Source organism: Gallinula chloropus (genome assembly GCF_964237585.1).
Source record: "Gallinula chloropus genome assembly, chromosome: 13".
NCBI classification, from domain to species: Eukaryota; Metazoa; Chordata; class Aves; order Gruiformes; family Rallidae; genus Gallinula; species Gallinula chloropus.
This window is the reverse complement of record NC_140098.1, coordinates 11,601,405-11,673,493: the sequence shown is the minus strand read 5'-3', so window position 1 is coordinate 11,673,493 and position 72,089 is coordinate 11,601,405. Positions and strand designations below refer to the sequence as shown.

General features: G+C 41.1%; 1 protein-coding gene across 1 annotated transcript; it reads right to left on the bottom strand.

Annotated features, from left to right (window-relative positions):
* Positions 1 to 15,943: 15,943 nt before the first annotated feature.
* Positions 15,944 to 50,527, bottom strand: MMP2 (matrix metallopeptidase 2). The gene is made up of 13 exons (XM_084269928.1): positions 50,293 to 50,527; positions 45,845 to 46,071; positions 44,008 to 44,156; positions 41,802 to 41,930; positions 40,027 to 40,200; positions 33,918 to 34,091; positions 31,777 to 31,950; positions 30,496 to 30,651; positions 28,593 to 28,746; positions 23,231 to 23,367; positions 21,414 to 21,573; positions 18,081 to 18,190; positions 15,944 to 16,993 (listed from the first exon to the last, which is right to left on the bottom strand). Exons 1-13 carry the CDS (start codon positions 50,434 to 50,436, stop codon positions 16,890 to 16,892), a joined length of 1,992 nt encoding a protein of 663 aa, XP_084126054.1. The 5' UTR covers positions 50,437 to 50,527; the 3' UTR covers positions 15,944 to 16,889.
* Between the last annotated feature and the right edge of the window lie 21,562 nt (positions 50,528 to 72,089).

Genomic DNA, 72,089 nt, shown 5'->3' with positions numbered 1-72,089 from the left:
TCGTGCCTCACCAATCTTGGTGACTTTCTATGACAGAGTGACAGCATCGGTAGATAAAGGGAAGGCGACCGATGTCATCTACCTGGACTTGTGCAAGGCCTTGGACACAGTCCCCCATCACATACTTATCTCTAAATTGGAGAGATGTGGTTTTGGTGGGTGGACCATCCAGTGGATAAGAAACTGGTTAACAGACTGTAGCCAAAGGGTGGTGGTCAATGGGTCTATGTCCAGGTGGAGGCCGGTGACAAGCGGTGTCCCCCAGGGGTCTGTCTTGGGACCAGTTCTCTTTAACATCTTTATCAAGGGCATGGATGATGGAATTGAGTGCCCCCTCAGCAGGTTTGCGGATGACACCAAGCTGAGTGGTGTGGTCAACACCCTAGAAGGAAAGGAAGCCATCCAGAGGGATCTTGACAGGCTGGAAAGATTGGCCCAGGTGAACCTAATGAGCTTCAACACTGCCAAGTGTAAGGTGTTGCACTTGGGCCACAAGAATCCTGGACATAGATACAGACTGGGAGAAGAGCTTCTTGAGAGTAGCCCTGCTGAGAAGGACTTGGGGATTCTGGTGGATGAGAAACTTAACATGAGCCAGCAGTGGCTCTCCCAGCTCGCAAGGCCAATGGGATCCTGGGCTCCATTAGAAGAGGAGTGGCCAGCAGGTACAGGGAGGTGATTGTCCCTCTCTACTCTGCCCTCGTAAGGCCCCTTGTATTGTGAGCTGGGGCCCACAATACAAGAAAGATGTGGAACTGTTGGAGGTTGTTCAGAGGACGCCATGAAGATGATCAGAGGGCTGGAGCACCTGCCCTATGAAGAGAGGCTGAGGGAACTGGGATTGTTCAGCCTGGAGAAGAGAAGGCTGTGGGGGGACCTCATTGCAGCCTTCCAGTACCTGAAGGGAGCTTATAAGCAGTAGGAGATTCAACTTTTTAAAAGGATAGACAATGGCAGGACAAGGGGGAATGGACTAAAGCTAAAGGAGGGAAGGTTTAGATTAGATATTAGGGGGAACTTTTTTACAGAAAGAGTGGTGAGGTGCTGGAACAGGCTGCCCAGAGAAGTAGTGAATGCCCCGTCCCTGGAAGTTTTCAAGGCCAGGTTGGATGAGGCCCTGGGCAACCTTGTGTAGCTCCAGGCCTGAGGTTGGTAGCCCTGCCTGTGGCAGGGGGGTTGGAGCTCTGTGATCCTTGGGGTCCCTTCCAACCCAGACCATTGTATGATTGTATGATTCTATGAATATGCTTGGATAGCTTAAAATGAAGAGCCTATGTCAGTGTGGTTGAGCCCAAGTTTGTGCCTGAGTTTAAATGCTTCTGAGGGGATAATAAACATGTTCAAGGAACTTCAAGATAAAGGGCAGGGATTTTAGCATGCACAGTTGTGCAACAGTGTTCCGGCTTGCTGTGCTTCATTAAAGAAAAAAAGCAATGTGAAGAATGACCAATGTCCTGTGACACGGTGGCTTAATCAAATGCTACTGAGGAGATCCTTGGTACTTTATGGGTTGAAGTCTTACTGAAATGAAGAAAAGGCTAATTGCTGGTTTAGGCTGCACTGTTGCTGCTGGGTTGATTGTCTTCTCCATTTGGGAACCTCTTACAAAATAAGCTAGAACGTACTGCCATAGGGGCAGAAGTTCCTATCATGTTTTCTGGGAAGACATCCAATAAATAATTTTATAGCTTCTGTCAGTGACTCTGAATGCTGTGTACTCCAACCCTACAAAAGGGAGACTATTCTGTTGTCCCTCTGCACTCTGCAAAGGCAGTATTGCGACACCAGCCAGATTCTCTAGTGCTGCTGGATTGGAAAGCTGTTGTGCTCTAAAACTAGTTGTGCTACTGCTAGCTGCCCAAAACTGCATCAACAATTAAGAAGCTCCATAATTATGAGGAGTACAGTGATACTTTCTTCTACCCTACCCTGCTTGTTGCTTTCCATCCAAGTCTTCAAGGGAGATGAATCAGCAGATGCCTGTGGTTGCTTTGTGGTTCTTCGGAGAAGGTGGCAGTCTGGATCTGGTGCCTCTGCCTGTGGCAGCTCACATTCCCCAGCAAAATCCCCAGTCCCCAGAAGCGGCCCAAGGATTAATTCATGTTTATAGTGTCCCTTGATGTAGGAAATGGTGTTACTATCTGAAGCACTTGAACTACTCCTTGGTATAGAGATTCAAGACTAAGAGGTTTTGATTGAGAAAAAAAAGAAAAAAGTATGCTGGGAAACAATCCCAGTGTCTGACTGTCAGTGGTTTTATCTTCATGGTTTTCTGTTGGAATCCAATTGACTTTTAAGAACATGTGATTTTCAAATTTTTAAATTTATATTCTTTAGAATGGATGTTCCCTGGTGTTAAAATATTTAGATTTATGCTGATTTTATTTTTAATTGCATACAGAGATGCTTGGACTGAAAATACTTAGACTGATGAAACAGATGCCAGTAGAGTCTATTTGTATTTATGCTCAGCTCTTCAGGAAATTGCTTGTCTGTGTCTGTTGCGTGGCTGTAACATACTTAATGAAAACAGCTTTTTGTTGTTGTTTTTTAGAGTAAATCTGGTGTAGAGAGTTTGGAAAGAAAATGCTACTGACTTCCGAAATAATTATGAGAAGAAAACAAAGGAAGTGTAAATCAATTTGTATGTAAGCTGTATTATTTCCCATTCATTGCACTGCTTTGCGTCAGAAGCCTCGGAAAGGTTAGAAGGAGGTTTTGCTGCAGGCAAATGATGTAACTGATAAAATGAACAGGGATTAGTAGGGAGTAATTGACAGTCTGTCTGTTTTAAAGTTATTTATTCCACTGCCTGTTGAACTCATGCAGTACTGCAAGCTGATGGAAGCAAGAGCTTCTTTTTACTTCTTCCTCTGATGAGGAATTGTTATCTTGACTCTGAGCCTCGCTGGAGGTTGACAAGTCCTGTCTTTGCCTGAAAAGAGTGACACAGTAATATGGTAGAAACACTTTCTTTTTAAAAATTATTGAATATTAATGGTTGCATTATTTAATTTATTCTAATTTAGCTTGTGAAAATATGAAGCTAATCTTGTTGAATGCTTTGGTTCTAGGGAGACCAAGTAGTTGTAGCTTCTGGTTAAGGTGCCAGGGTTGGCCTGAGTTACTGAATATTATAATAAAGTTGCCGTCAGCGAATTAACCTGAAGCACACGTTCAGAAACACATCTGCAGTCAATGATCTTGAAGACTAAAGAGCATTATGGATGAATTTGTTGAAAGCATATCCTACATCGGATATGAAATTCTTGTTCATATGTATAAACAGCATCATAACTCTTGGCTTCTGAAGGTCTGATACAGGGCTTTGGATAGACACTCAGCTACCAGGGCTTGTATGTTTGCACATAGTTCGTAAACAGCATGATTTGGAACCCAGTCATGTCCTGTGGTTTCCTCACATCCTTCATGGTGGATAAAAAATAAGCCATCTTTCATGGCATTATGGAAACAGAACTACTTAAAAAGACAGTCATTGCATGTGGTAAATTTTCTGTTGTTTATAGCCTTTAAATCAAGGGTTGTTGCCTATCTAAAAGTGTCTGTGATAGATGTGGTAATCAGTGGCTGAAATTTGACAGGACATTTAAGGAGATCAGGCTAAATTATCACAGTGTTCCTTCAAGAGTAAACGCTACAAAAGCAATACTGAGCATAGGCACAACCTGAATTTTATGGACTGCATTTATGTTGAAATGTGTATCTACTGTTCTGAAGCACTTGGGGGGGGGGGGGGGGGAAGGAAGCCTTCACTTTAACCCTCTTGTCCCCAAAGTTATCGTGTAGAATGAATTATTTTAAAGGGCCATGCAAAAAGGAAGAAAAGAACATTCCTCCTTTATCCATAGTGCAGTGCTGTTGTCTTTTTTTTGAGGTCAATGTATTTTTCCTCTAGTAAACAAGAGAATCTTGCCTTTTGATGAACTGAAAGTGTGTTTGTGAATAGCCACCAGTAGCTGGGCATGTTAATAGTATGTACCCATCCCATCAGGGAAATGGAGAGGTATAGATTAGATCATGATGGATATTAGACAGTAAGGCAGAATAGATTAATCTATATAAATGTGAAGTATTTAGTGGTATTCTTCAGCTCCAGATAATCAAATGCCATCGAGGCACAGTTAAATTTCTGTTTATTGACAAACATCTGCTGCAGTAAAGGGCCTGCCAGGAGTATAGTCTATGTTTTGAATTGATTTTATATCCTGATAACTCTCCATAGTTTTGTGAAACATGCCCAAGTGCTGGAATGGAATTCAGTAGTTCTGACTATAGTAATAATTTACCTTATCTATGATTATTCCTCTTCTGGTGATTTCCCCCTCCATCCTGCAAATAAAAGCAGAAGGAAGACTTCTGCTTTGCCACTCAAATGACAAGGTTATTCATCTCAGAGTTTTGAGCTGCTTGAGTATTTATTTTATATTCTCAATACTTTGTTAATATTTCAGCGATGCTTGAAGCTGCCTAAGTGCGGTAGCAACTGTGAACGCTGCTCAGTCAACAACAATAAATTTTGGATTTGAAGTGTAGCTTTATGTTGCTGCCCCGTGGGATCTGACAGTGTGTGCTGAGACATGGGGCAGCTCAGACCAGTGCTGGCTTCCTAAAGCTGAAACAGAGCCATAATCTCCATAGAGATGAACAACTGATACCCTTTTTTTCTTCTATACTGTTTCCTGTGCTCTTTTTCCATAGTTATCTTCGCTTATGGCATCTGTATGTTTGGTTGATCCTGTGCAGTTATTGCCTGGTAGCTCTGTAGTTTCCTTGTTAATCTGAGACTGGATTGCACTGCTGTTCTTCTGCCATTAACCAAAGCTTTTTGTTACAAGTGAGTGTGCAGCAATTATCCCTCCTAATTAGCAGGATTTTTCACAGTATCTACTCTATTCTCAAGCACACAAAGATATTTCAGGCTATATTTTCACTGTGATGCTGTAGTTGTGCCATATCTTTTATTTGTAGAGGCAAGGCCTGCCTAATTTCCTGTTCTCCAAGCTGAGAAGTTGACATACTAGTCACATGCCAAAATATCTTTTTTTTTTTAAAAAAAAAGACTTTGCAAAGGGAATTCCAGAGTTAAATAAACAATTTCATGCATTGACTTGTGCTAGAGAATTGCAAGGTGACCAGTTAAAATTGCATTCAGGTGGTTTCAGTTTAAAGAACAAAGAATTTAACAATGTGTACGTCTGGAAAAAAATACAGATGATAGGTTGGAATATAACTAGCACATGGCTGAGGTACTGCTGAGATGTGGGCCCGAGTAGAGGTTTACTGGCAGCACACTGTGCTGCTGTAAAGACAGTCTTTGCTCTTCAGACTGGCAGGAAGTGCTGTAGGACCTACCTCCTACAATGAGGAAATGCCTTGAACCCCTCTCAGTCACTCCCCAGCCTTGCCTGGCTGAAGGCTCTGCGGCTTTGGATGACTTTCCTCCTTTGGCTTGAAGGGATGGTCACTGAAATGCAAAGCCTCAGGGACTTGGAGGAGAGAGGCACAGGCAAACTCAAGGCAAGAACCCTAAGTACGTACAAAGTGTGTGTGCAGTGGAGTATCGATAGCGGAGCATATGTGAGAGTTGTGGAAGATAGTACAACAGTTCTCTTTAAAGAAATGCCTTTCTTAATGCATTTTCACACTTATTCCAAACAAAATATGATTTCCTTTTGATGTTTAAATACCCTTTAATCTTTCTGAATGGCTTGGTATTACCCCAAAATAACTGACACAAAGAGAACAAAATCCTGCAAGCCTCCTGCTTGGCAGTCACTTGCTCGGCATTGTGGATTGAGGGATCCAGCTATTTTTCTTTGGTGCACAGGTTTATTCTGGGGCCGTGATTTTGCTGTGGGAGATGAGTGGGCTTGGACTTGAAGGCGTTTTTCATTAGTTCTTCCTGAACGAACTCCATTGCGTGGCTGGTGCAGTGATTCATTTCGGCCTGCAAGTGGCATTGTTTGTCCGGTTACTGGAGTCAGCAGTCTCTGAAAACCTAAAGAGTAGAATTTCAGAATCGTTCTTTCTTTTCAGATGTTTGTGTATGACAGCCTGTTTCCTGACTCTGGAAATAAAATCAAACTAGAAGCAATGCTGTGTCAACTGCAAAAACTCTCCCTTGGTTAGCTCTAAACCCATCAATTATTATAAAACCATCCTTGTCGCTGCAGAGGCTTTTCTCTTCTTGAACTTCAGGAGTGTTTTCACTCACATTTCATAAATGCCTTTCTAAATAAGCTGCCTACCTTGGAGTTGTACATAGAGGTCTAGTGAGGACACAGCCTATTTCCCAATTTAGGAGTAAGTCACGATGTGGAAGTCACATGAACTTCAGTTATTTCCACCTTAATTTCTGCAGAGGCTCCTTTGGCATTTTCACAGCGTGCCATGTGGTGTCTATAACAGCTTAGCTCATGCCACAGTTATTCAGGACATACTCCATTATTTAAATATGATTCTCAAGAACTTTAGCTTTGGTAAGCAAGGGAACCACATCTTCTATGAAGATACAGGTATTAAAACAGCAGCTTTGTTTCTAGGTGCTATGGATTTACCTACTGCAGTGAATTTTACCCATGTATCTCCTCAACCAGAAAATGGAAGAGAAACTCTGAACGGTTTGCTAATCGCAGTGTTCCAGATATACCTGCATGTGCAGTGCATTTCCCATTGGCCTGTTCTGGCTCATTTTTCACTTATGAAAAACTTGAATGTATTCCCACAATGAGTGTGAATTCTGGGGAGACGCCTCTCTTCTCATAACATTTTGATTAGGAAATGTGGGAAGGTGGTTCTCCTGGGGGATGTACTGTGCTGAGGAAGGGATATGGAGCTGGGAATCTGGATTCTTTTATGGCTTCAAGAGATCTTCATAATTAAATAGCAAAGTGTTTGGTTAGGATTCATGATGTGCTTGCAGACTAAGTGTGAATCATTATCTTTAATTTTTTTGAGTAGAGAAACTGGGGCCAACACTTGAAAAAAGCTGAAGTTAATTGTAAAGATGAGCACCTAAATGGGTGTTGTAACGTGCGCTCCTAAGCCCTTCCAGTTCCTTTGCCAGCAGTGAGTAAAATACTAATGAGGAGGTATGAAAGATTCCACAAAAAGATGAGGAAGGTGAATCAGGCATGGTGTTTACCTGTAGGGTTTAAAAAGATGAGAAAGAACGTGTTCCTTTGAATCTAGACTTACTTGGACTTCATAAAAGAAAAATTCCCCATGAGTTCAGGACTTCACTCCCTGTGTGTAACAGGCCTTGAATAGCCAGTTTTCTTAGGAGTGCTAAAGGCTGCCAGTGTGCTCTAGAAACATAACACATTTTAGCAATATTTATTATGATGTTAGTTTCAATTTTCAGAGACCACATCCAGGTTTGCATAGCTACAATTTATGGAGCAGAACTTTGCAAGGACTAGAATTATTTAAAAAGAAATATTTTCATTTTTCACGCACTGAGGCTCTGTGAGGTTTCAGAATCCACACAGCTTTCAGCTTTAGGAGTATTCTTTCCTGTGTTTTCAGGAACGTTCCACATTCCTGAATCTAGTTATGGGCTTTCCCCCTAATTGAATCCAGGCTTAAATGGTGGAGTCACGCATTCTATCAATTAGCACAAATAAGTTCTCCATACTCATTTAGGGTGTACAAATAGTTTCTATTTAGCACCGGCTGTAGAACTGTATCTCCAGTGTGTTTTGTCACACTTATGCAAAGGGTGCTGGGACTTTTGTATATCTAAGCTTTCCAAGAAGGCCACAGGAGCCACTGGGTCAGTTAATTGTGCAGTACCATGTAGCAGTCATGCTCAGTTGGTGTCAAAGGTGCTTTGCTGATGGTGGTCCAGCAGCAGAATTAGTCAGAAAGCCTTCCTTTCTCGACGTTGCTCATTGTGTGGTTCTCTCTAGTCACCATAGTCCAGTCCTCCTAGTTTTCCACCAGTGGAAGCTATGGCTGGACCAAGGCAGTTTCAGGTAGTAGGTGTACAGTAGCTCTGAGCCTCCTTACAGATATCTGCATGGTTTGAATGGATGGTGCCATAGAAACATCGTTCTCTTAGGCGTGGTTAGGAACAAGTGCGTTGAATATTTTTCTCAAAAAAGGTGGGTTTGCTTCTCTGTGAAAGCAGAAAAGCTGCCAAGATGGGATCTGTGCCAATATGCAGCTTGGGGAACCCAGAGCGCTGAGGCTGTTGGCTTTACCACCATATGAAGGCTTACCTGTCAGTTTTCTGGGCTACCTTTACAGCCCATGGTGGGGTCTTTTGGGGGTTTTGCTTGTTTGTTTTCTTTCCAGGTTTTGGTTTGTGTTTTGGGGTTCGTTTTTTTTGTGCAGAAAAACAGATTTCTGACATACAGTCCTAACTGCAGGGACCTATCTCAGTGGAAAACCTGGGCTTTTCTGAGGGAAAATAACATTTATTTTAAGTTGTGGGAGGTTAGTGCTGTGCAATCGTAAAATCTTGTGCCCAGAATGTCTCTTACTACTGCCTTTCATGAAGGTGTCAAGTAAGGAGCTAGTAGGTAGAAAAATAATGGTATAGACAAGACCAAAACAGGGTGTCAGGTTGTCCAACAACACATTGGGCAAGTTTGCCTGCACAGTTTAACTCTGCCTATTTGTGCCTCCTATCATAATAGCTTATAAAAACTGATGGAGTGCTCTTGCAGCTCTAGCACACTGAAAGCTTTCAACAGTCTGAAGTCCCCTGCAGTGTTTGTTTCATGGGAGGACTAAGGATCTCATAGTATTATAAGCAATCCAGATTTAATACCTTTCTGCATGAAATTTGGTGAGCACAACTTTCAATTATTTAATGTGAAGAATTGCTAACACAGTGGAAAAAATCAATTGTCTTTATTGTACTGAAGGTAATCTGGTAAGAATGCCACCTGTGAGTGTCTTTCAAAGTGGGTTGGTGTACAAGTGCTACATCATTGGTTGGAGAGATACCAGATAAGGGGCTTCTGATGAAATGTTGGTACTGCTTTACATTCTTCATTTCCCTGCTAAAATCTGCTTGTGCCTGATGTTGTCATTTGTGTTTGGAAATGTGCACACCTCGATCCAAAGCATCAGGAATGGTGAATCAGCTCTTCACTGCATTTTTACCCATGAAGGTCAGTGGGAATCCCAGTGTGGGGAGAAAATACAGATTCAGAACCTGAATAAGTAATGTGAAGCTCTGGAGTTGTTACTTCTTAAAGAATTTCATCAGTTTGCTGTGTCATATAAAGATTTTGTAATTTTTTAGGGTTTAAATTTGCTTTTTTTTAATAGATAAAATGTTTGGTAACCTTTCAGTAAAGCATATTTGCTACATGGCAAGATGGACAGTATTTATAGCAGTCAGTGAAGCGAACTCACTGAGAGCATGGCCCTATGGCAATAAGCATCACTACCCTGAAGAGAAAATATATCAAAAGGATTTAAAGTAACCTTCTTTTGAAGCCCTCAGATTAATGCAACCTTAGTGTGTGTGTTTATGTATAAAAGTTGCCAAAACCAGCATGGCCAAATGATGTGGCTAGACACCTGCCAGGCCTTCTTCAAAGTGCTTTAAGGGGTTCAGCAAGGAGTGGGTACCTTGGTCTGGTTTAGGTTCATCTGCAAGTTTTTGACTCCTAAGTATTTTAGAAAGTATAACCCAAATCTTGATGTGCTATTGACTTCCTGTACCTGTAACGGATTTTCTGTGAGATCTAGAGTAAATATCTCACCCTATTCTACTTAATTTCTCCAGTTTTTGCTATTGTTTTTATCTTGTTTATTTTAGAACATAGGATCTCTGGCACAGGGACATGTCTTGCTCTCAGCTTGCCATGCATTGCATACCAAATGTCCATTCTTGACCCTGAACAACTGCTTAATGCAGGTACACAGTATTTTATGCAAATATAAATAGACAAAAATACACATATTTATTAGGATAAATGTATACTGAAATAGTTGTCATTAACATTCTCATGTGGCCTCTCTGGCTCAGATACATACAGATGAAACTCCCTTATTCTCAACTCCAAAGCAGAAGTAGAAAAGAACACGTCCGTGTAGCAGACCTATTAACAGGCAGTGGGGTGCTGAGATTTAAACAGAAAAGCTCTCTTTAAAAAAATACAGCAAATCAAGCACAGAATCTGCTCACAACTTCTGCTGTCTGATATATCCTGATTTTTCTGTCCATAGTACAGAATTTGCATGCAAAACCAAGAGTCACTGGAAGGCGACTCTTGTTTCCTGGGGTGGGTTTGCTTGGATGATTTCCAGATAATGGCTAACTCCTCCCTCCCAATTTCTTCTTTTGGTCTTAGTGTCTGGTTGTTTATGTAAGAAGCAAAGCTGAAAGAACAAAAGAGTAAAGAGGTGATAAAAGCAGAGTGAAACAAAAAAAAAAGATCTGTAAAGGCCACCAGTGCTTTGATATATTATGCATTTCCTCAAAGGACTTGCTTGAAGCAAAAGCCAAAGCAAAACCTGAAAGCCAAAGATCCGTAGGCAGGTACCCTACTTTTTGGGTTAGAAACTTATTCCCTTTTAGCTTCTGGGTGTTCCTAGATTCCAAAATACTGCCTGAAAGTGAGAGGAATCAGAATCTACCTATTTCAGCATAGAATCAAGCCACATAGTCTGCGATACATGACAAGAGAAAGAGGATTGAGACAGTGCTGTACAGTACTACATAGGAAGAACAGATGAAAGGCATTATTCACAAAGAAAAGTCCTACGAAGTCCTACAGATGAGGAGTTTAAAGGATGTAAATAGGAACCTTTCTGACCACCTGGGTAACAATAGAAAAAGTCCTCCTACTTCATACTTCTGAGCTGTTGAACAAGAGAATTGTCAGTGGCCTTGAAAAGTACATGTTTCTTAATGGAAAAGGAAAGCATGAAAATGCAAGAATGTAATGAGCCTTGCCAAGTCTTCAAATAGTGAGAAATCACCCTCTCTCTTTAGAGGACTGGGTTCAACAGTTAGTGCACTGACCGCAGAGAGAAAGCAGACTGATTGCCTTCCTTTTGCATACAAGACTCACTGCTTGGTAAATTGCTTCAACTTGGTTTGTCTAATACGACAGTCAGCTGCTGTCCCGTAGCAGTGAACTCTACTGCAGGGGATTCTGCCTAAGTCAATTTAGGGGACTTGAAAAGAAGAGCAGTGGAGGGAGACAGTGGCTGGAATTGATATAAGTACACCCGCAGAAGAAATAATGTCTGCGGCTCAGCTGTGTAATGTGGCACTAGACGGGAGACCTGTGGCTGAATTTCCCAATTCCTTGGCAAGTGATGATTAGAAATGGTGCAGTGGAGGTGCCGGGTCTCTGTCATTGCCTGGCATCCCAATGCAGGCTGTGAAACTGCTTTCTAGCTTCAGCCTTTCTGGCAGCAGTGTTGTGGCTGTTGTAACAGGCCTAGGGAGGACAGAATAAAGCTGTCCGAGGTCAGAGGAGAGGTTGCAGACCCGAAAAACAAGCCCATTTGGATAGCTTAATATTGTGAATGCCTTTCTTTTAGGAATAGAAGACCACCTCCAAATAACTCCAGGGACAGACTGCCAACCTCCAGGCTAATGTAAATTAAAGCAATTATGCTCTTACAATGTTAAGTTTATTTTGGCAATACTAGTAAATTCTTACAGCAAAGTGAGTTAGTCACTCAGGAATATTTCCAAGAAGTCCCAGAGGAAAGCACTGGGCAGTAACAGACAGCTGAAAACTCAATGGTTTTCTGTTTGGTCACCCTCTGATGTGACTGCAGAGGGTCTGCAGCAAGGTTAACAAGGGAAATGCAGAGGCCTTGTTTTATTATCTCCCTTTCTCAGAGTGGCTTGTTGGTGGTCTGGCTGTCCAAGCCTGCACGTGGTGAAGCTGGCTGAGGCTGAACTGTAGAAGTATACTAGGAGTTTGGGGCTTTGCAAGAAGAGGTGAAAGAATGACCCAGAGACTATGTCAGCAGACAGTCCTCCCAGCATTGGTTAGGCTGACCAACCTGGTAGTGTTGGTAGAAGCTGCTACGATGTGTTGAACAGTCACTCATTCAGCTACTTCAGCTATGGAGAAATTACTTATCAATAGAGTAAACCAATAAATCACTCATTATTTTGAAATCCTTGGCTGTTATTTCCACTAGTCCTACCAAGGAAAGAACTCCTGTGCAGACTGCATACTTGTGCTGGATTGTCCTTTGCTCAGAATGTGGCGTACCTTATGGAGAGGGGAAAAAACTAATGTGATGTCCTAAGCAGGTTAAGGTCAATTAGCATTCAGGCAGTTGGACTAGATGGCTGTTGCGTGTCCCTTAGAACCAAAATATCCTACTATTCTATTCTGTTTTACATATTATAATATAGCCATGAGCTGATACTTCGTGTGTGTGTGTGTGTACATGTGTAGACATATATTTAAAACCTCACTGTTATATATGTTACTGTGTGTACTTCTTGAAATTATATAACTTAATTTCATAGCCTAAGGCAGTCCAAGGCTAGTATTGACATCAGAATTCTCCAAAAAGGCAAGAAGTCTTGATCTGAAGACATACACTATCCCACCCAGCCCTGCCTCTTCTTCTGGTAGCCTGGTACACAAGTTTATTTGCTTTACTACTAATAAAGTGGGCATTTTTCTTCATATTCTGTTATTTTTTAAGCAATGGTTCACATTGCCATCCACTGAGGTATTTAAAACACATGTAGATGTGGTGCTTAGGGCTGTGGTTTATCAGTTGGACTCTACACTACTAGGTTAATGGTTAGACTTTAAGGCCTTTTCCTTTCTAAACAATTTCTGTGTCCTGTCATTCTCCATTAGAATGAAGAGTTCTGAGGTAGTAACAGGGTTTCTTGATATTTGTCTTGAGTAAGAAAAGACTAATTACAGATCTTATTAAAAAACCCTTTTAATATAATTATGAGAATGGATGCTGTTGAATTGCTTTCTTTGTACTGAATATCATACACCTGGAAGATTTGAGCCCATTTGTTTCTGCAGTTGGGCTGGGGGCAAGCCATATATTCAGCTCCCTGGCTAGTTGTGTGTGAAGTCACAGCCGTTTGTGTGCAGGGGTAAATCTCAGAACTAGACGAGTTATCCTGAGGTGCCATTTTGCTCTCACTCCTGTTTTGAAAGGCAATGCCAGGAGGAGCTGCATTCCCAGTAACAGCATGTGACTCTGACAGGCTCGGTATGCAGAAACCTTGCTGGGAGCTTTTGAGATGCCTCCAGTTCAGCCTGACTGCTATTTGTCTGACAGAGCCTCAGAGCTGTTGGGTTTGTTGTTGTTTTGGGAAGTCTGTTCCGGTTGTATGTTTTTGTCCTTACTGCAGTTCCCTACGTTGAAATATTTTAGCATTTATGAGCGTTTTACAAACCAGCCTGGAACAGACTGTTTCCTCTTGCAGATGAAAATCTCTGCATTTGTAGTGATCCCACTGAGCCCAATGCTTGCTTGTTTGCTGGCTTCATCTCATCCAAAAGGAGAAGAAGGTTCATTCACCTAGTCTTAGCTGCTAAAAACATGCATGCTTGGGTTCATAAATAGAAAGAATTTGTTGAAAATTGGCCCAAAGGACCTATTTCCTCCTGATTTAAAGAACAGCACAGTTACAGTCAATTGCTTAAATTTATGGGTAACTGCTGCTTTGTAAAATAATGACAAAATAGCAGGAAGAAAATGTATTTTTAACAAATACAGAGTGTTAGTGAGATACAAACTGTTAAGCACGATTCACAGTTCAGGCTGCTGTGTCTATTAAGTATTTAAACTGTGGCATTTCATTACAGCCTTGGCTGCCATTTCTGTATCGTGCCAGAGTGGTTACTAAACCACTGCCCTTTGCTCCACTGGGTTGGAACTGCCCTGCCAGAGTGTGTAGAGCCTGTCCTGCTCATAGCCGAGAGAAACTGCCTTCACCTCAAGGAGCAAGAGCCTATGAGCATTATCTGTGCTGCAGCAAGCCCCTGTGCAGCATGCATGCAACTCTGCCCTGACCTCAAAAAGTCCTAAGTGAACCTGACTTCAATGTAATAAAACTCTAGAAGTAGTAGTTAGGGGGGGAGTTGATAGAGTTTTGTGTCAGGTTTTTTGAGATGAACACTTACGCTTTTGGCCTTTGTTTCTTCCTCTGTAAAGAAGGCAGGTAAAAACCTTGATTCAGTTCTGAATGCCATAAGAGAAATAAATTGAGGGCAGGAAAGGCAAGGACAGTGACTTTGGTGACTTGGGCTGTCTCACAGTGCCCAAGAAAGGGAAAGAGAGCAGGCCTGGGAAGGGTAATCCAGTTCAGCCAAGGAATCACCAGAAAAGTCCATAGGGGTTTGGGTAGGTTCAAAGCCAAACAGGGAAGCGAGGCAGTGGAACTGGTCAGCATGGGATGTGGCAGCTACAGGCAGAGCTGCAGTGTTGCTTGGGCAAGGACTTTCATTACAAACAGGAAAGAAGAGGCACAAAGTCATTGAGGAAATGTACAATTTCTTGATTTTTGGAAATTTATAGGGAAAAAGGAAAGCAACCCTAACTGTTGAAAATGCAGTAAAGTTGCTTTGAAGTGTCGTCTTCATTATTATGACTAGGTGATAATCCTGGAGGCTGAGCAGGATGTTTATGGGCTCCAAGGGTGAGCTTTTAAAAGTGGCAGCCAGCAAGTGGAATTACACCCAAAGACCTTTTCAAGGTACATTTTGTGAATTTTGGCATTTCACAGGTCAAATGTGAAAGGTTAATGAGAAGGGTCAGTATACTCCTCCAGCTCAGCTGATATATGTAGGTGATAACCTGGCAAGTGTTACAGTCCATGAACAGAAACAGATGTGTTAACAATTGACTTGTGATAAGCTTAAGGCTGCCAGTCTGAAACTCAGCCTGAAGAACTGTGAGTTGGTTTAAGGACAGAAAATTTATTTCTGTTTTTCTGCCAGTAATGTAGTCATTGGAGGATGGATTTACACAGGGAAGAACAAAACAAGAAGCTGAGCAGAACTCCTTAAACCCACCAGATGTGCAGAGCTTTGTAGGATTATGGTGTTATTATTACAGAAGGTAAGCTAAGATTTGGTAATGTTGAAAAATATATATGTAAGTGGTAGACAGAAAGGGACCTATTTCAGTCATCAGTGGAAATGTGGTTTAGCAAGTTCAGAGCTGAAAAAGTCCATTGCAAATGTTCCTCTAGTATATCTATGTTTCAAAACCCTTCATATTAAATACAGATGCTAAAACATGCAGTTTGAGGCAGTATTGACACAGGAACATGGAAATCTTGAGGGAATGTTTATTGAGGATGCTTAAAACAGTAAGAATTTAAATTCTCTAGGGACGCCCAGAAGAAACTCCTGGCAGTCATTTAAGCTACAGGATATTTTCAGCAGTAGTATAGGAAGATGTTTTTGGCCAGGACAGGCCATATATCCCTGCAGTGGCTCAACAGATCCTGCAATCACGAGAGGGTTGCCAGATGTCTTTAAGATCTGGACCATTAACATGGTGCAATTACATTTACTTTAGTTTTGTGCCTTATTTTGTTGACTCTGGTGCAGGACCAATTGGGAAGGTGAGTAATAATTTCTGAAGAGAATGAAGATCCTCAGGAAGAGATAGCTTCTCTTTTGGCATAGGTGAAAGTAGCACTGGGTCACGCAGGTGAGAATTGTCTGTGGTAATAAAAGCTTCCCAAAGTGGGAGTTGCTCCTCTCAGAGGTGTGGTGAGGTGTAGCCTGCTGGCAAGGAGGAGGAGTGGATAATGCACAGGCATGTAAACTGTTTGGAGAAGGCAATGGGCTTCATGGAAGCATGGGACTGTATCATCTCTTTAATGTAAATCGCTGCAGTTACATCTAAGAACTAACAGAAAAAGCAGCACAGGTTTCTAAATAAATCCAGTATGCAGTTATATTCTGGGGTAAGACTGTCTTTCCTTTGACATGCTACCAAGTTTCTAATTTCAAATGATACAAGGAAGCCTGGCCATGAGAAGTGTTGACAGTGTAATTTGATTTTATTTGTATCGTTGGCACTTCGTGTGTAGGACATTCTTTTCTCTTTTATTATTTTTTTTTAATGAGAAACACTCCATCAGATTGTGAAAAGAACATTTTTCTGTTGCTCAATGCATAAGCAAAAAAACCTAACCAAACAGACCCCCAATATTATAAAAACCAGAAAATATCCAAGTTAAACAATAATACTTGACTTTTATGTATAGCGCACTGACTTCAAAAATCAGAGTCATTCCGTCCATAGAAACATGTTATATAGTAGTAACAAAGTGCATGAAGCAAATTGCTAAATTTAACTAAGGTATTAAAATAAAAAGTACTTTAAAACAATACTTTAACACAGTTTCTTGCCATGATTCCATCATGCATCAACACAAATCAAATCCTGAGGCAACCTGTGCCTTTGACAGTCTTTCTGTATTATGTAAATAAATGGGAGTAATTATCAAACTCACAGAAGGGTGAAAAACATCAAGACAAACCATCTATTTATAACAGAGTTGTATTTTAAAAAACTAAAAATCAAAGTGCACTGCTGGTACATCTCATTTGAGCCTATTTGGGCCTGATCCCATGTCCAAGGGTTCCAATGCTTTGTTTAAGCACCAGGGGAATAAAGAATGAGGGATGTTCTGTTACTAGAATTACTATGACTAGCATGAAAACTGAAAAGTCGTACCAGAATATATACGTAAAAATCTTTTGTATACTGAGGAGGCAAATACTTTTAAATTATCTGATGTGTACAGTACTGGTACTTAATGTTTTGGTGCCAGTACCAGACTGGTCCAGTAATTAGCATCGAGATCTATTTCTAATTACAGATAAGGCATATAACGAAAAGGTAAATATTTGGTTATTAATATCTCATACAATTTAGCAACCCAACCAGTCAGAATTTATCTTGCCAATTTTAACAATCTTCAAACTCTTGTCTTCCATTTGTAGATAGTACTGATCTTTGAAAAAGTAGGTGTATCCTGTGAAGGTAAATAACAAAGCATACTGAGATTATTGAGCACATAACTCTTAATCAAAGCTTTTTCACCTCTTTGATTTCATAAAGCTTAATGAACTAGAAAACTTATTTCCCAAAATATTTGTACACAATAGAAAAGATTTATGTTAAAAATACATGAAAACTCTCATCCTGGAGAAGAGAGATCTTGTTATAGGGAACCTAAAATCAGTTCACCATTTTGTGAGCCAGAATTTTCTGGGAAGAAATATTTGCTGGCAAAATAGATGTTGAAAATGTAATTGAATTGAGACTCGTGATATCAGTGGTGTTTCCAGATATTTATGCATGTCTGTGCAAAATATGAGGCCACCTAATACCATGGGCCAGGCTCTCAGCTGCAGTTCATAGGAGGTTAGAAAGAAAATGGTAGGGGAGCAATATGACCCATTTGTGTCTATGATCAAGGAGACCATCACAGTCATGTTCTGGCTGTGCTAGAGCAGTATGATGTTGATACAATGCAAGTTGGCAAGAGTTGCTTTAGTGTCTGTCTCAAACTAACTAGAGAGTTCTCCACAATGCTAACTTCCTTCATGTCCAAATTGGAAAACACACATGAACCCAGATCTGAGCCTCAGGGGCTTTATCTTGACATAAAGGTGACTGCATCACAGATTTCTTTCCTCCATGTCCTGTCTGTTGTGTGTAGCAGGTTTCTTGACCTGTACAACACAGCAACGGAAAATGCCAAGATGCTTCAAGAAACTTAAACAGGGCAGTATATAACTTTTTTTTTTCATAAAAAAAAGCAAGGAAGAAAAGGGGGAAGGTGCTAATAAAATCTGTTTCTTGCCTAAAGTGTTCAGCATCAAGGAAGTAAGTGATAAAGAGTAGTAGCAGTCTGGAATTCAATAAGTTTCATTAAAAGGGCCATCAGAATAGCTATATTATTTGCTTCAATAAAATTTTCAGGAGAAGTTTTATTCCCTAAATGTTCCATTTCAAAATGTTTAAACTGTGATTAGTGGAGTATGAAGTATCCAATAAGTTTCACAGCTGACAAGTAAGAGAGCATGTTAGTGATTTAGACCAGAATTACAACTTACCACTGTCACCAAGACCCAGGACAGCATCAAGGTTATCTGGAACTCCATTCCAAGAGTCAGCAATGAATTTGGGGGATGCAAGCTCCATTTTCTTCTTTTCTTCATTGTACCTGAAGAAAATCACATTCCTGCATTACGAATCTATATTTAATGTTAAAATTTAAGGTAGTTTTTCAGGAAGTCTTCAGCAAGTGTAACTATATAAAACAATCAAACAGAATGATAGTAACTGAGATTGTAACATTGTTTCTATTTCATTATAATTATTCCTGGCCTCCTCCAAAACCTTGTGAAATTTTGCATCTTTCCTTTTGGAAATGCAAGTCTTGCTGAATTGAAAACACACTTTCTAAGCAAAACCCTTTTCAGAAGGTTTTAAATTTTCAAACAATTCTAGGAAAGGTAACTTTTTTCAGGCAGCAGCCAACTTGTGAAGATAGATTTTAATGTGAAATGACTATCATTTAAATCTTTGAAATATGCTGGTAGTCCATGTAATTGAGGATTGCTATTAAATTACTAATTACTTTCCCTAACATTTCATTAAAAATCCAATTACCTTGTCTTGACTTTCTCTGATGATCAACAGATAAATGCCAAGATAAATATATATGGGGAAAAAACCCCATTGTTTTTCACAGTCTCTAAAGAGGAGAAACCCAGCTGATGTAAATCCACCTAACCCTATGGAAGTTGGATCTAGTTTGCAGTGTCCTTCAGAAGTGAGTGGATCTGTCTCTATCCACGTTTGCAGATGATCTGTTGTCTCACTCTGTGTGCTTTCCATTGGGGTATGCAAAGATAGGCTTGTGCAAAGCCACTTTTGCCCTCCTACAGCCAGATAATCCAGGATCTCCCTTTCTCAATATAGGGAGTGAATTTCCAGGGATGCAAGGTCCCTGAGAGTGAAGGTGGAAGGAGCAAGACTATGGCCTGATTTCCCCAGCTTTCTGATTCATAGCTGGAGTCAGTGCTGAGCAGGAGTGGAGGTGACTACTACTTGAGGGAAGGAAGCATTTCTGGTTTCATTCTGTTGATCCATAGCAGTGTGTATCTCGGGTTACAATTTCCTCATTGCTAGATGGAACTACTTGGATTGTATCTAAAGTTATACCAGTACAAATAAGTAGTAGGTTGGTAAAAATAAATTGAAATTAATAATTTAAATTCCTTACTGTTTTTTCCTTGGATATTTAAAGAAAATCTAGTATCCCACTGGGTAGCTTGAAAACCTCAGCTGTGGAATCAGAGCCAGCTCCTCTTCGTCTCCCTCACAAAACTTCACTTTGCTTAACAATCTTGTTACAATAACATTAAAATAGCTTGTGGCTGGAAGGAAGGAGAGAAGGCTTCCAAAAGATCCATTTAAAGTAAGTGTGATAATGGCACAGGAAGGACTATGGTATGTAGCCATTCCGATCCCATGAGGCAGAGTCCTTGTATAAAATAAACCAGCCACATACTTAAGGCTTATAACATCTGTGTTGAACAGAGAGGCATTTTTTCCTGAAATATTTGTCAACCACTTGCTTTCTTCTTTACACAGATAGAAATCACTTCAGTTCATTTTGATTCCTTAACAATAAATTACGCATTTTGCAGTGACTGCAGTTGATAAGGTACTTTGATAGAAATACTGTCTGTGATTAGAGTGATGAATTACTTGGAGGCCAGTGAATCAAAAGAATCGTTGGTATGGAGAAGACAAGCAGCTTTGTGAACTCATAGTAGGTTTGGGTAGGAACCTGAAGTATTGCAGATGGCTGTATTAGAACTGCTTGTAAATGTTTAAGATGGTCTCTACAACATGACATTAAGAATTAATAGCATTCTTTAGCTTTTAAGTTCTCCCTCCCCCCCAATAATGGAGAAGACTACTATCCTTAAAGTAGTTGAAAGTAAGTTATGATCAAGTGGCAGTTGTGAAAAGGTATTTTATTTACTTACAGGAATCCACAGCCATTAGGATATAAAAAAGAGACTCATCCGTTTGATCATTACTTGAAATTAATGTTCTTATGAAATGGACTCAATTATACTGACACCACCTTGGATATTTTATATAGAGCATCTCTCAGAGGGAGCCTTAGAGCTTGGAGAATCTTTCAGATTTCTGGTGGATGTTTCTGATGTCTGTCTTTCCTCTGAATTGTCAGTTAATGAATGGTTCAACTTTCAGCCTGTTAATGTTTGCATTCCTGACCTCAAGTCCTGTTCCTGGAAGAGACCTCAGGTGGTGAAAGCAGGAGATAGTGTCTGTGTTATTCTCATGCTGTTCTGATAGGCCAATGGAGGTAACTCACAAAGCTCCTCAGAGCACCAAAGTGTGTCTGCTTTTTAAGATGAATTTTTGTGCCAGATCTTCCTGCCGGTTATGATAATGCAATTCTATTAAATGCAATTAGTAGACTCTTCACCAGGTGTGCTGTCAGATATCTATTTCTATCACAGTAGTAGCCTTGAGACATTTTAAGGACATTCCTTCCTAATCTGTGTGTCAAAGGCCTTTCCTGGACAGAGTGTGGTAGCAGGTCACCTGAGTCTGACTGTTTTTGTTGCATCATATATCACTTCTCATAGTGTTTTTTGAATAGATCCTTAGTGCAATTACAGAGTTACGTGCATTTGAGGGATACCACATTTCTTTGTAACATGTGCTTTGTAACAAAAAACTGACTATATGCTGGAAACGTGAAAAGGATCATTGAGACTGTCACAGTTGAAGCTAAGATTTTCCTTCAAGTACCACTTCTAGGGGTTTGCTCAGTTCTCTTCAGTGCCAGCTCTATTAGTAAAGCAACTGTGTGAGCGACTGGTAAATCAGCTGCTGGAAGGACTGATAGCCATCCCCAGCATGCTTTGCTAGCCCACTGCTGTTTCTTTCCCATCCAGCCCCTCCAGCCCTGGAAGCTTACTGAAAGAATTTCAAAGGCAATCTGGTCATTCTTTGGCTTCAGGCGATTGGAGATTGACCTGTTTTCAAGGAAATTTCTTTCAGTTTTCTCCCAGCAGTTGTGAGCTGACAGTAGGGACAGCTTGCCTCTCTTCAGTTGCTGGTACATAGGGGTTGAGGAGTGGGTTGTTAAGGACGAGCAGCCTGACAGAGACTCTCAGATAGAGTCTTCCTTGCAAGCTGTTTTCTCACATACATGCTTTTCTAGTCATACTCCCTGGTTCAGCATCCTCACTCACCACTGCTGTCAGTGTGAATTGTACATCCTCAAAGGAGGAAACCCCTGCATTTGGCTCCTGCGGCCCAAACCTCACTGTGCATTCAGCCCTAGACACACAGCATGGCTAACAGCACACCACCACCACTGCAATGCATCTTACTTCCAGTATCTGTCTCCAGCAAAAATGTATGTCCTCTTGTTTCTGCCCCAGTTAAAAGCGGCATCAACGCGCTGCACATCAGGGGGTAGTCCCAGGTTGGTGAGTTTCTTTGGATAGCCCCTATCCAAGTTACTGGCTGTATAAACCCAGTACTCGTTTCCTAAGCAGGGGAGAAAACAAAGCAAACAAACAGTTTGTTTATCAGTTACAGAGGAGTAGTTCTTCTTTTATGCTTTGTCATGCAACTTCTTATGACATGAACTGGCCACCTGTGAAGCACTGGATTACAGTGCAGGTGTTCTGTGACTGCAGTTTCTGCTTTTGCCTCTTAAGTGCTGCTTGCCTCTCAGCAAAAGACATCGCCTCAGCATTGTCCTCTTTCCTTCCTTCTGAGCTGTCTCATTTCTGAGGCAGACAGTGTCTTGGTACAGTTGGGGTTATATTAAAACAAATAGTTAATATTGGCAATTTTTTGTATGTTGAAGATGGCCTGAAACCAGCATGGGCCTCTGAAGGTCAAATGCAGAAGCTTATCTTCATTCTTTGTTTTGTTTTATTGGGTGATTTTACTGAGTGAGTAAGCAGATGTTTTTGCCAAGAGTTCCTGTTACTGTTGTCTTTTTTCATAGGAGATCTTCCAGTGTCTCTCCAGATATGTACTAGCAGATGAACTAGTATTCTTTATGTGGAGCTACAGTTTAATTAATAAATACCCTCAGTTGATTAATTGAAAGCCACAGGAAGATTCCCTTATGAAAAGGACATTTCTTTGATTCTGGGTTAGTGGGAAAGAAGTAAGCAAAGTATTAACAGGAGAAAAGTGTGAAGTGTGGATTGAGTTACTGTTTCACCATTCAGGAGCAAAGGGTGGGTCTTGGTAATACTTGGTAAGTATTTAAGGTAGTTGGGATACAGGTAACTTTCAAACCACTCTTTCTTTGCTTGAGAGTTCTTATTTATTTATTTTAGAAGCCGTTTAGTTACGTTTTCCTGGAAATTACAGAGAGGGAGAGAGGTTTAGATGTAAAAGGATTAGGTATAGTACGTGCAATATTTAAAGTGTTTTGGCTTCCCTGAAGTTTTCTTTTCCCCTCCATGTAAACTAAAGCAAGTAGCCTTTGAGACATGCAGAATAGATTATCATTGCTTTTTTCCCTCCTGTACAGAAAATGTACAGCAGCATTGGCCATATGGTTTTTACATGATTGGAGATGTTTAGTCATGTTTTTAGTGGATACTGGAGCCCAGTTTTCCCTGGCTCAGTTTTCCCTGTTGAAAACAGCCTCTCAACTCTGCTAATCTGGCCTGTGTGGCTGAACCGTGTGTGACTTGTGACAGACAGGGCTGTACTTCCTGCTGCCCTCGTCCTCTGCCTCCTGAGCTGCCGGGCAGGTGCTCAGAAGCTGAAGTAGAAGTCAGACTTCGGCACAAGAAGAGGAGACAAGGAAAGGCATGGGGGTGAGGGGGAGACTAATTTCAAGACAGTATCTTAAAGTCAGAGGAAACAGGAGAGAGAAAGATCAGTGACTGGTATGACAGAGCTTCTACTGTTGCCTTTTAAGTCTTGCTTATTGTTAAATGTGTCTTTCCTGGTGCTTATGGCTCCTCATTGTTGTAAATGAGGCTGAATGCTGTTCAGTTTGTTAGATCCAGCCCTTGTCCTAATACCTCAGCAGGGCATGTCTGAGTGCTCTCACCCATCCCTGCTGGCTCTGCTGGCTCTTGGGCAGGCCCTTCCCTGGCCAAGTTACAACTCAGAGCTCGAATGAACCAGTTATGCAAATGGCTACTTATATTTTAAAACTTAAAACCAATACCTGAAAAAAATACAGCCTTCTCATCCTGAGGGGCCTCGTAGACAGCATCAATTTTCTCTGGCAGATCAGGCCAGAATGTAGCAACAAGAAGAGGACCTGTGGGTTTTCCTCGGGGGTTTATAGTCCTCCACATGAATCTGAGCAGAACAGAAGATTGGATGAGATTTACAACGAACTAATTCACCAGCACATCTGTTTCTCATAATTTCTGGCAAAGGCCACATAAGTGTGTATACACACACACACACACACACACACACGACTGAAAACCCGAATCATTGATTTAGAAGCATGTTGCTGAACACAGTTGCACAATAAGCTGTGTTCTGGATGGCAGATGAAATTGCTTGTGCTGATAGTTTTGGTGCTCCTGTTGCTTTTTTGCATCAGGGCAAATTGTGTTCCTGCCCTTTTAGTATCCAAATAAACTCGTTTTCAAGGCATTTAAACTATTAGAGCTCTCCTGCTGTTGTGCATGGAACAGATGGATGAACGTTTGACAGAAGTGGAGATTTGTATTCTGTGAATTGCTCTTGCAATTACTATTGTAGTGACTAAAAGTTCAAATTTAATAACAATATATCAACCTGCTTGGAAGTGAGCTTGGCTGTAAAAGAAACTGCTAGCACTAAAAATGTTCATTAGAGAAATGCAGAGTGTAATTTATCGGCTATTTTATGTATAAGTAGGATCATAATTTGATTTAAGCTTTAAAAAGCTGTAATTATCTTTAAATGGCAGAGCTTTGTGCTGAGGGCTTTTGGTATTAGAAATGGCACTGCTACTTCCTCCTCCACAGAAGGAAGAACTCTTTCCCCAACAGAACAAAAGTTTTGATATGGTCATAAAATGAAAATTCAGCAGGCTGTTGGAATCACTCTTGCACCAAGCTATAACTATTAAATTCTCTGGCCAAACAGCTTTAACCATCACTATGTTGCTGAATCTCAGGTTACTACTGGCATCTTTTTACAGAGTACAAACATTCATTGCCTGTTCCTACCTAGAATAATTTTGGAGACCGCCAGGATCTGAAACTGAATTTTGCTTTGCCTAAAACTTGGAGGAGCAGTCCTAAATTAATTTATTAAATTGCTGTCTTTTTATTAGCAGAGGTTTGACTGTGAACAGAGCTAGCAAGGACAAATAAAACACTTTGAAATGCATTTGCAAGTATGATTAGTTGCTGCACACCAAATTATGATAAGCTGTAGTGTTTGATATGAGGAAGAGTGCAACTGGCAAGTGCATTTTTTTTGTCTCTTAATTAAAAATACATATTAATTTAACCTGACATGCTACGAGTGTTCAAGGTAGTAATATGTTCATTTACTCTCAGTTTGTGTACATATATGTATTTTTAACCTGCAAAAATACCTCTGAGCATAAGTCCTCATAATTTTCATTTACAATAAGAGGCTTAGCTTACAATAATGAGGTGCTTAGCAATTTACTCTTGCTCTTGGCCCATGAAGTGCTGTAAAAGGTAAGAACACTTGTTTCATGCATCTCTCTTCAGACAGAAAAGCATATCCAATATGATAGGAACTAGAAATGCGTATCACAGATCTTTCTAACACTACATTAATAAAAGTAGGGCCTTTAAAAATCCAAATTGCAGAATTCCCAATCAAATTTGGGCCTGATTTATGGCTGAGTCAGCACTAATAATTACTATCTGTGTGAATTCCAAACTTGCCAGAGCAAACAGACTCGAACACCAGGCCTTACACATTTCAAGAGGCATGGTAAAATGGTCAGCTTTTCTCATGGAAAGGGAAACTTTGTCAAAGCTGAATTTTCTCTTGTTTTTGAATCAGGTAGAAAGTGGTTTTATTTCTACTCATCTGATTGAGGAAATAATGAAATTAGTTATTTGGCTTTCTCACTTCATTTGGTATGTGTTAAAATGTTTTAACTCAGGTTAAATGTTAACAGTATGTTTATAGACAGCTCTAACACTTTGTTACAGTAGCTATTTTACATTATATTTTAACGTAATCAAGATTTGGCATTTTAAGTGTTATTATTATTAGTGTAAAGAGACCAAATTATCAGGTCTTTTTTTAATGTCTCAGTGAACTTTAGAAGTTTCAATTTTTGTTCACTTTCAGAACAAAAGCATCTATGTAAACGCCATACGCAGGGACTCTGGTTACTCGAAGGATTCTGTGCCCAGTGGAAAGGCTCAAGTGTTTTCTATGGTCAACAGCATCTCCAGTAATTCTCTTTTATTTCCTTGCCTTGAGCAGAGAGGGAAAAATACTTTTTCAAATCGGTTCTCACCTCCTTTTTGCTATTTTCTCTTTTCCCTGCTGCGATACGACAGTTGGATGCTACGGTCATTTTCATGAATCATAAAAGTCACACAACACATGACAGACATTTGTTTTTTTTGAATTCCAAAAGTGAGTCATAATGCTGCCTGCCTGATATTTGGAAAGCTGCAAGACTGACAGGCAGAGCCATTCTAGAGCAAAACAATTCAACAATTGTCAGCGCTTGCAGCATGTCCGATAAAGCATGAGTCACTTCCAACAGATTGTTTTGGTATTTGCATAGTTCTCTGGCCAACTGAATGTGAAATACTTCTACTTTGTTGGGATTATAGAGAACACTGAATTGCTTTGCTGATTTAGGAATAGACTTTAAATTGTTCCTTTTTAGATCAAGCCTTGTGTGATTACCAGTTTACAAAAGCAGCAGTAAGGTGGAGGTCTGGCTGAAAACCAGTGCCCAGCAGTGAGTGGAAGAGGATCAGTGTGCTGTGAATGCCATGGAGCTTGAAAGGTTTTATGCTGCTGTGTGAAGATGTTTTTCCTTTTGAAGGCACTGAGATGAGGTGAATACTTCAGCTCTCTGATGACTATACTAGCAAAGCTGGGCTCTGGTTTTTGCACACTTGTTAGGCCAGGGTGGCGGGGCCAGCTTTGCACAGCCAGGACCCGGTGCTGGCTCTCTGTGTGGCTGGACCAGTGGGACTGTGAGGCCGTTTTGTGGCCAGTTTCTTGCCACTGGGGTTCACTGCGTTGTAAGGAATCTTAGCCTGCTGCTAGCAGGACCAAGAGGAATAGTACAAAAGATATCACAGGTGTCCCCACAGACATGCTGAATGAACTCTTTTTGCCCCTAGCAGCTGTAGCAGAAATGGGGAGCACTGTGTTCTTGTAGCCAGAAATGTAACTCCCATTTCTGCATTGCTGAAACACAAAAGCTGTGCTAAACATTAAGTCAAATTTCAAACCCAAAGCACCATTATTCAGAGCATCATGTAGATGGGAACTAGAAGGAAGTGCACAGAAAGAATTACTGCATACCATAGCCTGGAAAAATATCCAATTGACTGTAATTTTTTGTTAGGAAAAGCTGGTAAGTAGAGTTAAACTCTGCAGCATAATAATAAATTCTTCATATATCCTCGATGAAACGTGAAATCTGGGGGAGTTGGCCGGACTTAACACCACCAGGAGACACAAATACCTATTGAATTGCTGCTTTATGAGAGGGACCTCATTTGTTAGTTTCTGCTTTCTCCTAGATTTCAGCTGACCTCTGGCATGGAGCAATGAGCAGGCGAGTTGTGATACTTTTGCCAGCTTCAGATGCTTATATATGTTTCTGTATGATAGGAGACAATGTTTGATTTAGGCACTCACAGTGAATATGAGTGTGTCCAGATCTTCAGTGGCTTTGGGAGAGTGTTCAGGATAACAGAATAAATGACTTGAAATTGGGCATTGATTTATGGTAGGGGAAAAAGGAGCTTTACATTCTCCCACCATGGTGCTGCAAAGTCCTGTACTCCTTGGGAGATGCTCTTCATTGCTGAGCAGCTGGGTAATACAGGCCCTGGCGAAGGCTGTGAGAGCTGCAGCTGTGCAGCCATCTCCTTTCACCAGGAATGTCTCTGCTATTGCATCAAAAATGCCTTTTGTGTCTTCAGCCTTGGAAGCCTTGCACACGTGGAGTCTATCCCAGTCACCAGTGTCCTTCATGTGTTATCACAGCAGCCGTGAGTCACATAATACTGTTATTTATTATTAGTTTTGGACTCAACCTGGATAAAACCACTTGGGGACAAGACTTCGCTCATAGATTTCCATGGTTGTAACTTGATGAACATGGGAAAGGAATAGATCTTTTTTGGACCAGTCTGTCTATTGTAATGAAAGTTATGCTAAAACTGAAGATTTGCTAGAACAGTGTCTCCATGGTGGAAGAAGCACTTGAGATTATTGCCAATGGCTTTGGATAAACTACTGTTTTTGGGGAGTGGCTTTAGAAATGTAAGACTGGAAATTTTCTGGCAATTAGATTTGAACCTTCCCCTCAGAATGTAGGCTATGTGAAATGAAGTCAGGAAGGATAGTGCCTGCAGAACTCTATTTGACTGAAAGGGATGGGATTTCCATTGCTGAATCCTAGTAGGTTTTGCTACAAAAGGCATCCAGAAATACTTTATAAGGAATGAATCCTTCTTTGGCAGGCAATAGACTGGATAAGGCATCTTCTCCATTGCTAATTTTCTGGTTACCATTACAGATCAACAAGTGTCCAAAGATTTGGGGGTGCATTTCTGGTTTGCATAAGCATGTGGAAGTTTAGATGTGACTCCCAGCAACGTCACTCTTTTGAGCAACCCTTTTGTGACTCCACAGAAGCCAGCAGGGCTGACACCAGGGTTAGTGTTTGCTCTGCGATCTGTAAAATTGGGCAGAAAATACCACAAGGACAGACTTTTTGATGAGGTTTCTGGCATTTCCTTGTCCTGATTTTAGCTAGAACTTCCACCAGCCCAGGTCATTGTCCTAGCATCTTGGCATGTGCAATCTCAATGTAGGGCAGAAAGCAGAAATTATAAACCACCACAAATCTGAATAATGACTGAAGTTGAAAATTCCAGACTCTCAATGAAGTTTGAGATTAGAAAAGGTGAATATCTGGTGTGATCATCTCTAATTACAGTCCCTTGGACATGAAGGTGGTTGGGAATAGCCAGCTTGGATTCTCAGATGGGAAATCATGCCTGGCCAACCTGATACCATCTGTGATGAAATGAATGGCTTGGTAAATGAGATGAGAGCAGGTCAGAAAGGTTTTTGACCTTGTTTCCAATAAGATTCTCATAGAAACGCTGTCCCCAAGCCAACAGTGTACCCTGGTGGCAAAGGCCATATTATTTAACCATAAAACCAGAATTTACCATCTTCTTCCCTTATGAGTTCATTAGGACACTTTACTGTCTCTGAAAACACAAAAGAAAGGGCAGAGATTGTGCCTAATAATGAATGTCTAGACTTTGATGAATCGGATCTGAGAGATGCTTCCATTTCAGGCCCCATCAGTAAGCAATTTCTCTTACCTGTCTTTGAAGAAAAATGTTTCTCCTCTAATTTGTGCGACTCCATCAAATACAATGTCATGCTTGCAGAGCTCTGGAGTGACAGGTCCAAGGGTGGGACGTGGGCCTGGGCCTGGGCCTGGCCCTGGTCCGGGTTCGACATCAGGTGATACTTCTGTAACAGTGAACAGAGATCTTCCGTTACACTGAAACAGGGTGCCACATGAGTTACAGAGAGAAGATGAACTACAGTAACTTCTAGAAGGGGAATTGTTTGGAGACAGGGCTTGAAGGAGAAAAAACTTATAATAAAATCTCTGCGGAAGGGTGATTGGGTACAGCTGAGAGGGCCTCAGCTCCCAGTCCTGCCTCAGTCTGCTGTGTGTCATTCACAACACGATGCTTGTGTGAGTGTCTGTCTGTGTCGAGCTGCCTATTTAGCTTGAAAGATATTCCAAAGTGAATATACTGGTTCTAATGTTAACATCACAATTTTTATTTTACTGGCTTGTGAAGAGAGATGCATTTCCAGGTCCTATTCAGAATTATCTGCAACTCTGCTGAGAGATGGCAAAGTAGATTTCTTTTCCTTCTAGAAGTGCCAATATTCTGCAAGTCAGATGCATTTTGAGCCATTTGTATCATCTTTCTGCCCTTACCAATAATCACAGTGTGCTGTTCAGAACATGCACTTTGCCATATGGCTTGGTTGGTTTTGTTTTACTGTTTGACCGCTGCTGTGAGGCATTTGCCTTTTTTCTTAGACACCAGGTCAATTTACTCTATGAAACAAAGTGGAGTGTAGCTGATTTGAGATAATAATGGAAAAAAACAAAGGGTTTTTTGTTTTATATAGAATGCAGTTTGTAAAAGGCTGTATTAGTTATAAAGAAGCAAGAAAGATAGTTTTGCCTTGCGTCTTGAAGTGTGCCTCGAGAGAACTGGGTTAAACTCTGCATTCTATCAAAGATATGCTGTGTGAGCTTAGAAAATTCAGTTAACCTTGCCCATGTCTCAATTCCCAGTCTTAATTAAAGCAACTAAGAACAAGGAAAAAAATGATGATTCAAATCAGATTTTTGATAAAAAGGCGTCTCATGTAGTAATCATTTTTGGTATATTCTTCTTATAATTTCCAAGGTGTTGAATACTGTAGGATATAGTCACTTACAATTAGGAAGATTTCTCAGTAGAAAAGTAAAAGCGCAGAAAGAGAAATGCTATAGATTTCTGTGACTGCTTAATTGCCTGTAGTATACTCATGCCTCTACAAGGTAGAAAATATGTACATAGAAGGAACTTTAATCATAATAATGCTTATGAATTTTACTAAGAGTATCTGTGGAGAAAATAATAAATTTTAAGGATGAACCATCATAAAAATACACTAGGAGCTTGCCAAATACACTTGTGTCAAAGTATCAGCTCTCCCACACACTCTGCAAATGTTATGGTGACAGTACCACTTGAATTGTCATGGGAAGGCAATATGAACAGGTTCCAGGCTGGGAGAGGAAACAACGTCCTTCCCTCTTCACAGGGAGTTGCAATCTGGGAAGCTCAGAGTCTTGTAGACAATGGCACCCCAAAAAACCTGCATCAATTATTTCAAGCTAGAGAAAAGAATGGCATTTCATTGTCCCAGTAAAGGCATTAGAAATTTTCATCTGAAAGTTTAGTTGTGGGGAATTTTGGGGTTCATTTTAGTTCAGTAAATGTAGTGACCCCTCATCATTAAATGGTTATATTTGATTGAAATAGGAGCCCTGACAGTAACACAAAGAAAACAGGGAGCAAGGACAGAGGCTGTCTCTGGCATCAGTGGTATTGTGCAGTATGTAATTTACTACAAATTCTGAGGCCCAAATTCCAACCTGTGCTGCATACTTTTCTGATGACTTCTGCTGAGGACAGAGGACCTTACCATATAGCTCCTGGATCCCTTTAATGTCATCTTGAGAAAGGCGGAAGTTCTTGGTGTAGGTGTAGATAGGGGCCATGAGAGCTCCTGGATCCTCAGAGTGCTCTAATCCCATAGCGTGGCCAAACTCATGAGCGGCAACCAAGAAGAGACTGTATCCTGAATAACACAGCAAGATAGTATTAGCTGCTTTCATCTAAATAGAAGTGTAGCACGCAGGTTACAGTCTTAGAATTTTATTTTCCTCGCTGTTCATCAAAAATCTCCTAATAAATAGCATAATTAGTATTTACAGCTGGTAGCGGTGAATGTCAAACATATTGCCAGAAGAATCATTTAATTAGAGATGCTAAATCCTCTTCTGCAGCTGATGTTTGCTGCTATCTCGCATGCAAGTGATTTTAACCACAGTATTAATACTTCTGTGGAAAAAGGAAGTGTAGCAAATAAAATCAGACTGTTTTTTTGTAAGCACGGAGAATTAAACTTGCCATCTAGACTTCAGATCTTACTTTTCATTGTGAAATGGCATGCCAGGGATGACCAGATCTGTTTGTCTGTGTGTCTCTGAACAGAGCCTGAATCAGGACCCTTGTACCAAATATTGTTAGGTTAAAAATGTTCTTTTATCATAGGATGATATTTTATCAGTTATGCCCAAATGGTTTGAAATCTGACAGTTATTTTCCTCCTAAAAGAAAAACCTAAATCTAGACTTTGTTTGTAAATGTGTAAAAAGCTTTTTGCTGTAATTAAATTTACCCAGGTTGCAAATAAGTACAAAGATTAAACAATACTGATATTCACCATACAAACTTTATACTGACTCATTTCTTTAAACATGTTTTTCATCCTCAGCAATATCAGTGACAAATGTATTATTTTTTTACGTTTAACATTTGTTCTTTGGCCAATAGCAGAGTATAAATATTACGTACTAGTGAAATACTACAGTACTTGTGGCTTTTTGCCTCTGCAGGCAAAACTGGTGATAAGAAAAAACATCATTTCCAAAATGTGTATTTGGTTTCTATATTGGAAAGATACTTCACTGTTAAAAGTTTAGAAAATCTGCCTGTTTCAGGCAGATGAGCTCTGGGAGTGACTCTATAATGATAGCCTCCTGTTTAAATGTAGGGCGTTTGCTGGGATTCCAGGCTGGGGGAAACTACTGTAACCAGACAGTGTGAGTGGTAAGTGTGAGAATGAAATCATCATTAGTGTGACGTCATCCGTGAGGTCAGTATGTTGTCACCATTGTGTTGCTCTGACAAACTGTGTTACCTTGATCTGGACAAAAGCCCCACTTGCGGTCATCATCGTAGCTGCTGGTAGAAGCGCACCACAGCTTCCCGTCATTGCGCCCGGCACTCGTACAGGACTCGTATTTATTCCCAAGGAAGATGAAGGGGAATACACAAGGGGCTCCCTCTGAATTGCCACCAACGGTTGACATGGCTGTGGAAAATGGAAAAAAAACCAGCACAGTGAGAAGGGAATCCCTTTAGTGAGATCAAGCTGATGCATCTTCTCTGAAACCACACAGTAAAAACAGAAAGCAAGCAGAAAATTGGTAAGCTTCTTAAGAACATGACTTAGATTAAAAGTAATATTGGAAAAGAAAATTTTCTGACAGAGAAGAAAAGGAAAAACTCCAGGCATTGCCACTGCACTGATCTTCCCAGTAGTTTTGGTGGGAGTAAGAATGAGCCCCAAACTCCTGTTCACAGCTCTAAGAAAGCTGCAGATAACGCTGTTTTGTGAAAAATTATTTCATAGTAAGTGTCTTTTGATGGACTTTCCTGGTATGTTTTAAAGTATGTCTCACATAGGTCAAGGGTAGGTTTAGGGCCAGAAAGGCTAAAGGGCTATTGAGTATTCACCTGGTCAGTACGTGTCCCAGTGAAGTATAAGCTTTGAAGTAAAACAACCAACAAAAGATCCAGAAGAAGAGTCATATTAAATAAATGGAGGAATTGTTTTATGCTGACAGCAGGGTACAGTTTAAAAGCATATGGTTTTAAACATTTCTCAAGAAAAGAATATTAAAGGTGGATGAATTTTTTTTATAACCAGTGTTTATCAAAAAATTGTAAATGTTTCCCCTAAGCATGTTCTCATCTATCTAGAGTCGGTGGTAATTTATAAGAAATGACACTTGTATGTGCATGTACAAGTATTTTCTAGAGTGAAAACTCTAAATTTAAAATTAGAGTTTAAAGTAGGTATCATAATCATAAAAAGCATATAACTAATTTAAATTCAGTTAAACTGCTACCTGGCAGCTATGGTTCCCTTCAAAATACAGTCTGTCTTCTGGGAAGGTACAGGAGAGCAACACAGAGGCAAAGTTAGTTGTGTGTTGTAATATTTTTTAGTATTTATTTCTTATTAATTATTATTAACTAATAAACCAGAAATTTTTAAAAAAAGAATCACAGCTACCTCAAACAATAACCTTTTATGCTAAAGAAAAGTTCAAACTAAGTGTGATATAGTCTGTGTTATCTAGGACTTGATATTGATTCAAGATACATTGGTTCTTTGGTTGAACTGTCCTTTAGATCTTTGTCTTTCTGTGTAACAAGTTATAGTGAATTTGATCCTTTCTTTAATTTTTTTTCCTTTATTTCATAAAGCATCTGTAAGGTAAAATTGAAGGTTTATACCTCATTTTCAAAAGTAACAGGAGGCCAAATACTGATACCTCAAATCCCTATTGGAAATGGTTAGATCATTTTCAAAAGACCCAAAAAACCAGGGTTGCCTGTAGGTTTAAATGTAGCTTCAAGGTGCAACAGGGTGAATGTTAAAAGCCTGAGATTTTAGAACCATCATCACTAACTTTTGAGTCTAAATGCTTATGGCTCTAGCCTGTATCCTGAAATTGAAAAACTACCAAGTTACACATGGCTATACATTATTTCTTTAATTCCTTTATGTAGCAAAACTCAAGTTTAAAAGTACAAGAAACAGTGAAGAAAGCAGAAATCTATTTTCCTGGCTAAACCATTTCACTTAGCTCTTTTGAATTGCTGAAAAAATCTATTAACTGAAATGTAACATACTAAACAGGATTTGGGTTTTCAAGTGTGAGTGTTACATATTGAGCTAAAATATTATTTGTGCTTTCTTCTGTCACATGAGACTTCTCTGCTGGGGCCATGACCTAATTGACTCGTAGTTCTCCTGCAGTGGTAGATTTTTGTCCTATGGTTCAGTGACATTTGTGTATCCCTGATAAACTTGGTGTGCTGTGGCATGTACATAGATTTCTCCTGTTCTAGTTCCTTCCTTGGCTACCTATCCTGAAATTGTGCCTAACTCATCAACTTTTGTGTGCTCCAGTGAAGGTGTGAAAAAGGAGACACTTGTTAAAACCAATGAGGAATTCAACTTTGTTATGCAAGCAAAATTCCTTGTACCAGTCTCTGGACAGAAGCCGTATTTCTTATCTCTGTCGTAGTCTTCAGTGGTTCCACACCATCGGTATCCATCTGTCCTGCCTTCTGTTGTGCACTGGTCATAGGACTGGCCTTGAAATTTAAAGGGAAACTTGCATGGCTGCCCGTCACCGTTGCCTCCCATTGTAAAAAGTGCTGTAGGGAGAATGAAAGACATCAATAAACAAACCTCAGTATCGACAAGGATTCACAACGTGCCAGTGGTAATGTGTGAAGGTCTTGATTAGGCAGCTGATGTGCATGGTGAAGTTCATGCTTAGATCCTCTGTTTTACACCAATAATCAAAAGCTTTGGCAAGATAGACAAGGGATGTTACAATCTCACAAGCATATTGAAAGGAATGATTGATCTTTATAAATGAGCTGGCAATCAAGACAATTCTAGCAAGCTGTTTAAATGTGGTTTGAACTGTGTAAACCCTTTATAGCTTGCCTCATAACATAAAATTAATATCCCTTCTTGAAACAACATTTAGAAAGAGAATTTTGACCATGTTGTTCATGTTTCATAGTTCTCTGCTGATTCATTTACTTTGCATGAAACATGTTAGCTAGAATGGCAAACTTTGTGTAGAGCCACTGACAGCCAGAATGTTTTTTCCCAATAGCCATCCATGTACATTGTCAGTTCTTTGCTGACAAACAGTAGAGTTAAAGTCAGAGAATAGCCCATAAGTTTCTTCTCTTGGCTTTGCTTCTTATTTCTGAGAATCCCTGCACCTGGGCTCAGGCACTAATTAGATAAGCAAGAGATGACAAATGTGACTCTGCCAACAAAGCTGAACACTGGAGGCTTCCCCTATTGTTTGCTTTATGCTCCTCAAGTAGTGTATTGGCCTCGTAGGGGTTGCCTGTTGTCTATCCACATACACAAACGAGGTGCCATGAGAACCAGAAATCTCTCTTGTGGGTGAATGAGTATAGATTAAACAGGACTTATGGGATCTGTTTTTAAGATCTTTAGTAAATTTTCTGGACTATCTAGAGGAATACAGATAACATCTCCTATGCTGATATTTAAAAAATGAATGCCCAAATGGAGTTACTTGGAAGTGCAGGTGGTTTGGAGCATCTTGCACACGTGCCCATGTTTTCTCTTAGCTGCTCTCTTCACAGGACTCTCACTGGTAGGACAGTGAGAGTGCCATGTGCTGCTGAAAGCTCCTCCCTGGAGCCATGCCCTTGAGATTTAAGATCAGCACCTCAGAACAAATCACGTTGGGTTGAATTCCCAGCATAAAGTATGCATGATTTGGCCTTTTGTAAGGTCCCCAAGGGGATCACTTCTCCCTCTCCTTCCCCCAGTTTAAAGCTGTAGCTAAACCACAAACCTGTATGTGGGAATGCTTGACAGGCGGTTTGTAACTTTGATGGTGTAATTTTTGATCACCAAAAAGTCACTGTAACCTTGGTGCCTTTGTGGAGGATCTGGGGGATTTTGCCTTTACTTAGTCAGATACATGGATGGGAAGAGCTGTTGTGTGTGAGCGTGCGTCATTTTTTACATCAGCAAGAAAAAAAATCCCACAAATGTTCTGGCTGAAGGGTGATGGGGAAGCTTCTAAGGATGCGGTATGGTGACACACATCATCCGTTTTGCGTTTTCCACTTAAATCAGTAATTGGCCACAGTATCAGTGGCATGAACCAGTAAGTTACTGAATTAAGTTCCAGCCCCATTAAGGAGAGGACTTGGAACTTTGCAGGCCTGGCTCACATGCAGGAGTTTGCTGAACTTCTCATCTGTATCCTTCTGCATCCTGGGCAAGGAAGCAGCCACACAGAGATCCTACCTCTAGGGAAGAGAGAACCACAACACGCTCTGTGCCTCTCTGAAAGAACAAGCAAAATTAAACTGACTTGTTTAGATGACTCATTTACCACATGAGCTGCTTTCAGCTCTAGATCTGGCAAACTCAGTATTTTAATGGCCTTTTTTTCTTGGTTTAAATATGGCTAAGTTGCAAAAACCTTATGGAAAGTCAGTCTTTTCCTGCTTTGCACAGAGTCTTTCTGAGTCACAGTCAAAATGCATGTTTTCAGTTTGCTTGAGGTAACATCATGTGATGGTAACAACAGCTTACTAATTTTTCAAATCCTCCCTCTTGCCCCCATTTTAACTAGAAAATTCTTTGCTTTAATAGAAACCAACGTTAAAGACAGAGATGGGTCAGTTTCCCTGAAAAGAAAACAAAAGGGGATCTTAAAGGGCCTGACCCCTGTTCTGCATCATGGTAAGCTCAGCAGTTTAAACATCCGTGAAGATACGCTGGTGTGTGAGCAGATTCAGACTGGACATTACTATGTGAGCTGCACCGCACCCTTAGTTCTTCCCAGAAAAGCCCGTCAGTTGTCATACAGGGAAAGCTCAGGCTGGAAGGCTGCTAAAACCCCTGTGGCACAGATTCAGAGTGGAGGTGGCTGTGGCTTCATGAGGGTTCTGCCCAGGAGAGCAGTTGAACAGCAGCCTACAAGAACCGTGAGCAGTGTGGGGTTGGTACAGGCAGAGTGCAGCTATCAATAATGTTAGGTGCCAGAGTGCTGAAGTTAGAAGCTTGTCGTGCCTGTCAGGTAAAGAGAGGGGCTCAAGATCCCTTGATCTCGTGTTGCAAAGGGGAGGTTCAGCACACCTGCTCACGTAGGAGGTAGATAACTTTGTGCCTTCCCTTCTGCTTTGACAAATGATAGTTGGCTCAGTCTACAAAATTGGGGTACAGATCTGGCAATACCTTCAGCAGAGCATAGTGCAGCACTATAGCTTTGCACGCATGTCCGAATATGTGGTGTGGCTCTGTAACAAGAAGCATCCAAGCTATTGGTGATGGAAATGAGAAATGAGAGAGAGCAAACACTGGCAACTAGGACCGTTGTCCCCAACACAGACTCTGTGATGTAGATCCTCCCCTATCTGAATGTTTTAGCAGGGGTTTAGCAAATGGTGCCTTGGAATAATGAGCTAACAATGCCGCTCTGAATTTAATAAGAAACATCTGTGCACAACTGGTCAAGGCTCTTGCGAAACAATTACATCAGAAACAAAAGGCTGAAACCCTTCTGTTCATTTCAGAAACCTTGACACAGGCATTTGCAGGAACACCAACTTCCAGAACCACTCTCCCCAAGAGTGCTTCACTGCTTACGTTTTCAGTCTGTGTGACTTCAGGATTTTACAAAAGTATCAGTCAGGGTATGTGGATCTCAGTCTCCTCAGCTACCTAGAATCCTGGCTTCGTCCTAACTATATTTGAGCATTTGGAGTATTTTAAAGTAGTGAGCCCAATTTTGCTGTCTTCCAGCTGGAAGGATTAACCTGAAGAAGAGGAGATTTGGGGAAAGGTGAGGAATGAGGCAGAAGGCAAAGTTTTGGCAAAAAAGTGATCGTGCAGGTATATGCATGTGAAATAAATGTTAGGCTAAAGAAGCTAGTTCTGGAAGCCCTGTGACTACTGATAAGCTTTTTTAAAAATTAACTGTCTGTTAAAATTTCACATTCCTGCTTGTTCATCCCCTATAGGTGTATAAAGAGCTGTCACCACAGTAGGTCTCAGTTCTTGATGGGGTCCATAAGTGGCAATTAGGGGTTTGGAAATTAAAGAATGTTTTTTTTCCCATTACAACTGGAAGACTGTTAATGTTCTACAGCAGAAAAACTCTGCAAACCACTAGCATCCTGATGTACAAACTCTGTAATCATACATTGGAACTGTATAGTCTTGCAAAAGAACTTGAGAAATCCCCACATTTGTGAAGCAGGAATCCATTTAGTGTTTGACTGCAGCAGAATACCAGAGAAGTTCTGAAGCCAGGGTGTCTGACCTTTTTCTACATACATGTATTTGTGATCTTTTGAAAAATCCTGGGTATTTAACTGACATACATACTAACGCACATACAGGTGTTTGTACAGTACTAGTCAAGGCTTGACTGGAGATGTTGAGCTGTGCTGGTGCAGTCTTGGTCTGGCAAACCCTGAACATGCCTTGTTAAGCTTTGCATCTTAAGCATCACTAGTTTTCTTTCATCAGTCTGTATCCTCTTTCCTTGTACTGACTGCATGTAGCCATAATATTCCAAATAAGTTTAGTTCTGTAGTTCCAAGCAAGATTAGCGTGAGTCCAACAAAAGCTCTGCTATCCTCTCTTTCCTTCTCTCCCATTACTCTGTTTTCATGTGTTATGACTCAGCAGTAGCAGGCAGGAGTTTTAGTCGCCCGATGGGTCCATTGGTAGGACGTGAGGTAACAAGTGTGATGAAACACTCCCTGCTGCCGAGAGCTGACAGCAGTTGGGTATGTACAGAGGGGAAACTGCAGTACGGGGAATATCAGGGAATATGGGTGCCAGCACTGGAGCTGGCAAACAGGAGATGGAACAAGTGGCTAAAAGCCCCTTACCTTCTCTACTTTACTCGCTGCTGATAAATTAGCAGGGCAGGCTACAGCCAATTATACTTAATTGCTCCTCTAAAAGTTTCCTGCTGTGTGATATACAGGAGATCAAATTAACACTCATACAATAATAAATTTTCTGAGTCCAGTAGACTCATTGAGATTTTCAAGCATATAAATACACTTTCCCAATGTTTAACAGGAAACATGTCATATTTCATTTAAAGATAATAATCTTGTGTATATTTTTAAAAAATTAGGGCTACATAAAAGCATTAAACACACTGTCTGATCTGCAAATGGGTGTTTCCAAGTATGAAATGACTTGGTTGTGAAATGGAGGCTTCTGTTCACATTTAAGGAAGTTGGAAATTCAGTACGATCTTAGGTTTCCTCGACCCTTTAACAGCTTTGTGCAGTGTCATTCCTGTATCTGAAGTGAGCTGTTGGAACTGCTTCATAGGATAACTTGGGTTAGAAGAGATCTTCAAGATCATTGAGTCCAACCACAGCCTAACCCTGCCTAGTCCACCTCTAGACCATGTCCTCAAGTACAACATCTACACACCTTTTAAACACCTCCAGGGATGGTGACTCAACTGCCTCCATGGGCAGCCTGTTCTAGTACTTGACTACCCTTTCAGTAAATAAATTCTTCCTGGTATCTAAGGTAGATCTCCTCTGGTGCAATTTGAAACCATTTCTTCTTGTCCCGTCGCTTGTTACCTGAGAGAAGAGACTGACCCCCACCTCTCTAAACCCTCCTTGCAGGCAATTGTAGAGAGCGAGAAGGTCTCCTCTCAGCCTCCTTCTCTTAATACTAAAAAGCCCCAGTTCCCTCAGCCGCTCCTCATAGGACTTGTGCTCCAAACCCTTCACCAGCTTTGTTGCCCTTCTCTGGAAGCATGTCCAGCATCTCAATGTCCTTCTTGCAGTGAGTAGGAGCCTTAAGACCTGTGTTAAAAATAAAGCCCTAAATTCTAAAAATATGAATCCTCTCCTGGTTGGCAATTCACAATATACCAACAAATAAATAACTTTGTACCAGCATAGATACTCACTTGAAATTCAATCATTTATTTTGAATTGCAGTTTGAGGTCATTTAAAGGGTAATTAGTGACAATGTGTTATGTTGCACTAAAGGGCTCCCAGATTCAAAGTACCTGAGCCACCAGTTGGTAAAACTGGTATGTGAGGTTGCAGAGGTTTGGCTTAGTGGATTTTGTTCTTAACCACTAGATTTTGTCAGTTACTGTCCTTGAAGGAGATACAAATGCAATAGGTAGTGGAATGACCTGCAGCTGGAGAGAGATTCCTGTCATTTAGTGAGCTCTATCTCCAAATGTGCCACTATCCTAACTCTGCAAGGGGGTTCTCTTCCTGGATCATGGAACTGAACTGCATTGTCTGATGAATATATGGGGCTGGCGTTGCTTCCAATGTATTTCAATGTGCCCTTGTTTAGAGAAACACCTCGGCTGGGATCATGATCAGTTACAAACTCCCCTACACCCAGGGAGCCTTTGGGGTGTTTTGTCCACTCAGACGCTGAGGAGATGTTACAGAGTGGTGAATCTACATCTGCCAGAAAGCAAGTGGAAAAAGTACTAGGAGACGTGGATGGTCAGAATAAGTAGGGAGCAGTCTGGGGATGAAACAGAGTAGAAACAACGATCTACTTACACTCGTGAGGACAAAAGCCGTATTTGCCATCTGCATCAAAGTCTTTGGTTGTGGAACACCAGAGGAATCCATCATTGCGTCCTGCATCTGTGCAGCTGTTGTATTCCTTGCCATTGAACCAGAATGGAAATTTGCAGTATTCCCCATCTGCATTTCCATACTTCACTCTAACCACTGTAAAGAGAACAAACACAGGGGTGACGATAGCCCCCGGCTGATACCAAAACAATACCCTTTCTGGACATCTTCTTTTCCTGGAGGATACTGGTATAGAAATGCAGTCTGAATTTCCACTTTGAAATTCAATATGCTTCTGGTCTCTCTATTGGCAAGTTGATCATAGCTGAAATAATAACTGGCAGTTTTGAGGGAATTAGATGAATATTACTCGTGGTGAAGTGTTAGAATGAATAGTCCTTAGAGTCAGCCCAGAAATATATATATATATTGTTGTTACTATGGTAATGCAAACTTATAAACATGCCTTTAATGCATTTAGTAATTTAGTTTCTTTGGTAATGGGATCTAAAATGTTCATTAAGGTCTGAAACGTTCCAGGCGGCACTTGAGCATGAGCTGAACGCAACTTGTGCCTCATAAACCACTTTGGTATTCCCAGTTTGACTTGAATGACGTCTGTGGTGGCACTGGGGGGTAGGGCAGTAATGCAAACACCCCCAGATCCTGGTGTTTATTTCAGTTTGTCACAGGTAGTCCTAAGGCTACAGTACTGGTTCTGTAACATATGTTAATGTATAGATAATTCACTTATCCATAGCATTTCTTTTAATGGCAGGAACTGAGTGAATGCTTGTGCAGTATTTCCACTAATAGGGAAAACAATTTCCTCCTTTTCCTGTTAGGCTGAGGCAGGGTTCCACTCCAGTTACTACCTATGCTTGTCAGTGCTTCTGCTAAAGTTAAAAGAAAGCCAATCATAAGGAGGCTGACTATTTTGGTGTTAAAGTTCAATTATTTTTTCAATGGGAAGGCAGCTGAGAAAACCGGAATTTGAAGTGACAGGGGCAAACAGGAGCTTGAATTGTTATTCTAAGTTTTCTAAATTTTTTACGGTAGAAGAGTTAGAAATATATGGTTATTAAAAGTTCAAACAGAAAAAAAGAGGTTTCAAATTACTGATACTTGGTCTTGTTTGTCTAGTTTAGGTGATATGTTTAGACTTCAGTTCTTTTCTTCTAAAGGGTATAGCAAAGTGCCTGGTAAAGATTCTTGGAGATGTTCTTAATCCTCTGTTTAATGTCAATTTTGTTTCAATCATCAGTATGATGGAGATGTAGTCCCTTTTTTTTTTTAAATGGATACCATAAGTATATAAATCCTCAATTTTTAACAACTGGAACCACAGCTTAAGTCATCTTAAAAGGCTATGTCAGCTGAAAAGCACTGGCCAGTCTGCTGCTTACAAATAGCCACAAAGATGTTGTAGTTTGGACACCTAAGAAGTGAAGCATTCAAAATGATAGTTGTGGCTTTGTACTTTGCCCACAATTCATGAAGGTTGTGCAGCAGGGGGCATGTTATTACTTCAGTTTTTCAAAGGGCAACAGTATAGCAACAGACAGGAAAATCCTAGGTACATTTATTTGGGAATTAAATAAACAGTTTGTAGAGAACAATTTAATTTGCATAAATTAGTTTTCATCCTCTAGCATTTATTGACATGTCAATGAAAACATGTAGTGCAGTGCCTGAAACAGCATTAAAATGTAGCAGCCAGCAGGCATTATGTTCTGAAACATTACAAAATCTGGTACCTTGCCCCTCTCCAAGCGTCCACAGTTCATCATCATCAAAATGGGAGTCTCCTCCAATTCCTGGCCCTGGTGCAAAGGCATGTGCCAGGAGACCGTCTTTGCCATCAAATGGATAACCATCACCGTGTTCTGCAGGAGGAAGCAGACAAAAGAAGAGCTGTTTCTAATGACCTCAACTCTGTCAGAGTCTATACATGAATGATGATTGTCATGTGCACTTTCCCATCCAAGACAGCAGCAGAACACTCTAGTGAGTGAGCTTATTGGGATGGGTTGTGCTGGCAAGACTGAACCAGAGGAGAAGCAGCCAGTTCTTACAAAGAACATGAGGTGTCAATAGTACAGTTGTCACAACGTGTTGTTTTATGTCTCATAAGTATTGTGGAAAGGAATCAAAGGCAATGAAGAACAGTGGAATGTTGTACTTTAGATGCATGCACACTTCTGTTTCTTAGTGGAGACTGGTAGGAGCAATAAAATAAAACATTGTAGATAAGGTGTATTTTCAGATAATTCCTGTCAGTCTCCAACACAGAGGTTGGAAAGTAAAGGGTTTTGTTTGCAGGCTGCTCTTTTCTCCTGCACCTCAGACTGTTGTACTCTTTTCTTTGTACAGCACACAATTACTTTAAGCGGGAAGGCAAATCAGCAGAGCGGCTGAGTAGTGAGCCTCTGGAAAGCTAGCTCCTAGTGCTCTGAATCCTGTGAATGAGCCTATCTATTCCTCCTCCACATCAACCACTCCAAGACTCGGGCAGCTCACAGGGCAGCAGCAGGTTAAGTAGCTCTCCTGTTATTACACTGTAGGCTTTTCTTGGAAGTACACCGCATGTGGGTAAGGGAGGCTGGCAAGGGCATAACCCTGGTATTCATAGCCTTCCCACCCTGCAGACCTGCGCTTCAAAGCTGGCTGCCAGCATCTCCAGTTGCATCATTTCAGGCATTCTGGTCTGATGTCTTGCCATTTAACAGAAGCCCTAAATACACAGGCCTGATTCTCTGCTCTGTTACACTGATTTCATGCTGGTGTCACTCTCTTAATGCTAGTTCAGTTCATTCATTTCAGAAGACTAGTGTGTCATTTGTCAAGGAGAAGATATGGACATTTTAGATCCTTCATCCTATTTATTTCAAAGCAGATCTATTGCTTAAAAGAAAACTTAAATATGAAAACCACTTGTGGATGTTCGAGCCTATGAGACTGTGACATACAGTGAAGTGAGAAGAATCTATGAGTGTAGAAGAAGTTCTTCCACTGTTTCTAAGTTGACTGTAACCAGCAGGTACTAAAACCAGCAGAAACACTTCTGCTTTTGTAAGACTTCCTTTTGGCGAACCAAGCCAGCCTGGATGAGGATCTGAAGTTTCAGGTTCTGCACAGAATCTCTGAAGCTTTTGAGGTCAACTCATCAGTAGCTAAAGCAAAGAAAACCAGCTTGAAATGGACACTTTTACAAAGAGCTCAGTTGTTTGAACTGTTCACTTCCAAAGTCTACCTCCCAAGTGACTGGCTGCGCAAGTACCTTCATTAGTATTAAAAATTCTGTGACTGTTGGTAGACATTAAAATGCCCCAGGTTTACACTGAAAAGCTATAAACATTCTTTCAGGAGAAACCAAAATTAATTTAGAAGGCATGTACAACAAAAATGAATCAAGTCACCTATCATCAGCTGGACGCAAACTGTAAATCTTCTTACAATCCATTTAATTCCTCAGGACCAAAGAATGCATTGAAAGCTTGCATTCTGCTATGTTTACAGACAGATACCAGCTACAGAGTCATAATTGAAACTCCCAAATTCATTTTTAAGGTCGAATTTGTGAGGATTTCCATCACTGTCAGTGGAAAACTGAGCACAGAGCTGTAAGCAAACAGTATGTTGATATTCTACTCTCTTCTATGGTGGGAAGTCAGCTCACATCATCTTAAGATCTGTACTAATATTTCCCAGTTCTATTTCTGGTTCTCTTTTGGAAGATAAATATAGCATAAGCATATAGTATAAATACTTCTCTCCCATATATATGACAGGAAAAAAAAATGTTAGTGACATTAGATCTTAGCCTGATAAGCCAAGTGCAAACTAGGACAAAGTTTGCCAGAAAGGCTCATGGGTCCTGCTTATCGAGGGTAGATCATTCCAAGACAAAGGATTAATGAAAGTAACAAAACCAAAAGCATATGTAAAAATAGAAAAATATACCCCATCGGCCAAAATTAATCATAATGTCTGCTTCCCCATCGTTGATTCGGTTAAATCTCAGCGGTGTGACATCACTCCAGACTTGAAAGGCTCGAGCAAAGGCATCATCTACTGTCTCAGGATCCAAATCTGGGGTGTAGCCTATAATCCTTGGAGGGAAGAGGAAGAGTTAAGTAACACATAAACCCCCTCCCAGTATTTGGTGTTTACTGTTCAAAATGCTAAGTAGACACAGTAGCGAAGCAGTTAAGAAGTAACACTGCTCCTCCTGAGGTGTAGGCACTTTCCTTTGATTCAGAGATGTGTTTAGTTGTGGCTCTTACTGTTTATTTTCTTTTGGAAATTACCCAGCAGCATGAAGAAAATTATATAGCCAGAGGCTGTAAAGCCTGCGTGGCAGCGAGCCTTGTACCAAACATCCAGGGCTTTGCATCAGCGCTGAGGTGCTGGCAAGACCTCACCTTATGTTCTTCTGCTGTTAGATTTGAGATCTTTGTTTTTGTAGACTGCTTAACTTGCAAGTCATGCTGTCACCCTGGACATGAGCATGCAAGCACATCTTGATATATAAGATTTATTTGCTAGAAAAAGAGCTAAACAGCATTCTGAATGTTTCAAGTTTGGATTCTTTTGCTCTTTGATAAGAAAAACCCAAGCCCTTCTCCCTCCCCTTTGTAGTCAGGTGTGTACTGTTTCATGCGAGTTGAATGTTAATCCCTTACCAGTGGGTCGGTTACATTGGCAGTAGGATACATGGGGAAATAGGAGGCAAAAGCATGTAAGATAGAGAGCTATGGGCCTAACATGAGAAGAGACAAACTCTTCAGTACATTGCTTTCTTCTTCTTCTCATATTTTAATTGGACTTCTTAGTGCCTTGTATTATAGCCAGCTAACCTCCCTGAAAAGACGGGTTTCCAACTCTTTGAGGCTGAGGCTGAGCACAGTGCTCTGACGTGGCTGGCCCTGTGTGGAGCCAGGAGTTGGACTTGATGATCCTTATGGGTCCCTTCCAACTCAGTATATTCTATGATATTATGATAGTGAAGGAAACTACTTTGTGTCTAAGGAGAATGAGGAAGAATCAGAGGAAGCATATCAGCAAATGGGGATTGACACAGCTGCCATGGATTTTTTCAGTGTTTGTTAGTCTGTGTGAAGCACTGAGGATGCTTTGACTCAGAACTCGTGAGGAAACAGCAGACCAAGTCCAACAGCTAAAACAAATCTGTTTGTTCTCATTGGTGCTAAAAGTTTGATCCTGGATCACTTAAGGTAATGAGATTATTATTATTTTTTTTATTGTTGACTTCAGTGAGAACTATATTGGTCTGTAACTCTTCAGGCTAAGAGTAAGAAATGAAAACATGCCAAACCTATTGCAGTGTTTGCTTTAAATCCTGTCTGTATATATCTGAAATACATATGGTTTATTTTAAAATTTATTTGATGACCTCTATTTTTATGACTACTGAATGCAGAAGGGTTTGTCCACCTACATGGCCTCTGCAGTCAATAAGTACTGTGGTCCCTGCTGAGCAGATGAGCAAGTGACATCTGCTCCAGCTCGCTTGGGGTGCTTACAGCAGAACACAGAACAAACCCAAGATCTCTTCTCAGTCAGAACTGTAAAGTTGAACTTTAGATGAGTATTCCTAAAACTTTACAACTTGAAATCTCAGAAGTGTTTGCTAAGGCATCTAGTGGTTATCCAAACACAAAAAGGGATTCTAATTAAAGAAAACCTGTCTAGCCTTCTAAGCAGCTATTCCACTTCTAAGTTCGATTGGTTCTTAAAAAGTCATGTATGAGCAAAATACAACATCAACAGCCAGTACCTGTAGGTTATGTGGTTCTTTTCCCATTTTGGCTTTCTTGGAAAGAAGTTGTAATTGGCTACATCTGGGTTACCACAGCGGGGTTTCTTCATTGTCTCAATAGTATTTTGATCCAAATCTCCTGTTTCAGGCAGCCCAAAAAATTTCTGCATTTTCTTCAAAGTATCTTTCAAGACAAATAAATTGCAATTGTCTTTGGGGCACCCATAGTACTTATTCAGGTATTGCTTGAAAAAAAAAAAGCACAGAACAAAGACTTTAAAATTCATAAAAGAGGTAGTTAATCATTACAAATAAATACTGCAATTCTGTGTTAGCTGCTATCTGAAATTTGCAAGTTTTCTTTTCAAAATTGCTATTATTAGTAACTGAGAGACCAGCAGAATCTCCTTAATTGACACAAACCATCCTTGATCACACAACATTGCTAATTAAGCAATCATTTCCACTATTAGCCATCATCGTTACTTAATGAATTGCTTTATTAGTAAGTAGAGCATAGAGCTTTAATGTAGAACTACAAAGTAAAAATGGGTTTATCTTCTTTGGTTCCTTGTATAAATCTGCTTACAGTTTTAGTTTTTGCATGTTTTCGTGGTTTTTTTCTTGGAAGACTCTATGGATTATTGAAAAACTTCTCCAGGTATCAAAGCAATTGCACAAATGAGACCACAGTAATTGAAAAGAAAACCCCTTGTTGTTTAGTCAAACCACGTGGAACTATGTGAATGTTGTGTGTGTTTGGTTTTGAGTCCAACATTGCAAAGACCCGAGGAAGAAGGTCTTTGGTAGCATCTCCGTTGCCTGGGCACTGCAGCCAGTCAGTATCTGCACAGGGAGAACTCCCTCAAACAGTCCAGTAGTTATGGCCGAGCTGCTCTTTCTGACACAGCCATGGTGGCAGATCACAGAATTCTCTCTCCTTAAGAAACAGTGGTCAGAAAGGATCAAAAGGGCAGCGCAAATCCCATTATTTTCATCTCTTATCTGAAATAATACCCTATCAAGTCTTCTCCACTTCCCATTTTTATCAGTGTGACCTAATTAGCAGGTGTAGTGCAGGTCTGTCTGTCAAAAAAAGTCTGTGTGCTGTTTGCTGCTGCCTCTTACCCGGGAGGAGCGGTGGGTTGCTGGGCTCCCCAGCAGCCCTTCCAGTTAAGTGACTGTGTCACTCAGATGTGTGTTGGTAAGCTGTGTGGTTCTGCAGATACACCACTGTGGTCCTCATTGTCCATACCTGGTCCCCACCTCTGTGCAGTACACAGACGAGATCACACCAACAATTTAGTGTTTTCCCTGAGTTTGGTGTGACTGGCAGAATAACGGGGAGCTTCTTGGGGTAAGGACTGACCCTGAGCATGTGCCTGGCAGTCTCTAGCCATAAAAACAGCCATTCAAATGAGGAGTGACAAAAAGTTATACCTTCAGCAAACGTCTGAAGTCCTTTATCAGCTGTGCTTTTAACTGGAGAGAACAAACCTGGCCATGCAAGGGACTGCTGGCTAGCCAGAGGTTTTGGATTCAGTGTGCTGACCCAGGCTGTAGCTCAAGCTGTTGCCTTAGCTTAGATTGCTGCACAGAGAGGCTCAGTCACACTGTTTAGGTTATTTGCAGCTTTAGTTTGTTGAATTTAAATCCTCATTCGAGGCATAAATAGATGGGTTATGGTGAAGGAGTTACTTTGAGTACTTCTGTAATGACAGTAATCTATCATTATCTAGTTGTTTTCATTCATGGGTCCTAAACAGCTTGACTAAACTGTGTGGGGTTGTAGGCTTTGTGCAGTGAAGTGAATCTTAGGGTTCCCTTGCAGAGGGATTTCAGGAACTCCATCAAGCCTGGATCACTGCTACAACCGTGTCAAATGTCAGGTGTTCCCAAACTGATGTGTATGCCACCCATAGCGTGGTACAGAGCTGAGAGATGCCTTTGCCAATGATGTTGTTAGACAGGGTGATTGCAAATACTGATCTTCCCTGTAAAACAGGCTGTAGCAGAGGAAGAAGCATCCTTCAGCTGTGGTATCGGAAATGAGCTACATAGCCAAGGTAGGAACATGCCCTAAATAAGGTAAAGATATATTTGCCAAAAATGTATCAGAAACATCAGGGAGAATTATTTCTAACAGGATTACAAGAAGCCTGAAAAATGCCTGCACATTTGAGTTCTCGAGCCAGGAGGTATTCCTGAGGGAAGCCTGACTTTATGCAGCTAATTAATTGACTGCAGTTCACCCAGACAACAGAGGATAAGACCACTACATCAGCAAAAGATAGCAAAGGATATTTGATGACTGCAGTTGGTCAAGCCTGGATTTCACCACTCTTCTCATGAAGTCCAGGCGTACCTCATCTACCCTGCATAGGAAATGGTTCAGAGCTTACTCAGAAAAAGGACTTAATCAAGATGTTTCTCCATTTCCTTTGGAAGGGCCTCCATCCACTCACTGACCCAGCACTGACTGTGCCTAGTTCTTGTGATTTTTAGAACTTCTGATGTGGTGTTTCTCCAGTGGAGACTGGCATGGGCAAATAACGGACACAGAATGGTTTCACCTTCACTACCACTAACCTTCTGTTTACTCATAGTTAATGGGGCCTGGTGGAAATCATGCAAAATTCATAACAAACATAATCAAACAGGCTAGATTGGAGGGTACATTCTTAGCCCAATTTTCATTTTAATGGAGTTGGATAGATTTTTGTTATGTCTCTGTTTGAATCTCCCAGTGAGGTACCATGATATAATATAGTCTATACATCAGAACTGAAGTTTACTGAAGAAGCAGGATGCTGCTTTTGCCATTTTAGGTTTGGGGGTAAGATATATATCCAAAAATATAAAATGAGGCATGGTAAAGAATTTTCCTTGCTAGGATTCTAAATAAAAAGCTAAGCCCTCTCTATTTTTCCTAAAATGGACATTTTACCAAAGATGAGAACTGAACATAACCAGCTGTTCTATGAGAAGGGAATCTTGAAGAATATGTAGTGTCTGTGTAAACCACATCTTGGCCTAGGCTGCAAAATTCAGTTTCCCCAGAGTCAGCAGGGAGCTGTGGTGATCTGGAATTTTGATCCAGCCCATTAATGAAACAGGGTCCAGCTGCAACATAGCAATTTGTGTTCTGACGCTGAGTGTCGGGGCTGTTCAGCTGGAGGGTGTGAGGGGCAGGCAGCCAGTTAGCATTACCCAAGAATACTAGAGGAAAGACAAAGAAGAACTGCAGTGTTAAACCAGCTTGTAATTTTCCTCTGAGTACACATAATAAATAGGTTGTTTCAAAGAGAGGGAGATGAGGGGAGATGTGGATTGCTGTTGTTGAATAAAAGCCTGATGGTGTCTAAAAAAATAGATTATTTAAGAGCGGTTAAATTGCTGTTAGACATGTGGGAGCCCACTCCCCTTTCCCACATGTGCAACCCCCCTCCCTCCCCTGGCTGCTGCACTGTTAAGGCAAAATCTTGGGTGAATTTGTTTTGTTAAGGGCCGAGGAGTGCCCTTTTTGGGTCAGTTTGTCTGTTTTTCCTAAACTTTCCACCACAGCTTCCATCTGGAAATTCTCTCTCTACCCTCCCCCAGACCTTCTTTAACCTGGCAAGCTTTCCCAAGATGCACACAACTCCTAAAGTGACCAACTTTCAAACCTCTGTGTTCAAAAATAAGAATAATTTATCTCAATCTTTCTTAAAATGGACTTACTGCTCAAGAAGTGTCTATAATTTACATGCTAAAATAAGGATAATCCATCTCAATCTCCCCTTAAATGGACTTCCCCATAATATCATTTTTATGAAGGTCCACAGGGCTAAAATAAGGTTAGAATAAAATGCTGTAGAGTTATGGCTGTAATTTGCTAGTGTCACAGAAATCCAAACTCCTCCTTTTGTTTCAGATTGAATTTAGAAAAAAATATTTCTTTAAACCTCCGAGGAGAGTTTTTTTCAAAGAGAAGTAGTCACAATGGCTTCTGAAAAGCCAGCCAGCTTTGGATTGCAATTGTCCCTTAAAGCTGTGTTTATGCAACCTACGGTAAACAATCAGGAACAGGGACCTTGGAAAGCTGTGATACAAGGGTTAAGCGAGCCTCCCAGCCCTCACTTCTACTTGATTTCAGTAAAAAAGTCCCATGTCTGTTATTTGCCCTTCTCCCCTCTCACCCTCGCGATAGTCGCGATGATTTAATGAAATGATTCTGCATGTTCAGACTTAAGGAAAAAAAACAAACCACCTTTCTTTGCTGGCTTTAAAAATTTTAGGAGAGGAAACATTACTTGGCACTAGTTTTAACTTTTGAAAGCTGATACCTTTGCTAGCTAGCTAGCATTTCGAGAGACTCCAGGGAGAGAATGCTACAGTCATTCCTGAGCCTCAGCCGAAACAAGAAAGAAACATCTGCTTAGGAAACAACAATATAAATCTGAAGCAAAGATGAAAGCAACACTTACCACTGCTAGTTCTTTGTCTGTTTTGGGAGTGCTGTCTCCAGGAAATTTAATGATTGGTGACGGTGCAGCTAAAGTTTTGTTAAAAAGATATACTTGGATTAATAGTACTTTAAAAACAAAGCTACAGACAATGTGAGTCTTCATTCTGCCTAAACTCGTGCTATCCTCTTTGGAAAAAGGATTTGCCCCCACTGCCTGTCAGTTCCTTTAGCTGCACAGTGCACCAGTTGCTTATCTGCACATCTTAACTCTCTGCACCAGTTTTCCCTTTTGCTTGCTCTAGCAATTCCTTTGTATGTTTAAAACATCCAGATGCGCAGTCTCAAGCTACCACAAGAGGAAGTCTGAAAACTAGTGGAAACATGAGAAAAGGGCAGTTACCAGATGTGATTGCTGTGATTTTAAGGTAGCAACAGGCAGATACTTATTACTGCTGAAAGAGGCCACATTTTTTTCTCATTTGCATATATGAAAGCATGTAGTTATGTATGCCAGAGGGTAGAAAAAAGCAAAATCTGACTTAATCTTGAAGATGAAGCCTCCTGCATATATTTTAAATAAAAAACCCTAAGTAAATTCCTAAGTGTGTGGTTACACTCCTGCACAGCGCCTTACAGTAAACAGCTTGATTACGGCTTTTGAGGCAGAACCTGCATGGGCCACTGCAGCCCAGTGAGGCTTCTTGTCCCTCTCCTGCTTATGCTATACAAACTGTAGGTCTGTGTATGCAGGGCTCACCCACACTCGGCATGAGTGTCGCTTCCGCCCTGCTCTGTGCAGACCGTGCAGAGCTCTGAATAGGATTCTTGTGGCCCTTTGGGGCTTAGAACCATCTTGAGGCTTTTTCGCCAACAGGCACGGTGTGTCACCTTAATGTGGGGGTGAGAGATCCTCAGGCAGACTCAGCAATAGAAATTATCCTCAATAATTGATGTCAGGGGATCTGGACAAAATTCAGGATGAAATTTGCTTATGCAGGGAGCATAAGCTTATGCTTGGTCTGCTGGTGCAGCTGCCCTGGTCTGAAATGCTGGTGTCAATATGGCCATTGTTACGGACAGACTTTGTACTGTATTATAGTATTGCCAGCCTGGAGTTGTTATTGCTACCAGAATATTTTTTTTAGCTGAATATCCCTGATGGAGGGGCTTGGCTCATGACTTTTTAAGACGGTAGGCTGGCAGTTCTGCATGAATGCAAACTGTGTTCTGGCCAGCCAAGTGTCACAGAGCAGTTTGTATTAAGTGTGAGTCCAGCCGCCACGGTTCCTCTGAGCTGTGTGTCGGCAGAAAGGTTGTCATGGTTTCCCACTGAATGTTAAGTGAACGTTTTCCAGATACGACTCTTGTTACCAATTAGGGCTGTTAATGAAAAGGAAATACTTTGCTGGTGTTTGGTACTCATTAATAATATTCTGGTATTCAATTGCAAATAGTTAACATTGGCAGTTCTTTGATTTATGCAAATAACAAACTATTTGCTAATTGTACCCCATCCTCCATGAACTCAATAGTCTTCCATAAAGGCAAGGATTTCAAAAGGTGGGGTTAGAGCTTCAGAGGGAAAGCATCAGCGCATACAGTCCCACTGACAGGCCAACACAGCGCTGTAAGCATGGCGCTGGGTGAATCAGCCCTGGGAAGCAGCACTTGATGCTCAAGAGAGACAGAGGAGTTACAGGAACTTCATACATGAATGGAGCTTTCTTCGGAAGCCGGTAGTTTTGTGCTTATGCCCTCTCATCCTTTCATGTCTGATTCCAACGGCACTTGAGTTACAGTGAACAACTTTCCTCTAATGGCTCGGCTCTGAAATTACATCTTCCTTTTTAGCTTTTCCCCGTCAGCAAAATACTACACTCCATTCTAAGAGTTGCCTTAATAAATGGCAGTTCTGAAAATATGATCCAGCTTTACTACGGCCCTGCACTTGGTTGTGGGGAATGACTCCTGCTTTGCTTGTGATGACAGCTTGTATTTGTGTCTGGCCATGTGAAACTGTAAGAGAACAAAGGCTAAAAAAGCCTTCACTAGATATGCCAAGTTACTTTTAACTTAACCCTCGTTAGGCAAGTAAAAATATTTTGTGTTGTGTTGCAAGATTCTGCAGTTACTGCTATGCTCTGCAGTAGGTCAAGGGCTACTCTAAATCTTAAAGCATAAGAACCACGTCATTTTCATAAGAATTTTAATGTAATTTATGATGGCTTAGGAGCTTTCATTTAGAAAGGTACTGCAGTGAAGGCATTTAAAGCCAAATGTGTCCTGGCACATTCCTGTTGCACTCATAAGCCTCATTGAAATCTAATGAATGCTCAGTTCTCAGTGTGTCCTGTCATGGTTTAACCCCAGCAATGAAGCCCCACGCAGCTGCTTGCTCACTCCCCCACAGTGGGATGGGGGAGAGAACTGGAAGAGTGAAAGTGATAAAAGCTCATGGGTTGATACAGACAGTTTAACAGGTAGAGTGACAGCTGCACACAAGCAAAGCAAACCAAGGAGTTACTCCCCAGTGCCCATGGGCAGGCAGGTGCTCAGCTATCCCCAGGACAGCAGGGCTCCATCATGGGTAGTGGTGACTTGGGAAGACAAAAGCCATCACACCAAACCTCCCCCCTTCCTTCCTTTCTAGCTTTATCTGCTGGGTATGATGTCATATGGTGTGGGATATCCCTTGGGTCAGTTGGGATCAGCTGTCCTGCCTGTATTCCCTCCAATTCCTTGTGCACTCCCAGCCTCCTCACTTGTGGGGTGAGGAGCAGGAAAACCTTGGCTCTGTGTAAGCCCTGCTCAGCGATAGTGAAAACATCTCGGTGTTATCCGACACTGTTTGCGGCTACTAGGAAGAAAATGAACTCCATCCCAGCCCAAACCAGCACAGTCCTAATGAACATTGAATCATAAACGGATGAGGAAATTTTGAAGGGACTGTGGGGTCCATGCAGTTTGAAAATCTCTCTGTATTTTGTTTCTTATCTTTGCTGGCAGTGAGAGGAGTTGAAGGGCATCTTCTAAATACATTCCCTCAAAACCACGAAAGTCACAGAAACCATACAGTCCTGCACTGAAGTGTGGTTTGTCACCTTTGATTGCAGGTAAACTGCTTTGCTGGTATTGCTTCAGCTAGTGAGCAGCTAAGCAAGTTATGTTCAATTAGGAAATGTTTTCCATAACGGAAAACCCACAGGCTGGGTTTCTGACCATCCAGTGAAAGACATGCTCTTCCATTGGCACACAGGATGAGCAGCAGTTTGCTAGACCCTAGCTGCAGTGTCCTCTTTCAGATAAGCAAAGCCAACCCTGGTGACACTACTTTGTGAGAGCATCATATCACAACTAACTTTGGGGTAAAATGTTTCTTATCTCCTTATATTTAAGCTCCATGGGGTCTCCCTGTTCTCAGTGTGCAGAGGTGCTGTTTTTTTTGTGAGGAATGCAGCAGTGCTGCATCCCAAAAGCAAGGAAATTCTGCTGCTGGCAGGCCTCTGCCTTCAGCCAGAGTTTGGGATAGATGTCTTCCTGAGGTCTGTTACAGCCTAAATTACTCTGTGGCCCTACCATTCTCGCAGCCTTTGGAAAGACATGCTGCAATGTTTTCTGTTCTCAGACCAGATAACTTAAAACCGGGTAGACAGACTCCGAAACATCCGAACTGATGTATTTTGACATTGACAGATGAATGGTTTAGCTGCTATTAAAGTTTAGTGCAGAAACACTCCTTGATGTTCCATACCCTCTCACATTAATTAGTGACTTCTGAATAGATTCCTGGAAGGTAAAAATTTAGGAAAGGAGCATTACAAAACAAAAGAGTAAGAAAAAGCCCCCGTGAGAAGGGAACTTAAGGTCATCCACCAACTTTATGGAAAAGCTGAAAGAGCACCATGGATCTCCTTTCTCTGACCTTAATACTCACTCTACAAGTGAGCGGGTGTACATAGATCCTGCCTCTGGATTAGCTACAGAAAATGAGCACAATTATAACTGCAACTACAATCTTTATGTACTTATGGATGTCGCATATGACTTCCATATTAGTTATCTGTTGGATATATACATCCATTTATCTCCCCTGAGCCATAAAAAGTTCCTCTCTAGTTACCATGTTTATGTCAGGTTAGAACCACTCCATATTGAAAATTTTAAACCGTCTATTTTAGGAGTAAGATGCCAGATTTGATTTTTAAATGCCTACTTTCATGCGTTAATAGGAACTTGAAGGCAGAAACCACATGGTCTGAGATGGCAAATTTCTCTTTTGAGGACATACTTCAGTAATAAGAGTAAAAAGGGAATCATGATGTCTTGTGTGAGCTACATATCTCAGTAGATCTGACTGTGATAAGAGACACATGAGCATGTATTAACATGCTGTTTTTATCAAAGGATTTTTCTGTTTTCAGAAAATTATTTTTGAAATGATTCAGGAGCACTCAGCAGCCTCAGGATTAGGCTTCAGATGGTGTCCTGGGTAATTTGCTGACAGAGTCGTCATCCCTCCAGAAAGGCACTTTAGCTGTTCCTACTGTCACTAATTCTAAAATTTTATCAAAAGCTGATAATTTCCTGGTGGTTCCAGAGGAATATCTTAGGCAGAGTGTCAGTGAGCACAGTCCCTGGGAGAATGATGGATTTATTCTTAGTGGGGTTTCATGTTTTAAATTGAAACCTGTTGCTAGGCTGAAGAAATAAATAATCATCAGGTCAAATAGGATTTCAGGACTGCAGCTGATCATTTGATTACAGAGTCAGCTGGCTGCAAGTGGGTGCAGTGGGATGTGTGTCTCCAACTACTATGGCATGCATATATAATATCTTCTCATATTGGTAACTTCTTCCAGGTACTGCACTGTCAGAGAATAGCTTCAAGTTTAGGAAGCAAAGAAGCAATTTGATTGACACAGATGGACTCGCATTGGTTTTAGCAGTGTTCTTCAAAAAGAAGTAACAGATTTGCACTGTCAGAAAGAGCCATGGTGCTGTTCTCAGGGCATATCATTCTGAGCTTGTAAGTGACCAGAAAACCTGACACTCAGGTGATGAGGAAGCTTGCCTAGGCTTCAGGAAAGGTGCCCACGGGACTATCCCAGGTCCAGTTTATCCAGGCCTTTGGCTCCTTCTCAGTTTGCCAGGGTCACCTTCTGACTCATTCTCTTTTGCATAGAACCTGTTCTGTAATTTCTCCTGGATCATCATCCCAGTGGCAATTTACTTTCTGTTTGAGGAAGAGAAGGTTGTAAGGACCAGGAAACTAAGGGTCTTACAGAAGAGGGCATGGGACTGGACTAAGCTAAAGGAGGGATTGTGGTGTGTTTTCCCACATGTCTCACTTGTAGAAAGCAGCAAGACAACCAGTGTGGTGCCAGCCTGAAGCCCCGCTGAACCTGAGATGTGTATGTATCGCTCATCTACTCACTGGTCTTTTTTAGCAGTGCCTCTGCTGAAGATGGACCATCTGTGCAAGTAATAGAATTAATATACTAAAGGACTATGTTCTTTCTGGTGTTTGGTGCTGGAGAGACACTAAGATCCAGCGACCTGCCATTCGGTGCCTATAGCAGAAATAGTGGGAGTCTGCTGCAGCTGACAGGTGGAGACGTGTCCCTGTAGGAATAGAGAGAGGCAAAGTATTAGCAGTTGATTTGTTTTAGTAAAGTCATCTCCGGGAAGCAGTGATTAGTCACAGCAGTCCCCATTTGAGTTTAAAAGGATTAATAACTTCAGTGAGAAGTCATTTATACTGCAGGGAAGTGAGCTCATCTAAGACATATATGTGGAAGGGTTGATCCTAACGGAACGTAAGCCTTAAACACCCACATCATTTATTATCTGCAGCTGGCTCAGACTGCAGTGATCTAACTCAACATATCTGACCACCACATGAGGGAGTCTTTAAACTGTTGGAAATCAGTGTGTTTGTGTGCATGTGTGTGCGCACGCGCACGGAGGGGTGAGAGCAGGACAATGTACAAAGGGTCAGTAGTTGGTACCAGATGTGATTTTCAGGATTTAAGGTAGCAATTTTTATTTTTGCTTTTGTTTCTCTCATCCCTTCATTTTGGGAAGTTAGGTCCTAAGGATGTGAAGTTCCGTTGACACATGGATTTCATTTGTTAGCCTGCTACTAAATTAGAAATGAATTTTAGGTAATTCTGTTACTCTCCACAAAGCATTTTCCATTGCATTTGTTCATTATGCCTCTGCCTGAACCAGAAATTCCTGCTTGTGTCCTCAGCTGGTGTTAATTGGCATTGCAAAGTTGGGTGATTTAGTTCAGCGGAAATAGCGGAGCTACTCTGGGCAAACCCAATGCCGTGTTTACATGTGTCACCAGGACAAAACTCTTTGTGCTTTCTTAACACTGCCAGATAGTCCAGAGGAGGTTTAAACTTCAGGCTTCTTTCACAAATTTATCTCTTGTCCCTACACATTTTCCCAACGTGGTTCTTACCTGTTTTGACTATCTTGCTTTCAAGTATCTGGTAGGATAAAGTGACACCTGGTGAGTTCTTGTAACTTGAATTTTGGGCGTTCTGGTTATCCATTGCTGATGACCAGCCTGATAGCTAATTAGTTCAGAAGCCATAAAGCCTTTGGGGATTTGGTTAGAAATCTATTTCAAACACTTCTAGTTGAAGTTGGCCATTGCCTGCTTTCCACTCTTGAATTTTAGACAGAAAATAGATGTAATTTTAAGAAAAAATGTACTTTAGGTACGTCCACTTAGAGACTGATTATAGTACATAGCACATGCCTGACCTATTAACTGTTAAAGTCACTAATTGAAATGTGTCTTCAGTGAAAATTATGCCAGTAAAATGAAAAGTATGGTGCTTTCACTAAAATTGACTTACCTTAATAATGCAAGGGATCTGAAGGGGCGAAGTCTTCTGAAGTCTTAAATTGCCATAAAGGGAGCGCAATGTAAGGCAGTTCCTTATGGTGAAACTGTGAAAATAGAAACAGTTTCTAGAGCAGAACAATTAATGAACAATAGAGATCATAAATCGGGCAACTCATGTGGAGTGTTGCAAAAGTGTGCATCGATCATGCTGTCAGAATGAATCCAAAGAACTCCCATTTAGCTTGTAGGGCTGTTGAAGGAAATCAGGTTGGCCTGATGGTCAAGATAAGCTGCTCAAGGAAGGAAAAGCTCGAGTGAGGAGATGGCGCTGGCTGCCCACCCGACCTGTGGGTTGTGGAGAGAAAACAAAGTTCAAAATGCGCCCCCATCCCAAGCAGTGAGGTGTGGAAAAGGTTTTGGTGTTGAGCTTTCAGCTGCAAAGGAGTAAGAGTAAACCTTTATTCTGGAAAATGAGTCAAGATGATTGTGAGTAGCGATTTTTCAGTTTTGAGTTATCAGCACTCTGAGGGCAGCGCATCTGTAAAGGGCACAGAAACCCCGAGTTGTTTCTGATGTAAACCCAAGCACCCTGCTTAAAATGGATAGAAGTGCATCGATTTCTATTATTTCAAGGAAAACCACAATAACTATTACTATTATCCTCCTTTTTCTCCCTTTTTCCCCCTTTGACTCCTCCCCTTTTACCAAGCATCTCGTTTTGCAGTGATTTACAGATGAGGTTATCACTTGCCATTAGAGTTTGCCCAGTTGGATGCAGCATGTGGAAGACACCTACCTACCTGTTCTGTGTTCATTTGTATTTCACTTTGTGAAGTGTCAGCTGGGCAATGGCTTCTGTTTGAAAATTAACTGTATTTAATTAGTGCAGAGCTAATTTCCCTTTAAAAGAAACTCCAGATCACTGGTGGCTCAGCAAAAGAATGAAGTCTTGATGCTCCTGTATTTGCTTAAGCTTGGTAAATCTGGCATGATCATAACTGGTACTGGGGACAGATCCTGCCATCCGTGTTGATGTTGGCTTGGGTTGTGTTTTGTCCCTGAGCCTGTTGATCTTATGGAGGCACCTTGCAGCAAAAGGTACAAGTAGGCATGATGGGATCTAGTCCTTAGAATCATAGAATCATAGAATCATAGAATTGTAGGGGTTGGAAGGGACCTCAAGAGATCATCGGGTCCAACCCCCCTGCCAAAGCAGGCTCCCTAGGACCTTACCTAGTAAGGTAGCCACTACTACACATAGTAAGAGCAAGACCTAAGCTGGTGCACAGCTATGGAATTCCTGCTTTTTGAATTTCCAAGGCGGACCTGAAGCAGCACCTTGCTGAGTGACCCACATCTCAGGCTCTGAGGCGCGTGACTCACAGACAGCCACAGCTTGGCCATTCCCCGCCGCCCTTCGGTTCGTATTCATGGGAGGTCCCTGTGCTGTAACAGTCGGTGAATGCAATCCTGAGCGTGTCAGAGTAACAGTTCTGCTTGCTTTGCGGGTGCTGCCATGCAGCTGCTTGTTGATAGGCGCTGTACATCTCACTTGTCATTATAATGTTAGTGTTCAGACACCGAGGGGCCTTAATTAATGACTTTGAAGATCTGGTCTTTTATAATTCATGACAGAACTTTAATTAAAATCAAATATATAGCAGTCGAACTAGCAAAGGATTTAAAGTGCACAGTCTTTGATGGAGACAGTGATTCCCTCTGACCACTACTGCTGTATGCTGAATGCAAATTCCATCGCATCACAGCCCATTCAGAGAACAGCATGGGCTTCTTTTGAAACGGAGAGGTCCCTGTTGTTACAGATTCTTGAAAAATGGTAAGGCCAAGGGGTCTGCAGTAATTTCATTCCTCCCCCTGCCCCCTTTTCTCCTTCTATGACGTACTGGTAGGAAAAAGACAGAACAAGGACACAAATTTGTATGATGCTTACATAATTGTGATTCGTAGAGAAGAGATGTAAAATGCTGTGTGTGGATCACGTAGTCATTCCAGGACTCTTATTTGCCATCATGGGAAACTGAGGCAGTGCTTTCACTCAAACAAGGGAAATTCATATATTTTTAAAGAGTTTGGCCTGGTGCAGTGATGACTTACATCTCTTTCTGGCCTGTGGTATGGTAACTGGACTTAAGCAAATATGTAGCAGAATACATTACCATAGATCAAATCTGTTGTGCCAGGGAGTGTGGCTTTCTTATGGCAGTTGAATTTGTTTCAGTTTACTTGGGCTTACTGTATTCCTTGATTTACCTGAATTTCTTATCAAATGTGTTTTCATCTATGGGACTTATACTGCTATCTCATTGCTGCAGTGACTTCCAGTAAGACCATTTATGGACTTCATATTCTTGTTGGTTACTCTGCCTTCTCAGGGTAAAAATTCAGGGGACATTTGTGGCTTTGATTTTACACTTGTGGGTTGTATTTTTACTGTGGTCTGGTCTACTAAGGGATGGGCCTGCCTTCGTGTGGGTTTAGTTGTTTGGCATTGCTAAGTTTCCCCATCATGTATATGGAGGCCAATCTTACCAATCAGAAACAAGCAAACAAAACCAACCAACAGGAGTAACTACCTGCTACATACACACAAGCTAATAAATGAAACAAAATTTACAATTTAATAGACCTAAGGGAAATTAGTCAATAAGTCACATCAAGAACTTTGAAAAAAAGACCTTTAGAGGGAGATGAATAATGGAAAAAATTGCATTTGAATAAATTAGTCACTGCGAGTTGGCAAAAATTCAGAAATGTCTTATTTACTAGCTATAGGAATGGTTTTATGGTGGGAAAATATGATTCACGATTTTTCAGCAGTTGCTGAAAAAATGTGTTTGACAAATTTTGAACTTCATTCAACCATCTGCAGTAACCATCTTTACCTTTACAGTGACAACAATTTCTTAGTTACAAAAATATATGAATATACCTTATAAATACAGAATACCTTCTCTGGAATGAAGACATTACTTGATTTCTTCAGTGGTTGCTCCCAGTAATGTTACAAAAAGTTTGTCGGCTTTATATTCCCAACTTTTCAAGCTGCAATTCGAACCAGCTGCTAAAAACTACAATTGGTAAACTGTTAAAATTGAATTCCTGGGTGCAATCTCCCTGGGAGAGAATTATCTGGAGTTTTTTTCTTTTGCTTGCTATGGTAAACTGTTGCTTACATTCAATAATTCAAGGCTGTTTGGCTGGTGGATATATTTGTATCCGAGTCTCAAGGTGCTGGGCCCAGCATTGTCAGGGGAGCTGGGGCTGGGCTTGGGGTGTTTGCAGAATGTTAAACCAGAGTAAATGTCACCTTTGCAGACTCTCCTCTGGTTGAGCAGTGTTTGTGGCATCATGCTAGAAAACCGTGGGATCATTTTCAAGCTCAGATGTGCAGAAGTATGTTCAGTGTCTATACCAAGATTGTTCCAACAGCTCCCAGCCCCGCACGTGTAGCAGGAGCTGTCTGCACAGGCTGTTAGGTAAATCAGGCCCACAGCCTTCATCTAGCAACTTCCTTTCTTGTATAATGAGGTATCAAGGTCAGCTGCTTTCCCTTTAACAATAACGAGGTCATTGGTCCATCACAGAGAGCTCAGGAGCAGAAGCACAGCCTCACAGATGCCAAAGAGGAGAAAGATCTAAGGGCACCCTGGGAATCCCGAAGGGGAGAGGTGAGGAAAGCCGGCCAGCCCGCAGTGGCGAGGCGGGACGGATTGAGTTCAAAGGAAGCCGCCATTAGAGTGAAACCCTGAACCCGCGGCACCACCTGCCCGTCCTGCAGCGGTCGGTGTTAGCTGTTAATGGGAATGCCTGAGTAAAGGCAGCATCTTAATGGTCACTGAGAATGTTTCTATAAAGGGATTAAATTCCAACTTTTTGCCTTTCAACATTTTTATTACACTTCCTATGCTTTTTATGAGCCGTTAATTTCTTTCATACTTGACCATTATTAATACAGGGCAAATAAATGGCGAAACTACTTTCCAGAGGCAATTTGATGGGCCATACAGTATATCTACATTTTCCTGTCAAGAAGACCAATTCTAGGACCATTGGAACAAGTTTTATACTGTTTTTTGTTCCTGATTTTAAGAAGATATTAAATAACATTACTAAAGCTGCACGCAAAATCCGGATCATGGTTTTTCCCCTCTGTTTCAAAGAATAAAGTGCTTAAAGTCTTATACTGGAATCTAAATGGAGATTTACTTTCATTTTATTTCTAGGTTTCCTTTTCTCCCCTCTGCTGTCATGTAAGAGACAAAGATTTGAATTAGGAATTTTGATCACAAGCAAATCAATGTATGTTTTTTAATGATAGCGAATAAGCAGTGGGAACTACTGTGTACAATAATGGATTAAAAGGTGTTACTGAAAACATGCTAACTTCTGTGGTGCTGCAGCACAGTACTCCTTACTGTTTCCTTTATTTTCTGTTTTTAGTGTTACCATCTGTGATGGACTCGTCTTCCTATTCCAGGAAGAGATACACTTTAAAATGCAGCAAGTCCTCTTGATTTCATCTCTTCACATTGAAAGTCTTGGCAACCTCAAGATCCATAGATAATTATCTTTTTCTGCTGGAAATCCTGAGTAGCTTTGGCAATGGCAATCACTTGTCACTTGAGAAGAGATGTGATGTTTTACCCAGAGCACTGGACACTGCTTTACTGAGCTTTTGTCCACTCTTCTGGTGCTTGTGCCTGCCATCTACAAATCTCAGATTGAAGAATCTGTAACCTTAAAAAACCAACCTTTTATGTTTCCAAGGGAGAGGAGGTAGGACATTTAGGCTTCTTTGGGGAGTGATAGAAGTGATTTTCCGTTTCTTTTGGTCTACAGAGATCTCAGAAATTAAGACAAGAAGCTTTTTCACATTCGTAGTCTGAGACCCAAACCCTTTCTGAGCAGTGACGCACAGCATTTGCTGCTGCCAATTGTGTATAAATTAATCTTCATTGTCTTTCTAAAAGGTCTGGCCCAATACCTTTCTTGATGACAGAATTTATTCTTTGCTTACCTTAGTAATACCTGAGTTTGGGGGAAAGAGGGGTCCGTAGGTGTCGCAGCCCCTCAAATGCATTAGTAGGTTTTGTGTTGTGTGTCCACTGGAGGTTTTTGCACATTGTCTCTTCCAGTTTGCTGCTGCAGAGAGCACAGGCCCAGATTTCCCACACAGAATTCACCATTTCAAGGAATATTTGTATGTATGTTGTTCATTAATTCCATCTTACTACGATTTACCTGTTGACTGTTCTGTGCTAGGCTATGTCATAGATACGTGAGTTGTATGCACAGAAACTCCTGTGTAAGGTTCCCAGAGACTGTGTGCAGAGCTGGGGCTGTGATTGCTTGGCTTGGCATAACTCAAGTTTTCAGTGTTTTGATATGGGGGGAGAAAGGTCATCCTCAGCCTTCTGGATTTAATTCTGATCAAGGAAACCTATTTATATTGAAGTGAGATGAAATCCTAAGAATCTGTAATCTTGCAGATTACTAACTGCAGCCCTCGGTGCTCTCAGTCTCTGCCCTAATAGCCCATCTCAGGAGAACCTGGCTGCGGGAGCCCTCTGTATTGCTCTCTGGTGTATTGCAGGTAGCACAAGAACTGATTCACAGCAGCCGTTGGTTACTGATGTGAATATGCAGATCAGAATCAGTGACACAGGCTGGATATAGCTCATTTCACGGCACGTACTCTGGGGCAATGAAAGGATTTACACCTCAGGAGTTGCACAAACCTTTCATACTCTGGATCAGTTTTTTGGTTGTGTAAGAAATACATCTACTGCTGATGTGCAGAACAGGAAAGCAGCAGAAAGCTCAGAGACAATGGTGCATTAGATTCTCATAGTTTTGGGAAATGCATTACTCCTGATGTAACTGCAAAAAAAAACCTGATACCTGTAAGGATGGTGAATGGAAGAGTCTGTCTCTTCCTCCAGCCTTCTTGGACCTGCAGTTAGTGTGGCTTTCCTCTCCACAGTCAGAGCAAGGTGTGACAGGGGACGTTGAAGCTCTAGAGGAAGAGTCAAAACTGTGATGGGATTTTATTTTTTTTAATTTACTTTTTTTTATACCTGTGTGTACAGTTACTGCTCCACATCCATTTTGATGAGATGGCAACCAAATTATTGATAGTTTCTTCAAGATTTGGAAGAGAACTTCTTTTCAAATTACAGGGTTCAACTGCCAATTGCTGCTTATTCTTGCAGAAACTCTTAAGGCCTCAATTTGACAAAGCACTTGAGCACTTGCTTTTACTCAATAGTCATGTGAAACAAAAGAGATTAGTCTTATGCTTAAATGCTGAATTGTAATGTATTTGCTTCGAGAAAATTAAATGCATTTATCATTGCAAAGAATGTAAATTCTGTACTGTCAAGTTCTAATGGGCTGAAGTTCAGTCAAAAGAATAGCACCACTCATAAACAGTACGAAGAGGAAAGCAGGCGTAGTAGCAAGGAGAATATTTAATACTTCCAAAGCACCTTTTACCCAATGAGTTCACATTGCTGTGTGCATAAAAATGATCAACATTTCAACACCTCTGTGAACTAAGCTGAATATCTCCTTCCTCAGATGGGGAAGTCAAAGCACAAAGACTTTGAATGATTTATCTGCATGAATTGGTAGCAGAGCTAAGAATCAAATCTCGGCTTGACTCAATCTGCCATGGTATTATTGCTCATCCCAACTATTCAGTCATTTATACTACACAGAAGTGACAAGCTCTGTCATTCGGCTGGATAACAATAATTTTAAAATATGATTTCAGTACAGCTCTTACTCACCATTCTCCAAGTTCCTTTTGTAAGAAGTTTGCCTTTTTCTCTCCCTTGACACCACTCTTTGGATTTAAATTTTACATCATTCATTCTGCCTTTTGCTTTCACCAAACAGCAAGTTTGGGCTGGCCAAGTCACCTCATCCAGCGTTAGTACACTGCTGTAATAGAAGTGTGAACAGGCAGGGCTGTGTGATGAAACCATTTCCCTCTTACTGGCATATACTACTAGTTGTGAAGTCTGTTACTTGCTTCCCATTCTGCGAGCTGAGCAGCAATGTACTTGTAGGAGATGTGTAATATTCTCCCCTGGAGCATGGGCAGAACCTTTTACCATACAACCCAGCCATGCTTTTCTCTCTCCCAGCCCCATGGGCTAAGGTGCTGCCTCCCTTCTCTCCTCGTTGCGACTCATTAGAATGGGGGGCTGTGTATATTTTTATGTGTCCTTTTTCTGTAAAACATGTGGACAAAATAATTTTGTTCTCATTATGAACTGAAATTTCTGGATTCTAAGGAAATTTGTTTAACTAAGAACCTTAAAATTATGAGTTCGTTCATTACAACAAAAACCTTTGTGTTTTGACCAAGGAATTTTCAAGTGTAGTAAAACAAATAGCTGGTGGTTTACTCATGGAAGTTTTGATGGTGGACTCATCCTCTTGCAGACCTTGGAAGGCTGGGCATTCACTTCACCAGGGACCAGAACAGGATCCCTTACTTTAAAGACCTTCCACTGCTTGAAGGTTTAACATTTCTATTGTATACAAGCCAGATGCTTTTCTGAGTCCAGCTGCCTCTCACACAGTGCTCACATGCATATCTTTGAGTTTACATGCTGCAAGTAACTTCTTAAATGCCATTACTGTGAGGGAAATGACTGTAAAGCAATGGCACTCACCCCCAGACCTGCTCCCCATATGTCTGACGTATCTGCTTACTTAACGGAAACGAGCTTTTATTATTGCTAATTAAGAGACAGTATAGTTGTGGGAAAGAGCAGGTTTTTCTGCTCTGCTGGCACATGAACAGCATCGCTCTCAGATAAATTCCAGTTATCAGATTTTTATTATCGGTGATCATCCTGGAGCCCCTAGGGTCAGACTTCTGATTCCAGGTTGCATTTGCAGAGATGGCAGCCTGGAGGGTGGGGGGTAGGAGAAAAGAAAATCACTTTGTAAATTGAGGAGGCTTAGCCTGGAAGACATTGAGAGACATTAATGGTTCATTAAAGCACATTTTCATGATTTGAAAGTTGAAACAAAGTTTGGAGGAAGGGAAAGAGTTGTTACTGGTTTTTGTAGAAAAAATATTCCAGGTATGAGAGATATCATGATGGATTGTAGGTCTTTCTTTTTAAAAGGTGTGACATGGCTTTACTAAGTTACCTGTTTTATGATGTGTTTTTCCTCCAGGACTTCAGCCTCACCCCATCATCTGGTTGCACACACTGGCTTTTCTTTCTGCCCCTCCAGCACACTCTCCAGAGGCACAGCTTGCCCTCGTCACTCTGTAGAGAAGTCAATGCAATGGCATTTCTGAGGACGGTCGTGGTTGTGCTGTTTCTACATCTGGTTACTTTACTACAAGAAACTTCTGTGACCAGCACTTTTTAAATTATGTTTTTTTATTGTTGTCAAGGTCATAGTACAAAATAATTCAGAGATTAATTGGTTGTTTCTGCAAATTTGGTCAGAATGTTAAGCACCAGCTGTAATAATGAAATCCAAGCTGTTGTGGTTTAACCACTAGGTTGTTGGTGATTTAAGTCAAAGACACTTGCTAAATGGTTGTTAAGGAGAGTCAGGGGCCTGACATCCCATGATTTAGCCACATCCCAGAGTTTTAAGTAATGTGTGCCCACTGTTGCATTCAGATGCGACATCTCCACAATTACCTCTCTTCTTCCTCACACTTACATGTTCCTTGGCAGCTCCAGCCTGCAGGAAGCAGACACTGCTGTGTGCTTTGCAGAATACATGTCCTAAGTCTGAAAACAGGGAATCATGTGAATCAAAATTCTTCCTTTATTGAGATGTGAGATTACTGACTGTATGACTTGTTTTGTTATCAGCAGTAGAATACTGCCATGCTTCATTTATGAGAATTTGCATAAATCAACACATCTCACTCTTTTATAGGATGTGCAATGCCAAGATCTTAACTTCTGCTGGAGTTGCTTCTTTCCTCATATTTTATGGAGCACATGGACTTGATTTTTAAATTTTTAATTCTAACACATCTTATTAAACGTGCAGGCATAGAGAAGCACCACCAGTCAAAGACATCATTATTATATGCATGGAGGGTTATCTTCTGCCTTTCTACCCTCATCATTCATTAATGATGCACAGAGGCTTGTCATTTGTCTTTTCAATTCTTTGACTTTATTTTATTGCTCATATTTTATGACACATGGAGAGCTCTGTAGCAAGCATTCATCACCAGCTTTACATATCTATGGAAATATCATTGCAGTTAGGCCAGAAAAAGTACCTTTTGTTCTCTTTGTATTTTGCTTATGAACTTAGTCTAACATCACTTTCTTATTGATGCTGTTTCAGCCTTTAATTCTCTCAGAAAACTACTAACACATCTCTGCCATGTGCTGAAAAAGAAGCTAACCCATTCAGCCTCACTTATCTCCTTTCACACCTACTCACATACCCCACTACATACCAGGTTATATTAATTTGAACTTCAGTTGTAACTCCAGCTCACCTGACCTTAGATGTGATTAAGATGCTGCATAGTCTTTGGAAAACTGCCAGATAGAAATCTCTTCTCCCAACTATGTTGGGTGTGTGTCATTGCAAGGCAAGCTGTGGTCCACTGGGAATGGCGAGGAGACTATTAAAGCAGTTCTGACTTCTACATGTCACTTTGGGAAGCCCCCCAAGATACTCTGATCATAGAGTGTTTGCAGCATTTTAAGTTTTTCAAGTTCAGTTTAAAGAGCTTAATCAAACTTTCTGACACAACTGGCACACATTAACATTTTTCAGCTGTAAACACACAAAACCAGGAATTTCTAATTGCCAGCAATTAAAGTGTGTGGATGGTTTTGAAATGTTTTCCTATTTTGAAGAAGTCTGAAGTGTTACAGCTCCCCAGTGACATTCCCAAGGAGACAGAGGCCTGCCTGAGGCTGCCTTGCTGCCTCTCAAAAGGTAATAGGGGAAAAAACGGGCTGTGTGCTCATCTTGCATAAACATTTGAGTTGGGGCTACTGTTGTATGTGTTTGCAGCAAAAATTTCATTGGATGACTCCTTTTTATTAAAAAATTAATTAGCTCCCATGCAAAAGACCACTTGTGCCTGATAGGACATTTAAAAGGACCCTGGTGTGCCTCAGGTTTTTGCTGAAATGGTTCGAGAGCTCAGAAACACAACCCCGTACTGTCCCAGCAGAATGTGGGTGGCTTCCATGGCTTTATTAAAAACATTTAGGAATGAAATGTTCTTTGGACTAGAGCTAACCCTGAATTACTCTGAAAGGATCCAGAGACCTACTAGTTAGGGGCCAAGTTACACGTGTTTCCTCTGAGCTCTTTGGAGCGCAGAGGGAGGCAGTCCTCTGCTGCTTCAGTGCTGGAGCCAAATGCTGACTCTGGGAAACAGGGGGGGAGGTCTCCTGGGGAATATGATCCACTAGAACTCTCTCAGCTTCCTCTGGACCATCTGGGGCTAATGACTGCTAGGAGGAACTTGATAGGGGGCACAGCCTAATCTAATATGGTAATTCCAAGATTCTCCTGATAGCTTGGTGCTTGACACAAGCCACTGCTGCTTTGTTCTGCCCCTGCATTCAGGGAAGACTCTTGTGAAATGCAGCTGGAAAAAAAGAGCGGAGCTGCTGAGCCAGGGTTTGGCAGCCCATTCTCTAGGGATGCACTTGCAAGGATTTTTGCTTCCAAGAGTGGTATTTCTGGTGGCCACATCACAATTCAGTTTCCAAGCACTTGTCTTTTATTATCTCTCACAGGGTTTCTTGATCTTCCTGTCGCTTCTAGTGAGTTCAAAAACACAGCAAAAGCTGAGCCTTTATTGTGGTATTCTGGCACTTCTGTTTCCAGTTTCAGCTATAGTGAGGAAGCCCACAAGGAAAAATGCTCTTTTTTTTTTTTTTGGAAGAGGTTAACCATTTGGAGACTGAATTGATTTGGCAAGTGCAGAATGGGTTGATGTTTCCTACTCTGAAGACTAAAAAGATGAGACAAACTACAGCTTGCACTTACACCAACACAAAATGAATTACAAAGTCTAGATTTTTAGGTCATTACAATATGTCCCTTTGCAGTGCTAGCAAGCCAGTAACACGAGCAGGATCTTCCTTTGCAGGTTAACCAGTGCACACTCCTTTGGGTTACTGGCATGTGTGTGCAGAAAATGGGAGGAAATACTAGGCCATCATGGAGCCATCTGAGTCTGATTCCTTATCTGACATCCCTTATCTCCTCTGCTGCTCCAGGCCAAAGAATTATACTTACGGTACAACAGTAGTGCTGCAGTTAAGATGTGTACCAGGGCTCTGATTGCTTTCACTGTAAACGTCATGTTTCCTGTGGATACTTGTCTCTGGCAATGAAATGAGTAAATATATTAAAAACTGACATCCTGACAAATGGAACAGAGAGTAGTTTACAAAGAAGATTAAGTTTATAACTAAGTACTTAGAGGGAAAGTGTGCTGGAGGATTAAATTAAAAATGTTAAATTCCAGTCACTTCATTATTCTAAGACATTCAGTAAGTACATGTTCTCCAGAGTGCCCCTTTCCTGCTAGCTCTGCACCCTCACCCATCACCAGGAAAGACATTAGACCAAGCACATTTCCATGCAGCGCAGCTTGGAAAAGAACAAGAATCAGAAGCTTAACAAAGCATTTATTGCCTACTGAGAAGGATCGATGCACAACTTTTATTTTATTGACCTCTATTTTATTTTGCATTTTCCAAACAAGGGAGCCATGGGGTCAGGGGTTTTTGACAATCCTGGATCAGCTCTGCTCTGCTAGGGGAGGGGGTACATTCTGCAGTACTTCAGGTCACTGTGATAAAATGGCTCAGGTGTTAGCAATTCTGCTGCTTCCTTTGGAAGACTGTTTCACAGCTGAATAAACATTACTACAGGAGTTCTTCCTGCTGTGCTTTCATTCAGAGAAGTGAAAAGGACCATGGTCCCCCTTATTCTACGGTGCAGCAACACACTGGGTTCTTTGGGAAATGATGGGAAGGTGGAGGGGAAAAGGAGCAAGTCTGAATGTGTGGGAGGGAAAATGTGCACTGAGTGTTTATGCTTTTAAAACTAAACCAGACAGCAGTAGAACGAATGTAAAATGTCCATTCTAATGAGGGCAGCTGCAGAATATCAGAACGATGGCAATTATGGGACCATGATGTTTTCATGTATACTTCCAGTTCCAGAAGATCCCACTTATATGCAGAATCCATTGAGTGGCAACACTAAATACTCAGCTTGCAGTCAAGCAAATTGCTTTATAAACAATAAAAGCTTGGAAGACCAGGTCTCTAAATGTCCTGCTTAGAGCTTTTCCATGGCTTTTTTCAAATTCCAACTCTGACACTCGGAAGTCCCGACCATTGGCCTTCCCAGAGGAATTCTACAGAGGTTTACTCCAGAAGCAGCTCTGCATCTGTCCCAGCTCTGCACAGACAGGTTCTTGCTTCAGGGCTAGAAGTCCCAGAGAGACTGAGCAAATTGCTAGGAATACAGGATTACATGGTCTTGGTAAAAGTTGTTTGCAACCAGGATCCGGGGAGCGTCTGCCCTGCTTCTCTGGTATCCCAGGGTAATGAAAATTTTTCCACTTAGAGTATTTTAATGAGCATAATTACACACACTTGCTGTATGTAGTTTGTAATGCTCTGACTTCTCATCTCGTGTTTGCAAAGCCACAAATCAGCACGCTATTTTTAGATGGAGACACTGTCTTGGATTCATACTGAGTATAAATATTTATAAGAATATGGAGCCCAAATAATTCAAGAATGTTAAATTCATCTAAATAGATTGAACACATGGGTGAAGTTAGTTGGCAAGTAAAGAAGGTGAAAGTTAATTTCTTCATTCTCTCACAACAGCATTTGCTGAAGTTACAGTTAATATGTATTTTCCAGACTTGTTCTTACTCAAAGATCATCTCAACTAGTGGCAGAAAAAGAGACATTTTTAATATTTGGCATTATAGTTTGTTTTGTGTCTTCTGTGTCAACCAGTGCAAGACAGTTTTCTCTCTGCAGGCATCCAAGTGCTAATGAAGGCATCACAAACGTCTGAAGTGACAGCAGGTCTATCAATATTTGTTACAACCAACTGTGAGTGATGTGCAGACACTCATGCAGTACACATCACCTGGAACCCTGTGTAATGGAAAGGCATTAATGCTTCCACTCTGGAGGTACTGGAGTCAGGTGTTTCTGAAAGGGTTCCTTGCTGAAGTGTCAGGAGAAAGGAACTATGCTAAGTGTTGTCAGACTTGGTAAGTGTGCACAGGATTGTGACACAACAAAATGGGGTGAAAGAAGGAAATTGCAAGTCACTCTCCTTGTTACAAACTTAAAATCAATCCAAGACAAACAAGACCTTTACTCCACTTACACTGACAGCAGAAGTACTTATGAGAGTCACATGCACATGCTGTATGCATTGCAGGAAAGACATTTGGAGGGCAGCTAATGCTACCCCTCAGTTTTGCAGCCTCTCGTGACCCAAACACTACATTGGCAACACTGCTGCTTTTGACTGCGTATGGCAGCTGTGCCAAATACCACATCACTGAACCATGAGAAGAAGATCCAAGAGTGATGGCTGTTTGTAACTGCTGAATAGGCTGTGTTTTCTCAGGTGCTTGAGTTGCTCATTAAGAGCACGCATCGTGATAAAAGCTCTTGTGCTACAGGTCTGTGAGCTCTTATGAACTACCTCAAAGTAAGGGTGCCAAGGTGGGTGGCTTGCTCTATATCATTCACTTGCATTAAGCAGTGAAATACAGCCTCTGCAGTTCATGTTCACAGCTCACAGGTGAGGTAGGACATGTTAATATTGATGAATATGCATATGGTATGGTGAATAACATCAGATCTGGTCCTAACTCCAGTACTATGCTTACTGAGTTCATGCTACGCTTACCAAGTTCACAGATCAATCTGTTGATGGTCTAGAGGCATTCTCCAGCTCTGGCAGCCCCTGAACTACCAACTCTTAGAAGATTGTCAAGTTCATACAAGGGAAAATCATGCTAGGTACTTTTTGTCTCTGATGTTCTCTAGGCTTGTATACCTCACCACCAGGTTTCAGTTCCAAGAAGGGATGCGAATACAAGGGTTCAGAAACAGGAAATGGCTCGTGGAATGAACTTGGGAACGTTTCGCTGTGTGTCCAGAATTTCATTGGGAGTGACACCACTGTGGGGGGAGATTGATTTCCTCAGACTTGGTAGAAAGCCACCACATTAGTCTTTTTAGATCAAGATCATTTTCTGATGTACCAATCAGTAAATTGGAAGCAGACCCAAAAGGATAGGTATTCTATGCTACATTGGTTCAAGAGAAGCATTCTGCACTAACTGGGCCCCTTCAGCGCACTTACACAGGGCACTCTGACATTTCCAGTCCATAGAGCTTCTTAAGTCACACTATGGTAGGGCATTGTTGTACAGCATCTGCATCCAACTCTACTGCATTCACTAGCACAGGTCAGAGGATAATACAAGAGATCAGGTCTTAGTTTTTGGACATGTCAATGGTCATTAAGACAAATCTTTTTCTTCTAGGGAAACCTGTAGGACAGTCCAACATCATATTGAACAGTTGGCCAAAAAGGCAATGTTTGGATTTTGAGGTCTTCAGGACTTTATGTTTGCATTTATCTGCAAAATGCCTTTCAGCACCCTATTTAAAAAAAGCAAACATTTATAAACTCTAACCATTCCTTTTGTGCTGGTCTAATAATGAACAAACCATTCCTCTCTCATCCCCCATTCTCATCCTTATTCTTACTCTTTCTCAACTTCTCGTTCAGACACGGAGCAGTGATGGTTATTTCAGGTCTTCTGTGGTAAGAGATGTTCTTTCCGACTCTTCTGTTCTGCTGTATAAGCTCAGTGAAATTAATGGACAGGGCCATGG

Bases quoted from the DNA above. Each gene is read 5' to 3' on its own strand.
- MMP2 (XM_084269928.1), bottom strand. From the start codon at position 50,436: ATGAAGACTCACATTGTCTGTAGCTTTGTTTTTAAAGTACTATTAATC. The intron at 30,652-31,776 runs GTAACACAGTTT...TGTGTTATTCAG, and splicing joins GGGCTTTTGTCCAGATCAAG to GATACAGTCTCTTCTTGGTT. The intron at 23,368-28,592 runs GTAAGAGAAATT...TGTTCTGCTCAG, and splicing joins ACATTTTTCTTCAAAGACAG to ATTCATGTGGAGGACTATAA.